The sequence below is a fragment of the Gracilinanus agilis genome, chromosome 3 (assembly GCF_016433145.1).
Source record: "Gracilinanus agilis isolate LMUSP501 chromosome 3, AgileGrace, whole genome shotgun sequence".
Lineage (NCBI taxonomy): Eukaryota > Metazoa > Chordata > Mammalia > Didelphimorphia > Didelphidae > Gracilinanus > Gracilinanus agilis.
In genome coordinates, this window is record NC_058132.1 from 345,711,094 (window position 1) to 345,773,744 (window position 62,651).

Here is a 62,651-nt window from a genome sequence, read left to right on the forward strand (position 1 = left end):
CAGCACAGTAGATTAAGTGCCAGGCCTGGAGTTGGGAAGTTCTGGGTTCCAATGTGATACTTCCAGGGAAAATCACTTAACCCCAATTGCCTAGCCCTTACCTTTTTTCTGTCTTGGAACATATAGATTCCAAGTCAGCAGGTAAGGGTTAAAAAAAAAAAGGAATTCTTTCTTGAGTTAAAAGAAAAATTCTGCTTCTAAAAAATTGTTCTTTGGAGAGTAAATCAAATAAATATATTAACATAGCAAGAAAATTAAAAGATTCACATCAAAAGCAACAAGATCAATCAATTATCAACAAGCATTTATTAAATACTTGCTCTGTGTACCAGGCATTATGCTAAGTTAGGACAAAGAAAGGCAAAAATAGTCCCTGCCCTCAAGGAGCTTACATTCTAATGGGAAGACAGGGTGTAGTAAATAAATAGGTACATACAAGACATATTGACTGTATATGGAAGCCAATCATAGAAGGAAAGGCTCTAGAAGCTAGAAGGATGGAGACATTAGTAAGAGTCCAATTAGGGTCACAGTTAAAGCAGTTAGCATTTAGCTCTATTAGAGGTGAAGTCCAGCCTGAAGCACCAAGCTCATAGGAGGCTCTTAAACTAAGTTTCTGCTTTAAGATTAATTCTCTTGGGACTAGAAGTCCAACTAGCAGCACAAATGAAACTTGTCAGTCTTATTTGAGAAAATGAAGTAATTGGAATTTTAAAATATTTCATTTCAACTCTATTAGCATTTGTCTGAATTTAGCAATTATCTAAAATTATACAAATGATTAGCCCAAAACAATATCCAAATAAATGGTCCATCTCTGATCAGCAGGGGAAGAGGGAAGTGAGAGGGTAAGGGCAACATGGCCTCCCAGATCCCTTCCAGCTCTGAACCCATGATTTCAGCTGGACTTTAAAGAATGATGAGGTTGTAGGTAAGCAGAGAAAAACGGGGATGAATTCTAGGAAGGAATCACCATTTGAATATAAGCAGTAAGGAGCAAGTCACCTTCAGGGAGAGGGAAAAAAGGACACAGTCTGCTGGGACAGAGGGCTCATTCTGAGAAATTAGTTGGGTTTATGAGGAGAGAGGCAGAATTCAGGCCATAAAGGAAGCATAGCACAGGGCCACCACACTTTGTCCTACCCTGGTCAACCAGGCTGAGCCAGCCCTGGTCATTGGGTGATCCAAGGAGCTCAGCCAGCCCCAGGCTCTCATTAAGGGTGTTGGTTCTAGGCCAATGAAGGAGAAAAAAATGGGCTTCCATTGCCACATGAGCTATATGGTTCATGCATCCAAGTTTTGCCTTGGGTGGCAGTGGAGTGTTACATAGACACTAAGTTCCTAAGTGGACTGCTGTGCTCTTAGAACCAGAATGTCTCATGACATTATTCAGGCAAGAATAGCTGTAATGGATAAACATGTCGGGGATGGTACCTGCCCACAATTCATGACTGGCACCTGCCCTGATGGACCAGACTATATGGTGAAGATGAACATTTTTTTTAAAATCCTTACCTTCCATCTTAGAATCAATACTGTGTATTAGTTCTAAGGCAGAAGAGCAGAAAGGGCTAGGCAATGGGGGTTAAGTGACTTGCCCAGGATCAGCTAGGAAGTGTCTGAGGCCAGATTTGAACCCAGGACCTCCCATCTCTAGGCCTGGCTCTCAATCCACTGAGCCACTCAGCTTCCCCCTGGAGATGAACATTTTTAAAGATGGCCCTGGTGGCCTTTTTTGTGATACACAAGCAACTCAGATCCAAGAAGCTTTGGAGCCACGAGGTATCACAGGAAGTCCTAGAAAAGCTCAAGGCTTCAGGGGTCATTGTGCAGATATGCAGCCTTAAGGTAATAATGACACCAACGCTGCAGGAGTGCTGGGAATCATCTTGGGCCTCATCCACTTGGACTGGGGATGGGGTGTATATTTTGCAACCCCTACCCACAGGATGGCATTGAGAGCTCTATAAGTGGTCTCTCCAGGAACTGCTCTACCACGGTGACTGTGTCCCCTATACTGTAAGCTCAACAAACACTATCACTCTCTGATCTAGGCTTTAGCATGGGCCAGCTAGGTGGCTCAGTGAATATAGTGCTAGGCCTACACAAGGGAGGTCTGGGGTTCAAGACATTTTCTAGCTGTGCAACGGGGGGCAAGCCATTTAAACCCCCACTGCCTAACCTTTACTGCTCTTCTGCTTTGGAATCAATACTTGGAACTGATTCTTAGAAGGCAAGGGTTATAAAAAAAGACTTTGCTATTAAGCTGACAAGTTGCGTTCCTAGTGAACGCGGTCCATGGAAAGCTGCAGACAAGCAGTCTTTAGGCTGATTCCTAAAAGATACAAGGGGCGGCAGCAGATGTGCATGAATCAGAACTTTAAATTCTGCTCAAGGCTCAATAATCGATGCACCAAATTTACATCACACAGGGCTTGGTATAACAAGCAAGAGTCACTGGAGATGAAGAAGGCAGCTGCCATCAAGATTCCCAGAGCAATCACAGGTTGCATTCCAAACAGCTTAAGAAACTGAGTAAATAGTTGCCACATTTACTCCTTGGTCAGTTAAAACCACAGGGGATTCACCCAGAACTCAATGGTGTCACACAGAGATGCCCACTTGGCAGAGTCAGTATAACATCTGGAGAAAATCAATTCCTGCAGCTAGGACAGTTCAGGAGGCATGCCATTATTCACAATATGCCAACAGTGGCACATTTTTACCAAGCTCCTGAAAAGCCCACAAAACAGAGGGAAGACAGAGAGCACCCCAATTAGCAATAGCAAATAATTATACAAAGAGGCATTGAATGACAAACATGAACTATTAGAAAAAGAATGATACAAAATGTACAAATTGTACAAAGTTGATCCTGGACTCATACACAGTTGGTGCAATTGATACAAAATTAAAAACACAAGATCATCTTGGGGGAAACCCATCACCTCTGCTAAAAAGCTAGGATGGGATACAGAAGTAACCAACTTCTTATTGTTTGCTAAATTGTATTTTTTTTCCCATTTGTACATCAATCAGAAGAACAAATAGATCTTCCTTTCTTAATTCTTTTTTCAAAAGTAGTTTCTAGGGGACAGCTGGGTAGCTCAGTGGATTGAGAGCCAGGCCTAGAGACGGGAGGTCCTAGGTTCAAATATAGCCTCAGACACTTCCCAGCTGTGTGACTCCGAGCAAGTCACTTGACCCCCATTGCCTACCCTTACCACTCTTCTGCCTTGGAGCCAATACACAGTATTGACTCCAAGACGGAAGGTAAGGGTTTAAAAAAAAAAGTAGTTTCTAAACATCTGCTTTAGAATGTTGCATCAAAAAGATCCAAGTGTCAGAATAAAAAATGTCAAAGAGGAAACCCCAGTATGTGACCACAGCCTTTTCTTTCCATCTACATATGGCTGGTTACTTCTTTGGCTGGTAGGAGAAATTACAAAAATGAGGAGGAAAAGGTTTTCTTCCTATGTTAAACAACTGCAGCTCTTAAAACTCTGTGCTGATGTTTTTTTAAAAAAAAAAAGACATTGAATTTCACAAGCCATTTGTATTCAAATATATTTTTTTTCCGTTTCAGATCCTCAGATTTTTTATTGAGTGAAAAGTCTTGAGCTGAAAGAACTCAAGAATAATGTTTTATTTCTACATGTCTCAGCAAACATTTTTTCATAATGACTTGCTAGTGACCTATAAAAATACTTTTTAAACATCGATAAAAAAATTTTTAATCATCATGTTCTTGTTTTAAAAGGATGGCTTATTTTGAGCTTTTGTATAGGTATATTCCTGTTTCTGTGACAAAAAAAAAAAAATTTAAAATTGTCCCAAAGAGAAAAGCAGCAATAGCTATTGGCTATATGTTTTGTTTTAGTGCTCTGCCATTCTTGTATTTATTGAAAAGGTGGATATTTTAGCATTCAGTGCAGTTTTCAGTAAAAAGTGCTAAAAATTAATCTGGGTTGTAGATAGCATGAAATGAAGGCCAAGGAGTTAGGACTCAGACCCATAGGCCAATGACCCCAACAGTTAAGTACCTCTGGGGGAAGACTAGGGAAAAAAAAAAGTTCCTACATTTGATCTTTATTACTAAAAAACATTTTAAATTATTGTATATTTAATAAAGATAAAAGTCTCCCAAGACCATTCTTCTTTTCCTCATGAACCACACACTGGCAAAATCTTGTGTGTATCACAAGCTGGAAGAAACAGAGATGGCTGGAATTCTTCTTGCCGATATGTACATCTTCTTTACAACATTCATAATCTGGCAAAAACAAAACAACAAAAAAAAAGCATACACAAATGTCTGCATTTAAAAAGAATTCACAATGCAACTTATTATTCATTTAGACTCATCAGATTTCTACTACTCATCACATTTAATATTTCTCAGAAGAATGTATACATCAGAGGCAGCTGGGTGGCCTAGAGATGGGTTCAAATCTGACCACAGACACTTCCTAGCTGGGTGACCCTGGGCAAGTCACTTAACCTCCATTGCCTAGCCCTTACCGCTCTTCTGCCTTGGAAATGATACATAATATCAATTCTAAGACAGAAGATAAGCATTTATAAAAACGAACAAAATGAATGTATATATCACAAAGTCCAGTGTGAGAATTTTGAAGTTTTTATAAGAGTCCAATTAAATTTTTTATATTAAATTTTCTATTTGTTTTCATGACTCTCACAAGTACTGCATATGTCCATGAACTAAAAAATATTATGGAGATACTCCAAACATGCTTTCTTCCTGGCAGATCTTTACAAATGGAACTCAGTATGTTAGTCACCTGACTCTGCTTATTATTCTAGCGGCCCTCCCATTTCTTTCCTTCCTTTTATTGCCAAACTTCTTTGAAGGAGTGATCTGTGCCCAGTCTCCATTTTCCCACCCATGAGTCACTTCCTCTGACTCTGAAATCTGGGGTCCAGTCCCCCATCACTCTGTTGAAACTCCTCCCAGGAGTCCCAGGGGCACAGAAATGTGTGCAGACCGGCCTGGGCCCTGGCCTTTGGGCAGCATCTTCTCCAGCAACTGCTTGGGGACCGCTAAAGTAGAATCTGATTTTCCTCTGCGGCAGGCTGGAGCTTGCCCCCATCCACCCCGATGTCAGGCTGCTGGTTGGGGTGTGTTAGTCGGCAGGGAGCAGATTCTTGCCTTACCCAACGCTAATGGTAGCTCATTTTGGCTGCTGTCTTCAAGAAAGATTTCTTTCTAGGGAGAACTAATGTCTGTCTTAGCAGAAGGAAGCTAATGCTCGGCTGAATTTTGTATCTGATGTTCTGTCTGGGTAAATTTAGATATGGGCTTGCTGCAAGAAAGGCACATGTTAAGACAATCTGTAACAGGAGGTAAACCACCACAAGGGCATTATGGCATTTCTAACCCCGACCAGCAGTCCAGACACCCCCAAAGGGCAGCACGCCACCCAGTCCAGAGCATCTCTGTCAGGGACAGAAGCTGCAGAGCGTTCTAGAACCCCCCAGCCTAGGGCTCCTCTGGATGCTCCAGGGTCAATATAATTTGTGGATTCTCTATAAGCACAACCACTGGATGGCTTCTAGCCGCTGGGCTGTAGACTGATTTAGTGGAAGGGACTGAGATGTTGAGTTCAACTCTATTTTCACAAATGAGGCTTGCCCAAGACACACAACTAGTACACATCGCAATAATTAGCTTTTATAGAGTGCTTTAAGGTTCCCAAAGTGCTTTTCAATTATTCCCTCATTTTAGGCTCATGATCCCAGGAAGTAGGTTCTATTATTATCTCCATTTTACAGAGAAGGAACCTGAGGCATCAGGAGGTTAAATGACTTGACCAGAGGGTCACACAGACAGGAAGTGCCTGAGGCTGGATTTGAATTCAGAATCTGCCCTGGCTCTAGGTCCACAGTGCCACCTGGTTGCCTACTGAGATGGTAAAGGCAGGATTCAAACCCAGGTCTTTCCTGACTCCAGATCCAGTGCCCCATCTGTTACCACTCACTCTTAGGATCCCAAGCATACCTGATCTATTGTTTCCCAGCTTCACCATTCTCAATACATTAAGATTAATTTAGTAATTAATAATTAATCAATTAATTCAAGAAGAGGTGATAGATCTCCAAAAGAAGAAACTATGCTAGAGTTGGTTGACTTAAGTTTAAAAGGCTGACATGCTCTTTGTGGCAGCAAAAAATTGGAAAACGAGGGGGTGTCCTCCTATTGGGGAATGGCTGAACAAATTGTGGTATATGATGAGGATGGAATACTATTGTGCTCAAAGGAATAATAAACTGGAGAAGTTCCAGGTGAACTGGAGAGACCTCCGGGAACTGATGCAGAATGAAATAAGGAGAATCTGGAGAACACTGTATACAGAAACTGAAATATTGTGAGACGATCAAATGTGATAAACTTTGCTACTAATAGCAATGCAATGATCCAGGATGATATGATTTGAGGTTTCAGTTTTAAAAGATTACTTTATTACAAATATGAATAATATGGAAATGGGTTTTGAGCAATAATACATGTATAACCAAGTGGAATTGCTTATCAGCTCCAGGAGGTCGGAGGGAAGATGGGAGGGAATGAACACGAATCATGTAAATATGGGAAAATATTTTAAATAAAAACAATTTTTTAAATAGCTGAGAAGGCTGAAATAATTAACTTCTTATTCCATAAGATTACCTAGATTACCTACCCCATCTATTGCCTGAAAAGTTTATATCCCATTCTTCTTAAAACACAGTTGAGATTTGAGGGGAGCTGAACTAAATGAAAGAGAAATTTTTGCTTTAAATAGATTTAGCTAAGATCATTAAAAACCATCGTGCTTGGATAGAAACCAGTGGGAAACAACACTCCACAAATTCATGAATCATGGTTTTATTTATGTTTTTATTGTCAAGGCTGATAAATTACATGAAACCATCTTATTAAACATCAATATAACCAATTAAACTTGCTTTGTAACAATTTACATTTACATTAATATCAATGCATAAAGTGCCATAAACCTTCAAGTTACTCTGAGCTCTAAATCCATCATAGTCACAGGTCAGTGGGAGTTCCAAGAGCCCCCAGAGGTCCCCTAGCCCAGCCTCCTCTTTTTACAGATGGTGAGACCCAGGGAACCAGCCCAGAGGCACATGGAGAGTAAACTCAGGTCTGAGCTGAACCTTGGTCTTCTGACTCCAGATCTAATACTCCAAGTCTCCATTGGGTTTCTTTGTTTACCTTTCATTTGTTTTTCCTTATCTATAGTTGTGCTAGCATAGATTGTATTCTTCAGGCTGGTGGAGTTTTTTGGTTTTTTTTGGTTTTTTTTGTTTGTTTGTTTCTTTGTCTCCACTTTGCTTGATTTCAAAAAGGTTTTCCAGGTTTCTTTGCACTCCTTTTACTGGTTGGCATGAATTACACTACAGAATTCCATTACATCAGGGCACCATGATTTATTTAACCATTCCCCTATTACTGGACATTTAGATTGATTCTGGTTTTCTGCAAGAATAAATAATACTACTATAAAAACATTTGCATAAATGGCTCTCTTCATCTTTTGGATAATACTTAAGGGGGGGGGGTGTTAGCCCTCAAAAGTGCTGGCTAAGGTTGAATACTCAGCATAAAATGGAGGACCCAGTATGGAATGCCCCACGGCTGTGAGAGAGGTGTAAGGAATTGAGGGGACTAGAAGGATAAGTGGTTAATTGTGGGAATTGAGTGAATCACTGACTCCATCTTGTGACTCAATTCTGGAGTTGGCTTAGTTCCCTTTCTATTTAATGGTGGACCAAGTGCAAATTCTGTCTTATGAGAAAACTTATTCAATTGTAAGATTTGGGAGAAAATGTTATAGTATCGTTTGAACCTACCCTTGCATGGCTGGGAAAATGGATCACTTATACCTTCTATTTAGAGACCCTTAATCCTATGTTGACCAGAAATGCAGTCAGATCCTAAGGTCGATATAGAGTTTTCTCATAATTGTACATTTCAAACAACCCGTATGTCTTATCTGAAGCCTGGTCTTGTCTTGATCCACGGTTATTTTTCCATGTTACAGATACTCAAGGAGTGGGACCCTTCTTTTTCTGAATTCAGGGAATTGTACCTACTCACTCTCCCCCTCCAGAAACTCCCTAACCTTTCATCCAATTGGCAATCAGATTATCTAACAATGTATTGTTTCCTGTTAATTAACTGCTCTTAATTGTCTTCTCCCCCTTACTCAGGGTCCGGCCCTGAGCTGAGATAGAGGCCCGGTGCCCACTTGTTGGGCAACCGGCAGGCATTCTCCCAGCTGGGCCCACCCGCCCTGTAACTCTCGGGCACACAAAGCAATGCTTGTTCTGAGTCCTTGGATTCAGTACGGCCAAGTCCTACTGTTATGGAGTGAGTGCCCGGTCGGAGGGTCCCGTCACTCATACAAGCTGTCACACAGCAGTGAGGGATCCTTCGAACCCTGGCCAAATAGAAGAATATAAGAATGGCGGCTCTTTCTATAGCTCTGAAGGTTTGCCAGGCCCTTTCCCCGCATTACTTTATGTGGCCCTCCCAGCCGCTCGGAGGCACTATTATGTTACAAAAGATGTCCCAGAGCTCAGGGTGAAGTAAATAAAGAGCCGCGTGAAGAGGAGCTTTGTGAGCACTTTGGCGCTATTCTCTCCAGGCAGTCGGGTGACTTACTCAGGATCACACCACCGAGAAGCGTCAAAGGTGGGATGTGAACCCAGGTGTCTCCTGAGTAGTCTGTCCACTCCACTAGGCCGATTCCGCACACAGTATATAGGAGAGAACAAAGTATTTGTGGGAACTGAAACATTGTGTTTCGGCCATCCACTCTGCGCTTTGCCTTGCTCTGATTCCTTGCAGCAGCCAGCGCGAGTCCCGGGGAGCCTCTCCCACAACGGACCCACGCTGCCCCTTTGCCGCCTCATGAAGAGAGGGGGAAGCTCGGGCCTTCCCGCTGGGACAAACTAACCAGCTCGCGGCCGGCCATACCCGCCTCAGGCCGTTTTCTGGTCTGCAGCCCCCAGGCCCTAGCGGACACTTGGAACTGGATGCCTCCCCGGCCTCCACATCCATCTGGGCCCAAGCGTGCTTTCCCTCTCCCTGACTCCTGTTTCTGTTTGGGAGGCCTTCAGCCCTCTCGAGATCGGGTTCGGCGGCTCCCTCAGCCCCAGTGCCGCCACTTCCACGTTTCTGTGCTGCGTCCTCTCTCCGCTCACTGGAAAAGAGTGCGGCCCAGAGGAAGGAAGGAAGGCTGGGCACTTCCAGCGCCCCAGAACGCACCCACCTATCCCCAGGGCGGGGAGCACCGCGCTTGGCAAAGCTTAAAGTTCCTGCGTGTAAGCACTGGCGCTCAGCGGGGCTGCCGCCTCCGGACTGCCCTCCCCGCCCCCATGCTTTGCCCCCTCATCCTCTCTGCCCCCAGCGCCTACCTGCGGCTCCTAAAGCCCCGGGGCGGAGGCGGCGCCCCTACAGAGTCCCGTAGATCTGGGGAGCCCTTCTCAGAATCACGTCGCTAAACGCATAGAATACCAGAGCCAGGACGGGAACCCCAAGACTAAACAACAAGGTCCTGCAGGGCTCGAGGTTTCGGGCCACGCTCCTCTGTTTAGCTTGGAAACCCCCTTCCCACCCGCATTCCTGCGGCCTTTCCCACACCCCACATTCCCCACGCAGGGCACTGCCCCGCACCCTGTGTCCTGTCCCCTTGGCAGCCTCATCCCTCCTTGCAGCATCCCCTCCAGGAGACCCTTCCAGAGCCTCGCAGTTGTGGGGCCTCCCTCACCAACTGCCTGATGTTTGTTTTGTAGATACTGCTGGGTGTCTGTGTACACACACACAGTATACACACGTACAACTCACAAACAAACACACATATACAATACACATGCATGTACGCACAACACATATACCTATAGGACACACCACATCATACAGCATACATTCATGTGTGTCTACATACACTGCACTGCACACGCAACATGTATACATGTGACATGCCTGCATGCACACCCAGCAATAACATCCTATATGCATGGGTAATATACATGCACACAATGCACAACATACATGTGCATGCATGCATAGAAGCACAGGTGCCAAAAATGTACACACAGCTACACAATAAACACACATTGGTTGTTAAACCCTCTTTGTGGATAATAGACATGTGTTGGTGGTCTATATTCCCTTACTACAGCCATTGTTTTTTCTTGTTGATCTGACTTATTTAATTTTAGTTTAAGATCTTTAATTCCCCTTCTTAAATCTTCAATTATTTTGTTTGTCCCTTCTTCTTGTTTGCCTTTATCAGCTTGGTACACGTAAGAAGCTACTCTCCTCAACTTGTCTAATTCCATTTGATCCCAGTCTGGACACTGACTTCTAAAATAATTACGTACTACAGGGCAGGCGTTTCTAACAAAGTGCTTCCTTAATTGACTTATTTCCCTTTCCTAGCAATGTCCAATCCAATCCACGGTTCCCCAGGTCTAGCAATCTATCTAGGAAAGCAGAGGGTGTTTCCCCAACTTCCTGCTTCACTCTCTCAAATTTTGTCCATGTACCTAGTCTTTGGGAACAGTCTTTCATCGTTTGGATTACTGCCTGTCTTGCCCTGACCAATTGTTGATATCCGTAATCTGAATTAATATTCCAATTAGGTTTAGATAAAGGCCAATCAGGGATGCTATCATTTTCATTGGTCTCAGCAATGATTTGTTTTTCCTGTTTTGTAAGCAATTCATCTAAAAGAATATCAAAATCATTGTAGTCAGGATTAAATTGTTTGATTATTTTTTGGAACTTCTTTATAACTACACTCTTCTCTAGTTCTGCTGTTTCTCTAATTTAGTCATTTTTCTCTGTCTCATATTTCTGTATTATAGACTCCAGGTAATTCACTTTTAAGGTTAATTCGTTAAATCTTACTTGCTGTAGTTTCAATTCTTTAAATTGGTTGAAGATGTAGGAGAGTACCACCTTCACCAGTAACAATAATGGTATATAGCTCAGAACATCCAATAACATCATGGTAAGCAGTCCCATTATGCAGTTGGGGAATGCTATTCCCTTAATATAAGAAGGAATAGACAAGTAGAAGAATTTGGGTGCAGGGCCCAGGTACATGGTGGTATAAAACCACATTGTTTAATGAAGCCACTGCTTGTAAAAGCAGGCTGCTAAGCTGTGGCTATGGCTAGCTGGCTCTTTAGTGCCTTCTAGGATGACAGTGAAGGGGAAAAAAATGCCTTTCTAATTGTATCTGTTTTGGATACTAGTATCGATTCTTTAGGCTCTGTCTCCATTTAGCTCTCCAAGAATGCTAATAAATAGGAATATGGGGGGGGGGGGATTAGATACAGTATCTTTTACTGCTTGTAATAGATGGGGCAGGTGCCTAATAGTTTGTGGTTATTGAAGCTCTGTGTAGCTGTTATGGACCTACGCAAGGATAACTGCTAGAGACAGATGTAAAAACAAAACAAAACAAAACAAACCTCTATTTAATAGGGTTTAAAAGGTTTAAGGATAGGTAAGGAGAGATAAAAAAAGGTTGAGGATAGGATCCCTAAATCTAAGGGAGTACTACCTTATCCCACTCCCAAACTAGGACCCCTCACAGAGTCTCTTCTTCCTGGGGTCCCAGGCCTTCTCTGAACTCCTTAAAATCTATCACTAAAACCCCAAAGTGTATACTAAATAAATCTATGCTAATTTGTTAATATCCTTATTTAAGTCTTAAAGTTACTGTCTCCTGTTAATTTCAGCTCACTCCTCCAACTGTTAATTCTCCTGGGCCTAACTCAGTTATATAAGTAAGTTTACTGTCCCCTTAGATCTCTTTCAGCTTTAAATCAGTTCGGTTGTTCCCTCTCTGCCCACGGCCAGCCCTTCCAGGCCTAGCTAGGCTTTAGACCTAAGCAGATCCCAAAATGGCTTGGCCCTCTCAGCAGCCACACAAAGGAAAAACTGTCTCTCTCTTTCTCTTTTCTGTTGACTCCCCCCCCCCCAACTTATTCCAGAAACTCTAATCTGTTCTCCTCCTTCACCTGCCACTGGGTTTTTTCAGTGTTCCAGGGAACAGAAACACCAGCCTCCTCCTAGGGAAAAAAAACCTCCAGGAGTCCTTTGGCAGTTAGAAAACCCAACTGACTCAGGCTACCCAGAACTCTAGCAGGCCCCCTTCCCAAGAGTCTGTCTGGCCTTAAAGAAACCTTACCCACTATTCTTTACCCTGTCCTGAGCGGCTAAGATCCCAATTACTCCAAGTGATCCTCATTAGCCCTGTGGCTTAATTAATCCTAATAACATAAAATGCATATACATGTCTGCAATGTAACACACATACATAACGTGTACATTTAGCACACATGCATGTATACACACAACACACAATATAATATATACACACAATGACACATATAACATGCAATGTGTGCCAAGATGCTATGCATGCATGTGCAACATGCATAACATGATACACTACAATACAAAGATATATAATAGATGTCCAGTACCATACACGCGTACAAATAACATATGTGTGTGTCTGTATGTGTATATAAGTACATAGCATCTTCCTCCCCAGAATAGAAGCTAGCTGAGGGCGGAAGTTGTTCACTTGTCTTTGTATCCTTAGTGCTGGGTCTGGCACATAGCAAGTGCTTAATATAGTTGATATTAATTAATTCACTAAATAATATTAATAAATAATATGCATAAACATGCTCACTGATTAATTTCTGCTGGTTTGCTTCTCTCAGTTAGGGAATCTAGACAGGGGAACCAGGGACAGAGCCTCTCTAATACCCTAAATAAATTCCCTTGACTCTTGTGACACCTGATTATAGATTCCAGGCTCTGGTTTCTTTTCTATACCTCTGAAAGTAGGCCTTAGGTTTTTTACCTTATTTTCTTGATGCTACCCCACCCCCTTGCCTAGATCCCAAATAGGATTTACTAGGCCTATTTTCGGCCTAAGGCTATCAAACATCTGGCTATTGGGAAGAAGTCATAATTTGGGCTTCCCAATCTTGCTCTCTAAGACTTTGAGTAACTCTCTGGGCCTCTGAGTAACCTTCATTATGCTGCCTTTTAGTCTGACCCCAATTCCTGCTGATTGATCCATGTTCTCCTAATAAAGAACTACAGAGCTAGAATTCAGTGATGGCCCTTTTGTTTAGTCCTTTCTTCCCTATCCTTTCTTGACACCTAGGTTCTGAGCCTTACTAATAAATGTTTTATTTCTAACCTTTTCTCTTCTCCCTCCAGAAGAGGAAATTCAGAAGAGTCTGGAAGCAGCAATTTTCAGTCAAGTGTAAATACTAACTCCATGAATAACGCCTCATTCTTTTAGCATAGGGCCATCACCCTGTGTCCTGTCCTTGGGCTAACAGCTACACTCCAGGCTTCTCTATGGCCTGTACAAGCCCCAGAGAAGAATTGTCTTTTACCTTCACTGAATATAAAAGACATACTCATTTGCCCACAGCTCTTTTTATTCCACAGATCACCTCAAGTTATGCAACAAATGCTAAGAAGCAAACCACAGAAAGTAAAACTCACCTTAATCAGACTTTTTGTCTTTTTTGCCTTTTTTGCCTCTTTTTTTGGCTTCAAATCTGGCATACATCCTATCAATCTCTGATTCTGGTCTCTGCTTGACAGCTACAGCTAGTTCCTTCTGAGCCTGCTGTATGACTTTTTCAGTATTTTGGTGGATGATCTGATGAGCTGCACGAATGTGCTTCTTTTGCAAATTCCTCACTGGAACAAAAGGAGAGATGTTTTTACTTTGAAAATTCTTTCTGAAATATAATTCAAAAGGTATTTTGAAAAGGTAGTTATGAAAATGTTTTTGGTTTTAAAATGTGTACACTGCCTAGCATAAAGCACTGAAAATGTTTATTGATTGAAAAAAAATGTGTATATAAATTGAACCCCAATAAGCACTTATTATGTACTTATTATGTGTCAGGCACTATGCCAGGTCCTATAGATTCAAAGACAAAAGTGGTTTTAAGGGTCTTTGCCTTCAAGCTTACCATATAAATATTTGTAAAACAAAAACTAGATAGGTTTGGACAGGTGCTTTTCCTGCTGTGCCTTCTATATTGCTCTTTCTGCTATGACTGCAGTTAAATCCAGTATCACATGGGTTAAGATATTCCTGATAAGATCTGACATAGTTTCAGAATTACATGTAGTGACTTGGAGATGGGTGGTGAGTCTCACCACACTAATGGAGTAAAGGGAGACAGCTGAATGTGATAACATACTAGGCCTGGCATCAGCCTCAAGAAATTTATGAGTTGTTTGGCCTTGGGCAAGTCACTTGACCTGTTTGCTCATGTGTAAAAAAAGGGATCATAATAGCACCTACTTCTTGTGAGGATCAAATGAGATAATAAATATAAAGTGCTTAGTACAATGCTTGACATGTAGTGAGTGCTACGTGAAAATGTCAGCTATTTTTCTTCTTGGATTTGCTGTTGTTGAATCTGAGTTTTGCTGGTAGCCAAGAGCAGTTATCCTCAGATCTGATCCTAGAAATTTGGTTTTCCCTAATGCTCATCCCCATTACTTTTTTTTTTAATTTATAGATATTTTATTTTCCAAGTTACATGAAATAATTTTTAACATGTTTTCTGAAATGTTTTCTGAGATCTAAATTGTCTCCTTCCCTCCCCCATCTCAGAGATGATTAGCAATTTGATCTGGATTATACGTGTATTATCACACAAAACACATTTCCATATTTTCACTGTTGTAAGAGAATGTTCATATATAATGAAAAATACCAAAATAAAGTTCTAAATAAACTAATGTGGGAGATAGTGTGCTTTGAAACGGTTCTTTCTCTGCAGGTGGATAGCATTCCCTGTCATAAGTACCTGAGAACTGTCCTGGATCATTGTATTGCTGAGAGTAGCTAAGCCTTTCACAGCTGCTCATCATACAATATTGCTGGTACTGTGTATAATATTCTCCCATTTCTGCTTATTTCACCCTGCATCAGTTCCTACAGATCTTATCAGCTTTTTCTGAAATCATCTTGCTTGTCATTTCTTGCAGTACAATAGTATTCCATCACCAACACATATCACAATTTGTTCAGCCATTTGCTATACTTGATGGATATCCCCTCAATTTCTAATTCTTTGCCATCATAAAAAGAGCAGCTATAAATATTTTTGTCCAAGTAGGTCCTTTCCCCTTTTTTACAATCTCTTTGGGATACAGACCCAGTAGTGGCATTACCAGAAAAGGTGATGCACAATTTTATAGTCCTTTGGCCATAGTTCCAAATTGCCCTCCAGAATGGTTGGATCAATTCACAGCTCCACCAATAATGTGTTAGTATCCCTATTTTGCGACATCCCCTCCAACACTGTTACTTCCCTTTACTTCATACTGCATAACGGTCAGTCTGAGAGGTGTGAAGTCACCCTCCTCATTTTAACAAAATAGAATATAATTTTAGAATAAAAGTGTGCACTAAGGATGAGGTAGCTGGGTGGCTTTGTGGCTTGCAAGCAAGGCCTAGAGATGCCCTGGGTTCAAATTTGGCCTCAAAAACTTCCGAGTTGTGCGATCCTGGGCAAGTCACTCTTTTGCCTTGGAACCAATACAACAGATTGACTCTAAGACAGAAGGTAAGGGTTAAAAAACAAAAACAAGAATAAAAGCAGAAATGAGGCCTTTCCATGATCTTACCTTTCTCCTTCACAAATGTTTTCTGCACTTCTGGAATCAGGAAACTATAAACCAGCTCGGCAACAATCTCTTCTGATTGAAGATTAGTTCGACTAAGTGATGAATAAAATCAAGGGGATTACAATGTTCCTTCCTTCCCTACTATATTTTAGTTCCCTTCTTACACTAAGACCTTCCTTGTGTGGCTGAAGGGGTGAGAGGGCTGAAAGGTATCATGAAACATACAATCCTGAGAGTGTGGCAGGCACTGCAGGATCCAGGAAATTAAATTGTTTGAATGAACACATCCCTCAAGGAAAAGGGCTTCAAAGGACAGGGTTTGTGCTGCAAACTGGAGCAGCTCTCTAGCACTATCTGAAATCCTCTTAGCAATCACAAAGCCTCATTCATGTGTTCTTTGTGCTTTTTTATACCAGAAAGGAAAGGGAAATAAATACACAAGCAACCAATGAGAGAGGCTACTTAAGTCCTGAGGCTAGCTAGTCCGGCACTGGGAAGGCTGAGTTCACTGAAAAATACTTGGGGCTGGCAATGAATAGACTCATTCATCCTGTGGTCTGTTTTCTGAGTACGTACCGATTTTCTATTTCGTAAGCAATGTCATTGATTTCCTCAGCCATCTTCTGAATTTCTTCCCGGGCCTGCTCTTCTGCTGTGCTCTCTTCAGTATTTAGTATGATGTCTTCCAGATAGGAGGTAACAGTACTCTGGTGAACTTTAATCACCTGTGCAAAACATGAAATATCCTGCCTAGTTATACCAGGTGAGTAATGGCTGGGCTGTACAAGACATAACCACTTCAGCATTAGGACTGATGCACTCAATAAATGAATGGTATGTTAAATCAAGAACTCATCATAAATGCTGCTTAAAAAAATTGAGTCAAATGATGAGTAAATCTCCAAATAAAACTCCAAATTTTAAAACTGTGTGCACCATTTTAAAAATGCTTTCTTTTTAAAATCAAATTCACTTAAATTTTTTAACAAAAACAATACATTTGTTTTGATCCTTTCTGAATCTTCCTGTATTCTTAAACAGATCTATCTGATAGGTGTGAGGTCATTCCCATCATTTTAACTAAATAGAATATAATTTTAGAATAAAAGTGGGGAGTGGGATCAGCTAGGTGGCTCAGTAGATTGAGATCTAGGCCTAGAGGCCAGGTTCAAATCTGGCCTCAGTTACTTCCTGTGTGACCCTAAGCAAGTCACTTAAGCCCCATTTCCCAGCCCTTACTGCTTTTCTGCCTTAATACACAGTATTGATTCCAAGATAGAAGGTAAGAGTTAAAAAATAAAAAAAAAACTATCTTGCACACCCTGCTGATTTTCCTGTCTTTGTTTTCTTCAGTGCCATGTCCACTTCCTCAAGGAACACAGTCAGAATTATAATGCTGGGGGGCAGCTGAGTAGCTCAGTGGATTGAGAGTCAGGGCTAGAGACAGGAGGTCCTAGTTTCAAATCCAGCCTCAGACACTTCCCAGCTATGTGACCCGAGGCAAGTCACTTGATCCCCATTGCCCACCCTTACCACTCTTCCATCTAGAAGAAGTTAAGGGTTTAAAAATTTAAAAAAAATTAAAAAAAAAAAGAATTATAATGCTGAAGTTCAAATGTGATGGCTACAAATTTTTTCTACTTTTCATCTATTTGCTGTTCTCCTTTGAGGACATCCTCAAAGCCTTTGGGATGACTTTGCTTAGTCTGATCTCTCATCAAACTTTCTAAAATAATACACACACAGAGACATCCCTTCTACATCACAGGGGTTAGGGATGAGGCATGGTGCTCTCATGATCTAGAAAATTCACATAAAATTTTTTGGCCTTCCCTTTGTACCAGAGAAATCTGATTTTCTTTTTCTTTTATGGGGTGTTTACTGTACCTTATTGTAAAATCTGGATTAAGTATTTAGCCATAGGTAATATGTAAGTCAATGTTAAGTAAAATTGAGTTTCTATATTTTTTCTGTGTCATCTGCAGGCCTTCATGTGTTGCCTGTGGCTTCTGCAAAACTCCCCCAAATTCCCATTTAATTTCTAATTTCTAAATTAAATGCCTGTGATACATCAAAATCACCATGGGGAATGATGTGGAAGGGATATCTATGTGTGAACGCACATATGTGTATATACACGTGCACACATGTATGTGTGTACATATGCACACATGCAGGTGTGTGCATATGTGTATATAAACATGTGTGTCTGTACCACTTACTATATGCCAGGCACTGTGCTAAGTGCTTTCTGATTATTATTATCCTTGTTTTACAGATAAGGAGACTGAAGCAAACAGAGATTAAGTGATTTGTTTTTTCACTTTGCTCTAATCAATATTTTATGAAGCAATATTATACTCTTAATTCTCCATCATCCTCCATAAGATTTTTACAGATGAGTTTATATTCTAGACTAGAATTTCCCTTGGCTGCCACAACCCTCCACCTGACAAGGAGACCAAATGTCTACTGGATAAGGCAGTTTGTAAGCTTCTGACACTGACTTACATTGGTTAAATTTCTGTATAATATTGTCATGATCAATATTCTATGATTTCTCTTTCATCTAACTCTTAATTTGCAGCATCAATAACTTAAAATAGCTCAAAGATGGACCTGTTTTTGTTACCTATCTTTTTTTTTCTCATTTTTATTCTTCAAGCTTTGCACTAATTTCTTATCTTTGGTAAGTAGCCTTGCCTTTTGTTTCTCTCATTACTTCAACCAGCAAGGAATCACCAACTACAGAATCCTGATAAGATGGAGCATCCCAGGGCCTTATTTTATCTACCCTAACACTTCATCTTTTGGACCTCTGAGCCTTTCCATCCACTCTGCAACAGCCTTTCCTTTAGGAGTTGCCTCCCTCAGTGAGAATGAGCTCCATGACAGTGGGCCACCTTGCTTTCCTATTTGGTGATAAGTGCCATCATTTTTCTTTTGATTCAAAGAATGAATTAAAGTGCATCAATGGCATAGCATGATGAAACAGAAAGAGAGCCAGGGTCTTCTGATTTCCAGTGATGACAGGCTCACAGAATTAGACCTGGAAGGAACCTGACAGACCCTCTAGTTCTTCTGAGGAAATAGAAGCCCAGGGTGGTTAAGGGACTTGCTCTTGGTTACACAGGTAAGTGACCAAGGTAGGATTTGAACCCAGCTCTTCTGATTCCAAACCTAGTGCTCTTTCCACTGAACCACAGTGTACCTGGTAGTGTCTTAAACTTGCTTTGTTAATGAAGCTAATTAATATTTTAATCCTAGAGATTTTCTCATCTCCAGAAGAGGTTTTAAGATGTAGTTCTCTTTAATTTAGTTTAATGTCAAGAATTCATTTATGTCTGTATTTGGTTTATATGCAAATGACCTTATTCTACTCCTGACTTAAGTGATTTCTTTTTTATTTTAACTTCTCAGCTGTTCATGTTGGTCTATTCCACAACTCTGGATATACTTGACTGATTTGGGCCAAATGTGGTACCCTACTGGAGGGCGTCAAGATATGCTTTAAGCCAGATTTCTGGTTTAGTCTGCCACCTTGAAATAAAATGGCATTTGATAAAAGTTTTCAAATCACAAACTCAAATTTCAATAAATTGTCATGTAGAGAGAAATTACCTAAATGTTCTCAAATGACTCAATTTTACATATTAAAATGAAAGGGGCATATGGACTGGGATATTCAAACTATATGAAAGCTGTTACTTACCTCTCCACAACAGAGGATGGTACAGTGTGTGTCTCATCATTCATGAAAGAGCTCTCTAGTTCAGGAAATCACTCATAAATTTGAAGGGGCACAACCACTTCCTTAAAAGAAGCCTCTCCAAAAGGAAGGCAGTGCTCACTAAGGGTTGAGATGCCAGGGAGATAACTGCGCTGTTTTTGTGCTGCCAGTTTCTGCCCATCTGATTTGGCATCCTCATCACTAGCACGCTTTGCCTGTTCTACTCACCTCCTTGAATATCTGATCCTCTTCTCGTTGGCGCCTCTGCTCCACCTGGCGACGGCCACTCTCCTCCGCTTCTCGAATGCGACGCTGCCTCTCCGCAAGCATGGCAAAAGCATGGATGCGCCTCTCCTCTTGCAACCGGATGAGTTCTTTCGAGAGGAAATCAAACATGTCTGCTAGGGATTTTCCTTCCAGTCCAGCCAAGTAATCATCAATCATGGACATCTGAAAAACAATTTTTCAATAGGAAACTTAAGTAGTTTGACTATCACTACAGAGGATTGCTATGCTAGTCCATGTTAAAGTATTTAACGCTCCTACCTGCTTGGTCATTTTTTGACCCTGATTTATTTTTAATATCAAATTATTCATATGATTTCTAGATAAGACCTCATTTCAAGTATCCTTAAAAGTATCTCCTGTCTAGCCACACTATTATATTATAGAGTAAGATAGGTGAATTTGCAATATTCTCTCAGGCTTGAAGGCAAGAATCAAGCAGGCTAGGATTTTTCTAAGAATTCAGCAAAGCTTTCATCAAATATGACTTTCTTCAGGGTCAGGTACAGTATCTATTTATTTTAAAATACCTGGCATTTTCACACAATTCTGGGAAATAGCAGGTTCTCTGTAATACCAATTTATGCACAAAAACAACCACAGGCTAAAAACCCAGACTGCTCAGTATACACGAGTTCAGAATGAAAAAACTGACCCTGAAGTTCTTAACTTTCATCATAAGGAAACTGAGGTCCATAAAGCACAAGTGACTAATCCAAAGCCATAGGATTAACCAGCAGTACAGGGACCTCAGGCTCCTGAAGCCCAGCCTGGTAGTATTCTTTTCACTGAGCCACACTCCCTGCAACACAGACCTCGAGTAAGGCATGCTGGCCTCCTGACACACAGCTGGTCTAGAGCATGGCTGACTGAGAACAAAAAAGAATGCAAACATCTGATAGCGTCCTTTCCAAAACGGTTAACAGACCTTCTCCTCATGCAAGTTCCGCTGCCGCTGCAAGGCAAGCGTCACTTGCTTCTCCAGTTTCTTCACCAGTCTGTCGTCTTCTTGAAGCGAATGGCTGGTGCGCAATTCCTGGATCAACTCCAACCGCTTTTCTTTTCCCTCAAACATCTTAATCAAAGCAAACGGCACAGAAGTGAGTCAGGAGTTCTGAGAACAGACAGAGCTTTGTTCTAAGCACCAAGATTTGCCTTAAAACACTTGGAACTACTTAGCCCAGGTAACACCCACCCCCACCCCAACCTGGCTCATGTGGAGAAAACAACGTGTTTTACCAAGAAGCAGCTGGGGTCACTGTTCTGCCAACATGTCCCTGTCCCTCTTTGGGCCCAAGCAGCTAGGAGCCATTGGCCCACAAAAAAGCCTGCTGATGGATCATCTAGACCAGTGGTTCCCAAACTTTTTTGGCCTGCTGCCCCCTTTTCAGAAAAAATATTACTTAGCCCTCTGGAAATTAATTTTTTTAAATTTTAATAGTAATTAATAGGAAAGATAAATACACCTGTGGCCATCACCACTCCCCTGGATCACTGCAGCACCCACCAGGGGGCGGTAGCACCCATTTTGGGAATCACTGTTCTAGAGCTCCTCTCAAAGACTGGGAGAGACCAAATGCTAGGATATGTCCTTATGAAAATGTACTGGGCAAGAGGCAGCTAGGCGACTCAGTGCATTAAGAGCCAGGCCTGGAGATGAGAGATCCTGGATTCATTTCTTAGCTACATGACCCTAGGCAAGTCACTTAACCCCATTACCTAGTCCTTACTACTCTTTTGTCTTAGAACCAATACAAAGTATTGATTCTAAGATGGAAGATAAGGGTTTGTTTGTTTAAAATCCTGGAATAATATAAGAAAGAGCACTTGGAAAATTATATTCTTGGGGCAGCTAAATGGCTCAGTGGATAGAGAGCCAGGCCTGAAGATGGGAGGTCTTGGGTTCAAATCTGTCCTCAGACACTTCCTAGCTGTGTGACTCTGGGCAAGTCACCTAACCTGCCATCGCCTAGCCCTTTCCTCCCTTCTGCCTTGAAACCAATAAAGAGTATTGATTCTAAAACAGAAGGTTATGGTTTAAAAAAAAAAGAATATTCTCTCCTTCAGTGCCTCTAATGTTGTACAGATGGTTATTATATTTGGCCTGCCAAGAGAGCTCTATTAAGGGACTGATTGGCCTTGCGAAAAATATAGATGAGTGTATTCTCTTGGTTTTCAAAGTATATTATCCAATTTAACAAACTTAATTTATTACTGATTTTTCAGAGTATATCTATAGAAAGAGGAGAATGAGCTCAGAGGAAGCCTGGAGGTAGAGACTGTGTGCAGTCCACAGATTTCCCTGAAATGCTGCTCCCGTGCCAGGGCTTCAGTGGACAGATAAATGGGGCTGCAAGCTGTGTGCACAAACTTGTCTGCCAGGGCATTTAGGAGATTCAAAGAGTGGGCACAGGGCTGATGATTAAGCTGATCCAGACATCACGGGGAGTGGGTGGGTGATGACAATGAATGGCAGAGAAGTTCAGCCAAGGCTAGGAGAAATGACATAACTGTACAGTGACTGGTGTGACAGCCTGGAAATCTCCATTTGTTTTTTTATGGTGGATTTTGATGAGGTGATGGGAGTTGGGGAGGTCTTTCCAGGTGCTTGGGGTTATGGTCCATGATGCTCCAGAACCCACACATGGCACGTCCTCTAGTGGGAGGATGGAGTGATAACAAAAATATGGTCAGAGCATGTCAAAAGTTATCTGTCTGAATTATTCAAACTAAGCAGACTCCTAATCCCTTATCCCTAAACGAGGAGAATCCAGTAGAGGGCCCTGATATAAAAAGAGGGTTAGTTTTCTTTGTTCCAAAGCCCCTCTTTTACTTTTCAGGAGTAGCAGCTTTTCTTCTTCTTCAAAACCCTTTTTTTTCTTCTCTGCCCTTTGAAAATGGGTGCCTCATTTTTCTGAATCACCTCATCTTTATTTTCTAAAGCTGCCACCACCAGTCTATGATACACATTTTCCTGTCTACAATCAAAAAGATGGTCTCCTCAGGGAAACATTAGTAATACATTAACCGGATGACAGATGTCCCACTCACCTGGCCTCTCTGACCTTTCTCATTATCATGTGGGCCCCAAAGAACTTGTGACAAAATAATTTTCCAGACATTTTTGGAATGAGGTTATCTAAGTGCCTTGATAGTTCTTCATCTTTTGTTTTCTCTTTTGAAATACAGGCATCTCTTGTTTTGTGGAAAACCAAAGAGCAGAATTCTGAATTAGGAATTTGATAAATTAGGAAATAAACTCAGTTTATGGTTGTGCTATATAAATTGATGAAAATTCCCAGGTGAAGGAAATTCTTTCATTCAGTATTTCCAGAAAGAGAAAGGGGTATCCTGCTGCCACTGTAACAATAGTCTTTTGTCCCTTTCTGCTGTGATGTCCATCTGGGGCAATGAGAATAAAAACAGTACCAGCAGAACCAGCTTCCTATCAGAAGAACTGGGTAGTTGGTTCAAACTCAGGAAAACAGAGCCACCTTGCTTTATAAAGAAGTCAGTGGGAAGCAGAGTTCAAGATAAAGATTTCCCTGAAATCAAACCCCACTAGCACATAGTAAAGGATGTTTGGAGGAAAGGAGAGTGAAGGAGCCTCAGTACCATGTTCTGGATGACCCGGCCACGAAGCAACTTTTGCAAGTAGACAACCGCCATCTCAATATCCTCTTCTTCCTGAAAAGAATGAACAAGCAGACAGAAGAGTGCAGAGATTAAAATGCATGTCACTAGCTTGCAGCAGGGCCTCCTGAGGTACAGAGGGGGGCCTACACAAACTAGATTGTGGAATGAATGTACATCCCTGAGATTGAGGACCTACTGAAAGAGCAAGGGGGAAATTCAGGAAGAGCTTCCCTCCTCCATTAACAACCGGATGGTGGGTTCCTTATTGAAAATTAGGACACAGAAGCCATAGCTTGTTTTCCCTGCAGCCATCTAAAAATTTACTTCTCGACTCTCTCTACTTCTCCTTCTACCTCAGTCACATTATCCTCAATGGTTACTAGTAGTTCCAGGGCCAGTTCGGGACAGGATCTTCAGTGGTAGAGCTGGTAATGGTGAAAAGGAGGGAAGGACAGACCCCTACAAGCTGCTCTTCCTTCCAGAGCACCCCCCAATCCCCAATGCCCCTGATGCCCTAGCCCCTAGTTGGCAGCACAGACAGTCTGGTGGCATCATCCCCAGCCAGAGGGTCATCCTGCTTCTCACCTCTGAGCTCCTTTCCCACTCTAACTCTTATGAGGAGACCTAGGATATCCCAAATGTAGTTTTTTTCCCTCTGGAATGTAGAAAAATCTTATTTCATTCAATAAACAACTACAAAATCCCCACCATTTATTAATCAATGCTTCACTTGGTTTTTCTTCCGTAAGTCTATGTGAAAAGAGAGAAGGCTTAAGTATGATTTGGGAAGAATAAAGAGGGAATTTTCTACTTCCTGGGTACCCTTTGTTAAAAACCCTTGAAAACTTTAAAAGGTTTGGCTAACTTCTAAGGAAAAAACCTTGGTCTGAAAAGATAGTCCTTAGCGGTCTAAAAGGGAAGCTGGGAGGCCTGAGGAAAAAAGAACAGGATTGATTGAGGAATCTACTAGGATGGGACAGCATTGTCCAACAGGGTCTGATTAAGAATCCTAGTCTAAGACACAGTTTAAAGCTTCCATGTCCCTGCCCCTCACACCCCACAGCAGTGCCCCTGCCTTGCTGTGGCTTCTGAAGACCACAGGAACCAAGGTCTGGAGTGGGGCAAATCCCCACTCCCTCTTTCTGGCAGGCTTCTTTCTAGCTGTGTACACAATTCTACCACTCCACAAGAGGGTAAAGATTCATATCTGGAAACCAGAAACACAGATCTAAAGATGTCTTCCCAGAAAAACAGTACTACCCAGGGTAATTAGATTGTATTAGTATGAGGAAAAGAGGCAAGGTATACAGTGGATAACACTGGTCTTGAAGCCAGGAAGATGGGTCCTTCCTTGGACACAAGAGGTTTGGTTTGCGTGACCATGAGCACTTAACCTCTTTAGGGATCTAGGCCAGTGGTATGGTCAAGAGAAACAAAGGCCCTACATCAAAGATCCTAGCAGGTGGCATACTGACAGCACATTACATATGAACATTTTCCATTTTCTACTGTATTTTTTTTCTTTTGTTAAATGTTTCCCCATTATATTTTCATGGGTTAAGTGTCTGACCTCTCTGCTCTAGATAACTCTGCGCCTATATGGATTGCAGGGAAGGAGTCGACCTGCATGGGTAGAGTGTTTCCTTACCTGGGAGTTCCCTACACCAATGAAACCAGAGGTGCAGCCCCTAGCCAATTAGTTTAAGTACTTCAAGCATAGACTGGATCTAAATGTCCAGCCTGATAACCAACGCATCATGGTAGGAACCCACATGGGTTTCCACAGGAAATTTTAAAAATCCACCTTCAGAATTTCAAACAACAGACTCGAGAACCTTTGCCATGCCATCCATTCGTCAACTGGGGATGACCCTACATATAATGTAACCATTCAACTTTTCCCCTCTCTATGCTGTTGATCTATACTGATTTCCAGAGGAAAGAAGGAAAGGTTGAAGGATGATTTGCAATGACATTTTATCAAGTGTGGAAAAGTCCTTTCAATAAGGCAGAAATCGAAAATAAACATGATTTTCATATAAACTCAGCTAAAATGCAAGATGACAAATAAGCATAATACACCAGCTGGTATTTTTGGTCAGAAGTAAAACACATATATGCTAAAAACATATGCTGTTAATTTTTTAAAATTTACCTTGCACAAAAATAGTAAATATTTAAAAATTAAATATACTATTTAATATATATGCATTATATTAAATATTATATTATTGATTATTAAATTAAATATTAAATATACCATCATTTATATATTTATAAATATGATATGTAGTATATTAAAATAAATGTACTATACTATTTTATATTTAATTTTCTTACTTTCTAATTAACTAGAATCAAATGTCTGAAAGGAATTCAGGAATACTTGCACCTGAATCAGGGAAAGTTAATACCTTGGCCACCCCAGGGCAAGTGAAATAGCATTGTAGTTCTACACCAACCTCACAACAGACACCACAGTTCAGATTTTTATTTCTTCTCAGACTCTTCTAGGAGTTTACCCTTCCCCAGTGTATCCTCTTTTCAGCTTCAATTTTTCCTTGCTATTGGCTTTTGCTCTGCTACCTACAAACAAGCCCTGGGCTCCCTCATCCTTTAAACAAACAACAATGAGCCCTTCCAGCCATTCATTTGACACTGTCATGCCCCCAGATTTGTGTCTGCTATTTTTCCTCACTTTCAAGGCCTAACTCTTCCACTACTGGTTTCCAGTCTTACTTCAAAAACCGCTCTCCTTAAGATGACCAAAAATGATTTAATTGCTTAATAAGATGGCCTTTTCTCAACCTCTCTACAGTTTCTGACACGACTCACCATGCTCCTCAATGTTTTTTTCTTTGTTTCTGTGATTCCAGTCCCTTCTAGTCTTCCTCCTATCTACCTGTTCCTCAGTCCTTTCATCAAGATCATCTTTCCCATCCCCTAACTGCAAACATTCTCGAAAGCCTTTAAAATTGAGTCCTCTTCTCTTCACCCTTTATCTCCTCTCTCCTGGTCACCTCTCTTCAGTTTCTAGGGGTTCCATCATCACTTCTATGAAGATGGCTACCACCCAGCCTCTTGAGCTTCAGACCCCCATCACCAACTGCTTGCTAGAGATAGCTCCACTGGATATCCTTCAGGCATCTCATACTCAACATGTCCAAATATAACTCTTAAAAACTCTACCATAAACTATTTCTTCCTTTAGCCTTTTCTAATTTTGTTGCTGGAACCCCTACCCTTTTTTAGTCACTTAAGCTCACACCTTTAAATCATCCTTAACTTTTTTCTCTCTTTTCTAATCAGCTGTCAAATCTTGTGAGTGTTACTTCAACAAAATCCCTCACATTGGTCCCCTTCTCTGTATTCGCACAGATACCACCTGAGTTCAGTTCACATTATTTCTCTTCCAGACTAATTATAAGAACTTATAATTAGTCTTATTATAATTATTATAATAGTCTTAATTATAAGAACTTATAAGCTTAGATTTTTCTCCACTCATTCCATCCTATGCCATATTACTGATGAAATAGCCTTCCTAAAACATATGTTACCATGTCATTCCCCTTGCTCAAAAATCTTAAGTGTTTCCCAGTTACCTCAGGGAAAAAATACAAATGCCTCAGACTGACATATAAAGAAAGCCTTTCACAATCTGGTTCAAAGCTTACTTGTCTAGGTTTATTCTGAATTAGTCTCCAGAGGCTTATACACAAGAAGCATTAAGTAAATGCTTATTTAATTGAGCTGAATGCTAAGGAAATCCTTTCTTACAGCTAATAGCACAGTTTACTGTTGCTTTTGGCTTATAGTTTCTTCTCTCCTCACTGGAAATAGTCCATTACTTTGTTGTTCAGTCATTACCAAGGTTTTTTTGGCAGAGCCACTGGAGTGGTTTGCCATTTCCTTCTCTGGCTCATTTTACAGATGAAGAAACTGAGGCAAACAGAGTGAAGTGACTTGCCCAGGGGTCACAGAGCTACTAAGTGTCTGAGGCCAGTTTTGAACTCAAGTCCTACTGATTCTAGGCCTAGAAAACTATCCACTGTGCCACCTAGCTGCCTATAATCTGCTACTAAAAATCCAATTTTCAATGTGGATTTTTCATTTATTCATTCTTGAAAGTTTGGATATTTTAACTTTTAACAAGAATGAAAGTTTCAATTAACTGTAGTAAAAAAAGGCTGTAGTACAGGAGCAATGATAACCTGGGGGGGTCATCTAAAATAACAATGTTACTGAATTTTTAATTAAGAATGACCATTTCTGACTTACAGAAGAACACATTTCCAAGGTTGGTGTTGGAAGTCGAGGTATTGGTACTGGTCTTTTCTGAAGGAAGAAGAGTTTTTTCTTTGGCTGAGGAACTTTCTTCTTCTTTTCCAACAGCGCCTGAAATAAAGCATATAATATTATTACTCATCTTAGTCATTCTCTGATATAACTAAATCCCAAAAGTATAGTCGTTCCTTAATTGGAAGAAATATGACCACTCCAAGCTAGTTATAAAGTAAATCCTGCAAATTAATTCCAAAATGAACTACTACAAAAATTGTTGAAGTCTGGGCAGTTGGGTGGCTCAATAGAGAGAGCCAGGCCTAGAGATGGGAAGTCCTAGATTCAAATCTGGCCTCAGATACGTCCTAGCTGTGTGACCCTGGGTAAGTCACTTAACCCTTCATTGCCTAGCCCTTACCATTTTTCTGCCTTGAAACCAATACTTAGTATTGATTTTAAGATGGAAGGTAAGGGTTTTTTAAAAATTGTTGGAATCTATTTTAGAATTCATTCTTTTTCTTTTAAAGACTTTTGACAATTTTATTTAGCATTAAATTATTATATTTTTTCCCACCATTTCTTTTGGCATTCTTGTTAATTTACTGGAAGACAATACAAGCCTCTTTATTCTTATTTTTTCCTGCTATTATCCTAAACTTAAGAAAACTAAGGTAAACAGAATTCTCCAGCTTTCTCTAACTTGGACTTCCCATTTCTTATAAATAATTATCTTTAGAATTATCCTATATTATGGAATCATATATCTATAGCTGGAAGGAACCTCAGAGGCCATCTAGTCCAACCCTGCTTTTTAGAGATGAGGAAACTGAGGCTGAGACATTAAGTAACTTGCCCAATTTCACATGAGTATGAATAAATGTCAAAGGTGGGATCTGATCCCATGTTTCTGACTCTAGAGCTTCTTTCACTGTACCATGCTGATTGTTCCACTGCTTCATTTTTCCTTTGTCTATCTGGATTAACTTCTACAATATTTAGTTAGTTTAGCCAGTTTAATAGTTTGAAGTGTCTCACATTTTGTTAATGACTGATTTATATGGATCTGCTAAGGAAGTATGGATTGTTTTAAATATTTTTCTTTTTGTCTTTTAGGATTGGTTGTTGTTTAAAGATTTCACTGAATCACAATGTCTCTTTAAAGCTTACATTTTTTCTCAATCTTCTATCTCTTGCTTTTACATAGGACATTTTTGCTCAGTTTTGCGGAGTAGATAATTCTGGGTTCATGGCCCATGGTAATTTATGTATGCGTCATAGTCCAATTTCTCTTTTTATCGCCTTGTCATCCTTAAGAACTCTATTGTAATTTCAACTGAAATACTTTAGTATGTTATTTTCTGTCTGTCCTCTTGCAGATTTACAGAACTGTTACCATATTAGAATATTGAAATTTAACTATCCTAAGTTTAGGAGAATTGAATCTTGGGAGTTTTTTCTTGTCAAAGGTCCCGCCAATTCTTTCTATGTGACCATATTAACACTGGTTTGGGATAATTCTGGAAAGTGTTCTTGAACGATTTTCTATATATAATACTCAGGTTTTTTTTCCCTTCTAAATTTTCTAGATTGTTAATAATTGAGTTCCCTATATATCTCGACTTATCCTCCAGGACTGTCACTTGAGTCTATGAGTTTTCTAGATTTATTAGTAATTTAATAATAATCATGTTATTAAATAATTATTATGAATAACACTAAATTTAATAATTAATAAAATAATATTTTCAAATCATGTTTTTCCAGTTGGTCTTTGTCATCTACAATCATGTTTTATGCTATAATAAGGCTGATTTGATCTATTCTGTGTTTTCTATCATGTGGTCCCTATGAGTCCTTTTTTTTTTTTCATTTCTTCAGTTTCAAAAATGTAATATTTGACAGAGAGCTAGGCAGGAAAATATGGGTATAAGTCCCCTCTTGGGCATACATGACTATATAATTTTAAGTAACTCACAAACTCTCAGTGTTCCAGGGAACTCTCCAAGACTAAGTTACAGGGGTTTATTCATCCAGAAATCCTCTACCAATGAAAACACAGGTCCATTCTCTAGCTACTGATGCCTCTGTGATCTTCTGTTTTCAACAAGCTCTTCTTTTACCAGCTCTTGGGAAATTCTTGCCCAGTGTTAATTCTTTCATAATACCTTTACACATGTATCCATTTGAGGATGTCTCATGGAGTATCTCCTGGTGTATCCTTTTCCATTTGTATTACTTCTATTTTTCAGTTAGCTCTGTAGTGTTTTTATCTATTTATTTATTTATTTGTATTTTTTTAAAACCTTTACCTTCCACCTTGGAATCCATAATATGTATTGGTTCAAAGACATAAGAGTGGGTTAGAGTTAGGCATTGGGGGTCAAGTGACTTGCCCAGGGTCACACAGCTAGGAAGTGTCTGAGGCTAGCTAGACTTGTCTAGCCTCCTGGCTCTAGGCCTGGCTCTCAATCCACTGAGCTACTTAGCTGCCCCCTTGATAGTGTCTTTTAAAAATAATGTATGTGGGGCAGCTAGGTAGCACAGTGGAGAGAATGCCAGGCTTGGAGGTGGGAGATCCTAGGTTCAAACCTAGCCTCAGACATTCCCTAGCTGTGTGATTCTAGGCAAGTCACTTAACCCCAATTGTGTAACCCTTACTGTTTTTCTGCCTTAGTATTGATTCTAAGACAGAAGGTAAGAGTTTTAAAAACAAATAATAAATAAATGAAATAAAATGTTCTTCCCCATTCACTGTTATAGCTGAATTTTATTTTCTAGCATGGATGTGTGTGTTATTTTTATTTTTTATTTTTTAATTTTTTTTATGTCTTTTCTGATTCCAAAAGCTTTGCTTGTAATATAAATTGATTATTTTCTTTCACCTGTTTCATTTCTTATATTTTAACTGTATATACTTTTGTGTATATTTTCATGAGTTGCTACAACCAAAGAAAATTATTTGGCAATCATTTCTATGCTGATGAGCCAAACTTGGCTAAATTGGTCCTCAGATAAGACACCGTCTATTACTGGATAATTTTCCAGGTTGGTGACATTTCCTAAAGCTCAGGCTCCATTGACATAACCTTGGAAAACCCAAGTCAACACCATACCAAAGGGTGGCATCAGAACAGACTCTAAATTGGGAGAACAGATTTATAGACTAAAAATATTTAAATAATTAAGATAAGAAGATATCATTTGATTAAGTTCAAAATATAAACAAGTTGATTTCATAGTACATATAATACTTTCTGAAAGAAAAAAAAAGTGGGGAGAGATATCTGAAGATAAAAAAAGTCCCTCTATCTTTAGGGTTCATGTCGGACAAGGGAAAATGAGTACTATTAAAACTAATGATAAGTATAATATTAGTGCTACATCCTCACTTCTAATGTATCCAGTTATAGGGAAAATTGTGGCTTAATGAAAGTAACTAGGTTAATCACCCATACTTATCTTTCAGAAAGTAGTACAATTTCTATAGACTCTTCCTAGTAGATTGTGTGTATATATAGAGTTGGGGGAGATCAGAAAAGGATAAGGATAGGGACAAGACTTATGATTTCAATCGTATAAGAAACTTAGCACTAGTTTTGTTTTGTTTTTAAGGCAAATGAGGTTAAGTGACTTATCCAGGGTCCTTCTGACTCTGGGCCTGGCTTTCTAACCACTGTGCCACCTAACTGCCCCAGGACCCAATAGTAATGGCTGACTAACATTTTATCTGTCAATATAATACATATAAATTTTGGCTCCAAAATATGCCTTAATTGTAACAAAACATAGAGCTAAGCTACAGAAAAGACTATATTGCTGAGTCATAGTGGATTTCCACATACACTATGATCTAGCTAATTTGGCCTTTTTTTTTTTTTTAAAGTTTCCCTTATATAATACACTATCTCCCAACTCTAGGCTTTTGTCCCCCAAGCCTAGAATGTACTCTTCTCACTTCTGTTTTTCAGGAATTATATATTTCTTTAAAATTCAGGTCAAGTTCTACGTTTCACATGTTTTAAAGGGATGTAGCCAGCTATTAGTATCTCCTTAAAATGGTTCTGTCTCCATTTTATACACACCTATATGTACACGTTGTGTCCTCTAGTTAGACTCTAAGGTTCTTGAGGGCAGGGGCTGCTTCCACTTTTGTGTTTTCATTGCTAGTGACAAAACAGTGCCAGGCAGATAACAGTCATCGAAAACACGCTTCTTGTTTTGACTGATTCCTTTTAGAAAGCAGCATAATCTCCAAAGACCTTATCTTGAACTCATTTATATGTAATAACTCCTCTCCACATTCTGGGTGTGTAGTCCAAAACAGTCAGACACTGATATGGGATGGAAGTAGGATCTGAAAGAGGGCAGTAATCCTGTTCATAAAATAGTAATTACAAAGAAAGAGCTACTGAGGACCCATAGTAGTCACAAAAATGGTCAACAGATTCTCCTCTTCACCTGAGGCTAAACCAGATGGAAAGGAGTAGATTCCTCAGGAATCATGTATATTGTCAAGCAAAAATGAAAACAAGGAATGATTAAAACTCATGGCAAATATGTGGTACCAGAGCTTCACTACAACACACCAAATTAAATGTTTAAAACTGTAGTTTAACAAAAGGACAGAGAATTTGGTCCCATTTCCAACTCCATTGTGTCCTACACCTTCTTCCTTCTGCCCCCAACTATAATTTTTTTTAATCTTTCAGAAAGTAGTGTAACTTCTATTGGCTTTCCTGACTGGGGAAAGCCTCCCAGGAGGTGGTGATGCTACTTTGTGAAGGACAGACAATCAGTATGGCTAATGCCAATATGGCAAGGGAGTTGTGTATCTTCAGAATCTTCACCCAGAGAGCAATAGTCCCCTACAAAACTGTAGCCCTTCTTCCCAGAGAAACAAGGATCCTGACTCCCCTATTTACTAGGACTGCCTGGATAACCTTGAGGAAGAGACTAATTTCTCCAGGTCTCATCTTCCTCTTCGGTAAAATAAGGGGGTTGGACTAGATGACGTATGAGGTGGCTTCTACCTCTAAATCCTTAATCTAAGGATCCTTCAGAAATTACACTTTGTAAGGCAGCATCTCCCTTCCCTACCAGATGCTGAAACACAGCACAACATTTGCTACTTATTAGTTGGTCTCTGGCTTCATCTTCTATTGTGGGAGTTGCCATGTTTTAATCTCCCTATAGCATGGTGTCATCATTAGTAACATGTTCCAATCACATGAACTGCCCAGGCTATCCCATAGTCTAGCTCTATGGGTAGTGAAGAGTCATTTGTAAGAAAAGAAAACATGAATGTTTACTACCTGGTGAACCTCAGCTAATTCAAGCTCCAGTCTTGCTGCTTTTTTAAGAAAATTATTCTTCGTGGTGATAGCTTTGGGTTTTGGAGTTCTGATCCGAGGCTGTGTTACAAAATCTGGGAGGGTGGCCTCAAGTTCAAGTATTCCTAGGAGAAAAAAAAGACATGAAAAAGAAGGTATCTGGTATAACATTCAATAAATTAGTGCGTATTAAGTAATATTCTCTGCACATACCATACTGTGCTAGAAGCTAGGGAAGAAAAAAAAATGTTTACATGTGAATGTGGGGACGAGGGAGTGAAGGAGAAGAGTTGATACCTGATGTAATAGTCCAGTCCTAACTCAGGCTGGCCTGGTAGTTCAAGTTCAAGATTAGAAACACTCTTACAGCATCTGTCAGTTAACAAAAGGAGATTTATTTATCCACAGCAGGGATAAGGAAAGGATAATGGCTCAGAAAGCACATAGCTTTGATTCAACTCCATATTGTATATTAATGGCCTAATCCTTTAATCTCATGATTTAACACTTGAGGGCAGTTAATGTGATATTTGGTAAAGAAAAACTAGCTTAACCTACAGTAGGACAGCCCTTAAGAATTGTGCTCCCATCACAATGACCAATTCATTTCTTCTAGTCTGAGCAGTAATCAGAAATAAGATGGTGTTAAGCCAAGTGTAAAGACTTAGGTAATCTCAGAAATTAAAGGAGCAGGTAACAGAAATGATGAAATCTTGTGTTAATCAGATACACACACCCCCTGCTACCCTATTATTCCATCAAGTTCTCTTTGATGGAATTAGAAGGGCAGAAGACTGGTCATGCCTCTGGTCACTTTTTTAAAGTCAGCTTACTAAACACTACATTCAGGAACACAATTCAGGTGGAGCCAGGCAAGAGATGGAAATCAAGCAAGAACCAATTACTCTTCTTTTTTTTTTTCTGGGGGAAGTGGGAAGGGAAGAGATTTTCCTACCTTTCCCAGCCCAACCTCTATTGGTTATGGTACTTTGAAAAAGAGCTAAAGGAGGGCAGCTAAATGGAGAATATAATAAAAATCAAAACAATTTTTAAAAAGAAAAGACCCAAATAACTAAAAATATATACATATACTTAATATTTAATATTTAATAAAATATGCTGGAAAATTGAAAAAGAATTCTGAAACATTATTATTCTACTACTCAAAAGATGTTACAGTTGGTACACTATGTATACAAGCCTTTCACACATAAAAATACTATTGATCCACTGTTGGATCATTTGGACTTGTTCTTTTTCAGGTAGTAATGAAAGATTTGTACAGTTTCTTTAGTTTGTTTTTTACTTTTTTGCCAAATCTTTCTCATATGCAATGGCACAAATCTGTGAGATGGTTGCCCAGAATTAAAGGTGGAGCAGTCTGTGGTCATCAAGCATAGAGAATTAAAGTGTCCCTTCCAAGTTCAAAGGAACTTTATAGAGATATTTTGCTTCATTGACCTTTAAGAGAAACTTATGACTCTCTTTTCTCCCAGGGTTGGTGTCCCACAGGCCACCCCATGAAATGTTAAGTTCCTTCTAAAGGAGTACATTTTCTTAATGGTTGCTTTCATTGGATGGTTTCCATCATAAGCCTCTTTAATGGTTTCCTTCAAAAGCCTTGTTTCAGATCAGTGATTCCCAAAGTGGGAGCCACCGCCCCCTGGTGGGTGCTGCAGTGATTCAGGAGTGTGGTGATGACCACAGGTGCATTTATTTTTCCTATTAATTGCTATTAAAATTTTTTAAAATTAATTTCCAGGGGGCTAAGTATTATTTTTTCTGGAAAGGGGGTTGTTTTAGATGATTACTGATTCTATTAGTACACCTGATAGGCATAGTATATATTTTTTAAACATTTATTAATATTCATTTTTAACATGGTTACATGATTCATGTTCCTCCTTTCCCCTTCGCCCCCCCGCACTCCCCCCATCCATGGCCAATGCACATTTCCACTAGTTTTTTCATGTGTCCTTGATCAAGACCTATTTCCAAATTGTTGGTAGTTGCATTGGTGTGGTAGTTTTGAGTCCACACCCTCAATCATGTCCACCCCGACCCATGCGTTCAAGCAGTTGTTTTTCTTATATGTTTCCTCTCCTGCAGTCCTTCCTCTGAATGTGGGCAGCGTTCTTTACCATAAATCCCTCAGAATATTCCTGGGTCATTGTATTGCTGCTGGTACAGAGGTCTATTACATTCAATTTTACTATAGTATATCAGTCTCTGTGTACAATGTTCTTCTGGCTCTGCTCCTTTCGCTCTGCATCAGTTCCCGGAGGTCTCTCCAGTTCGCCTGGAACTCCTCCAGTTTATTATTCCTTTTAGCACAATAGTATTCCATCACCCGCATATACCACAGTTTGTTTAGCCATTCCCCAATTGAAGGACATACCCTCCTTTTCCAGTTTGTTGCCACCACAAAAAGTGCAGCTATAAATATTTTCGTACAAGTCTGTTTATCTATGATCTCTTTGGGATACAAACCCAGCAATGGTATGGCTGGATCAAAGGGCAGGCATTCTTTTATAGCCCTTTGAGCATGATTCCAAATTGCCAGCCAGAATGGCTGGATCAGTTCACAGCTCCACCAGCAATGCATTAATGTCCCAATTTTGCCACATCCCCTCCAACATTCATTACTCTCCCCTTCTTTCATTTTAGCCAATCTGCTAGGAGTGAGGTGATACCTCAGAGTTGTTTTGATTTGCATTTCTCTAATTATTAGAGATTTAGAACACTTTCTCATGTGCTTATTGATACTTTTGATTTCTTTACCTGAAAATTGCCTATTCATGTCTCTTGCCCATTTATCAATTGGGGAATGGCTTGATTTTTTATGCAATTGCTTTAACTCCTTGTATATTTGAGTAATTAGACCCCTGCCAGAGTTTTTCATTATAAAGATTTTTTCCCAATTCGTTGTTTCCCTTCTGATTTTGACTACATTGTTTTTGTTTGTACAAAAACTTTTTAGTTTAATATAATCAAAACCATTTAATTTACATTTTGTAATTTTCTCTAACTCTTGCTTGGTTTTAGGCATAGTATATTTTACATGTTCTTCCTGAGCAGGAGTTTCTGTTCTTCAAAATAATAGTATTTTTAAAAGAATAATTTCCATAATTTATTCTTTCCATAGCTGTAGCTTCTTTATATTGGGCTTCCTTTAAATGTGCCTATCTTGTATTTTGATAAACGTCTGTTATTCTGTAACACTTACCCTCATAGGTGCTAAGAAAGTGGTTTTTGACAACAAAACGCTCTGAATTATTGTCTGGAAAGCGACCCAATCGAGAAAGAGGTCCATAGGCTTGAGATGCAAAATCATTATAGTCACGGATGATGTTTCTTCTTTCTAATTTCCCTTCTACGTTTCTTCCCTTCATTGTCATCTTTCTGATTGCTGAAATATAATACAACTATCTGAGAAATTGCCTCAAAAATATTATTCTAAAAGTGTGAAATTACCTAACAAACCATATCTAAAATTAGCCAAAGACCAGCTCCCATACTAAACGAGGTTCACATCCAGTATCTTATACTTAATGTCCAATATTAATTAATCCCAACTACTATTTTTCTTCAAATACGCAATTTTTTTCTCATGAGGAATACTGATGCTTGAGGTTGGGGTATTTTGCAATACTATATTGAAAGTCACATATATGGTATTCAAAACAATATAGGCACATAGAAAATAACTAAAGTCTGATTTCTAGGGTATTCACACGCTGAATTTAAGAAACAATTATTAAGCATATCTTAGGAGTGCTACGCAGGAGGGGTACAAAAATGTAGAGAAGATACCCTTCTCTCCTACTGGAGTTTATGTCTATAGAAAGCCTCATGGGCTAGAAACTGTTGGACTTGGATATTACTTACTTAGTCTGATTCAACAGCAACAGCTTCAGAAGTAAGTGAACACAAAATAATTTTCAACATTGAGTTTAAATCCTTCTCTGAGAGAAAAGCTGAGAGAACCTAGAAGCATGGAGAAAAGACTATTTTTTAATAATCTCCAGTCTGCCTTGGATAGCATCAGGATGGATTAAAGAATGCTCCAACTATGTGCTTTTAGGATTCTCTGTAGCCAGAAGAAAGTCACTGCTACAAACACTTAAGGAAAATATAACTAAAGATTTAAATTGGCTACTTTCACTTTACTGTCTAAATTTCATGCCACCTATTTTAAAGCAAATCCCCTAGAGTTTCAGTACCCAAAAATGGGGGAAACTTTAGAGTAAGGATGTGTCTACTATATTCCTGCCTCCTCATTTAAACAACTTGACTGCCATCAGTGGATTTTTCTAGAATTTGATTTTTGCCTTTTCTCCTTTCTGGCTTTTAATGATAAACTACTATCCATTTCTCACTTCTAGTTGTATATACTAAAATGATAATTTTCAGCATATTTAATTGCACAGCTGATCTAAGAGCTTATTTTGACCCAATTTTTCAATCTCCATGATCTTTCCTATGACACAAATTACCTGTTACATGTGCATGTTTAATTCTTGACAATTTCATTTCCCTTTCTTCCTGAAGATCAGACCACTGGGCATTCAAACGCTTTATGTTCACCTCATTTTGATCCTCTTCACGTTTCTTTAACAGTTGTTTCAAGACCTCCAGCTGAAGCTCCTGTAGTCTTTAAATGACAAGATGTATAAATATATGACATCTCAAATAGGAATCTTCCAACAAAGTACAGCTGAGTTCCTGCCAAAAATTATTCCCTTTATTCTGCTGTCACTCATTTATCAATTGCTTATTTTATTATTTGACATTTTGAGGGAATGATGCCTATCATCCTCTCTGGACCTCTCTGGGGTCAATTTAATTAAAATCCTACACTCTTTTGCAAGTGGCAGGGTTTGATTATATTAACAAATCCAGTCAAGGAGATTCTTAATGATGAAAATAGATTTTGAATGATGAAAATAAACTTTGTCCACAATAAAATTCTATTAGAAAAAATAACTTCCAGGGGTGACAAATCACTGCTGTTCCCTCTTCACTTTCTTAACATGTAAAAAGCATAGGTTACTTTTGTTATAGGTAATTGGGAAAATCAACAAATCAGTAGAAATTTACTGGAATACCTATCCTAAAGGTCCCTTCTGGTTGTAAAGTTCTCCATCTCTCCTCCTCTAGGTGTCTGTTAAGGACTGGAAATCATAAAAAAAGGGTATGATATAACCTCAGGCCTTATATTTCTGGATCTGCCACATATCCTCTTGAAGAGTAACTTGTTTTTGTTCCCAGTCTATATAATTTAAAAATCCATTGTGTGGCATTAACTGTCACTGCCATTTTCAAGGATGGATGACATTCAAATATGGATACAGATTAGCAAAAAAAATGTTTAAATGTTAAACTAAATCATAACCCTCCAAAAATATATTCTCAAGGTCTAAGAAAAGCACATCTAATCCCTGTTTCATACAGAAACCCTTCAAGTACTTGAACTCAGGTTTTATGTCATTCCTATACTTTCCTTTCTATAGGTTAAATCTCCCCAGTCTTAAAATTATCCTCATATTACAGCCTTCAGTCCTATACCCATCTTGTTCATCTTTGATATATGCAAAGCTTGACAAAATTCATTCTAAAATAGGATGCCCAGATTTGATACTCCATATGTGTCCTGACCAGGTTTATCATTTCCCTTGTTCTAGATATTCTCTTTTTCTTAATACAGAGTCTCAGATCTTATAAGCTCTTTTGAGGCTGCCATGGCATAGTATTGACTCTTTATGAACTTTGATTCCACTAAAACTGCTCAATTTTCCCATATGAAATTCCTCACCCTATATTCATGTATTTGATTTAAAAAAAAAACCCAGGTATAAGCTGTTGTTATACTCATTATATTTCACCTTATTAGCATCAGCCTATCAAAACTTTTAAAATCTTATTTGACATTACTCAGCTATCCTTCCAATTTTATATCATCTGCAAATGTGATAAGTATGCCATCAGGCTTTCTTTCATGTCAATGCTAAGAATATCCTTATTAGAAGATGGAGCATATGTATCACTATGAATTCCTTGGAAGAAATAGGGCAAATTAGGTAAAATAATACATTCAAACTACATGTACATATTTCTCTGATTTTAATTTCATTTAAAATGTCTTCTGAGATAGATTTTATTACTTATAGAAAGAAAAGCAGAATAATGAGAAATTTTTGCATCTGAAATGTTTTGTGGCCTAAATTATTTTGTTGTTTTGGTAAAAGTGTTACTTATTGTAAAGCACCCTTCATTTTTTCCCGCCTTCAGAATCAACAAGGAAGAAACTTTAAACTAGAAGGATTCTCTGACAGCAGGGAGGGCTCGCTGACTGATCCATCCAATAGAGTCAGTAGTTGGAGGCAGATCATCAGGAAAAAGATGACCTGTGTGTAGAAATCTTTGGCTTGACAAAAGTGTTTCATTTTGAAGGTACTATGTCTCCACATTAACCTCTCTATATTTTCAATGTCTTTTTGTCACAAGGTATTTGTCTTACCAACCTGTGAAAAGTATTGAGCCTGTGTACTCAATGTCTAATGTTTGGCAATGATCTTGTTCAAGGAATTATTTCCAGTTAAACTGTAAACTTTTCCCAAAGCATAATACATTCCAGGATGACACAACCTTATTTAGAAGGTGATTTGAGTTTTGAAAAAATGACCTTTGAAGTCCCTTCCACATCTAATTCAATGATCTTCTGATGACTTAATCCCTCAAACCTGTGATATTAAGAATTGTCAGATTACTTAAAATTAAAAAGGTTTTACACAAACAAAATCAATGCAGCTCAAATTAAAATAATGGTAAATGGAAGAAATATGAGGTGAAATTTCTGCAGTAATTTCTTTAATGAAGATTTCATTTCTAAGATACATAGAGAATTGATTCAAATTTATAAGAATGAGAGTCATTCCCCAATTAATAAATGGTCAAACAATATTCACAGATAGTTTTCAGACAAAGAAATCCAAGCTATAAATAGACATATGGAAAAATACTTCAAAATCATTACTTGGAGAAATACAAATTAAAACTACTCTGAGGTTCTATCTCACACCCATCAGATTAGCAAAACTGAACTCCTCCCCACCAAAAAAAGAAAATGACAAATACTGGAGGGACTGTGGGAAAATAAATATATTAATGCATTGCTGATATAACTATGAACTGGTCCACCCATTCTGAGCCTGAGACCAATTCACATGTTTCTTTGAGGATTTGCATGTAGATATTTTGACTTTGTTGTCTTTAACTGAGTTTGTGTTTTGGTCTTCCCTGATTTCATAGTAACTTTTTTAGTGTCAGGTTTATTTTTTGTTGTTTGCTGATTTTTCCAGCCTATTTCTTGACTTTTATCTTGATGTAAAAGTTGAACTCTGCTCCCAGGGTGGAGGGCCACTGTCCCAATGCTGCTCTTTCCAGAGCTAATGCTAGGCAGGGGTCTCTAAGTTTTCAGTTCTTTCAAAGGTAGTACCCAGGTGTAGTCCTTGCTCTCTTGGTCTATGCCTGACCACAAGCACTCTTTTCCTTCCTGAAACTGTGACCAGGATCCCTGCTCCCTTGCAACCTCACACTTTAGTATCCTTGTGCTCCTGCTAGCCCTGGAACTGCAACTTGGAACTATGTATGGACAATTCAATGGAGTTCTGCAACCTGACTTACAAGTGGACTGCATTCCACCATCACCCCAGTGAGACAGACCCTTTGGGCCACCCTCCTGAGTTGTCTTGTTCAAGAAAATTATTTCACCCTATCCTTTGGTTCGGCTGCTCCAAAATCATTTTGAGGCATTATTTTCATGTTTTAGAGGGGAATTTGGGAGACCTCTGACAAGTCCTTGCCTTTATTCCACCATCTTGGCTCTTCTCCTATGTCCCAAAAGTCATCAATTATGAATACCCAGAGATACTACTACTAGGTCTATACCCCAAAAAAGCTCAAAGAAAGAGAGAAAGGGCTCATGTACACAAAAGTACTTATAGCTGTTTTAGAGTGGTGATAAAGAACTAGAAAATGATGAAATACATATCAATTGGAGAATGGCTGAAAAAGTTATGGTATATATAAGCATGACAGAATTCTAGTGTATAAGAAATGATGAAGGGGATGGTTTCAGAGAAATATGGGAAGACAGTTTTAATTGATGCAAAGTGAAATGAGTAGAACTAGGACATAGTTTATACAATAATAACATAGGAAAAACAAATAACTTTGAAAGATTTGGGAACTTGGATAAACACATGGACCAGCCACAATTCCAAAGGATTCATGGTGAAACATATAACCCACCCTTTTGATTAAGAGTTAATAGTCTCTGAAAGCAGACTGAAATATTTTTCTTTAACATGGCCTATGCATGTTTAAGGGCAGCTAGATAGCACTTAACTCCTATTTGTCTTAGTTACTCATAGTAAAATGGGGCCACTCTGGAGAAGGAATGGCAAACTACTCTATTATCTTCACCAAGAAAACCCCATGGATGCTGTTTATGGAGTCACATAGAGTCAAGCATGATTAAACAACTGAAAAAGCAGCATGTAAGAATTTATTTCGCTTAATTATGCTTGTGTGTAACCAGGGCTTTATTTTTCTTGCTTTCTCAAGTGGAGTTGGGGAAGAAATGGAAACAGAGGGGAGAGAATGTGGACCTGAAAATAAAATAAAATTGAATTCTGGAAATAAAAAGTATTATCGGGTACACACAATAGTAAATAATAGTAAAAAAAGTTATAGTAAATACCATTGTAACTATATCATGAGAACAGTACTGGATCAGTACTAACTTGGGTTACTAAACTGAGCAGTACAACTGTGTTAATTCATCAGCTTTGCTTCTGAGATTTAGAACTTCCTAATTCTTGCTATTTCTATGTATCTATATAGTAGTAATTTCATTGGGCTGGTAGATGGTATAGTGAATAGAGCACCAAGCCTGGTGTCAGGAAGACCTGAGTTTAAATTTGGCCTCAGACACTTACTGGCTATATCATTTAACCTTCTTTGCCTCAGTTCTCATCTCTAAAATGAGCTGGAGAAAAAAATAGCAAACTATTCCAGTTTCTTTGCCACAAAAACCCCAAAAGGGGTCACAAAGAATAGGATATGACTAAAAAATGACTGAATAAGTACAACCATTTTATAATTGAAGACCACAACAATAGTTGAAATTATTTGGGGTTCATACTCCTTCCATTAATGCAGATCACATTCCCTCTAAGACTTATTTACCCGCCCCATCATCACCTGCTGACCCACAAGCTATCAGTAAACCTCTTCCAACCTTGCTAGATTCATTGATCCTCAGATGACAGAAATCAGAACCAGTTACTAAGTCAATAAAATCTAAGACTTTTGGGGGGGCAGGATCTGGTAGCTTGTGCTCCTATCACATAGCCTTCAAGGATTCAGGGTAACCTTGAACTACAAAGGCATCAGAAGTGGAAAAAAATAGCCAAAAGTAATATATTTTATTGGCTAGCTGTCTTGCCTAATTCAGTATCTGATGGACATAGGTCACTCAATACAGTTTCTTGGAACACTAGTAACTTAAATCTGTGGGTAATTTTAAAGGTTTCCTCACTAGTTTTTAAGTTCTGTTGTTTGCCACAGGGCAGTAAAAATCTGTCCATCACACTATACACTGTACCATACTGTCTTGCTATATTTTACACCAGGCTTTCTTTAGTTTATATATTATATAACACCCCATATATCAAATGGGGGCAGCAATGTGGCTGGGTAGATAGAGCACCAGGTCTAGAGACAGGAAGATCTGGGTTCAAGCTCTGCAGAGCCTGCTCACTAGAAAAACTTTAGGCACAACTTCAAGCCTAGCTAAATTCAAAGAGATTCATCACTAGATTCATGGCAGAATGATAAATATTTTGGTCAAAGCAATTCTAAAAGGCCATCTACTAATGTCAAAAGGGATTGTGATCTGCACTGATAAAGAGAGAACCTCACACCGTGGAAGTCAAACTTGGAAGAACTAAAGTAAGTTGGGCAATGTTCCAGTTCATATTCCATTATTCATTTCTAAAGGCATCTAGGAATTCTATTGTTGCAATTAATCAGTCAGACTAAGGCCGAGAATAGAGCTCTTGGGATGCCCATAGTTAGCAGGCATGACCTGGAAGAAAATCCAGCAAAAGAGACTGAGATAGGTTGAAGGAAGATCAGGAAAGAATGGTGTCCTGAAAGCCTTGAGAGAAGAGAGTATCATGGAGAAGAGGGCAAATCAACAAGGTCAAAGGCGTCAGAGAGTTCATAATGGGCAAAGTTGAGCAGCTATATACTCAGTTCAAACACACCCTAACCTGAAGTCATAGAAGCCCTACTCCTTCCTGCTAGTTAAAGTTGTCTGACCTCACTGCATCTCTCCTAGACAAGTTATATATATGATTTAGGGAGCTACTAACTAGGTCTCTGGATTCTTAAGTACTTTAGAGTTGAATTGATTAATGTTTCTTTGCATATTGAGATTTTTTTGTTTTTTAAGCCCTTACCTTTGGTCTCAGTATCAATTCTAAGACAGAACAGCAGCAAGGACTAGGCAACTGGGGTTAAGTGACTTGCTCAGCTAGGAAGTATCTGAGGGCAAATTTGAACCCAAGTCCTCCCAACTTCAGGCCAGGTATTCTCTCCACTGTGTGGTACCTAGTCGTCCCCATGTTGAGTCTTAACTTAAGAGCAAGAGTATTGTAAATATAACAAGTATTAGACATATCTTGATATATATAAAAACAAAAATCAACTGTGATAACATATGTAGTACAGAGTAAAGGAATAATGATACTGAGGATCAAGTACCTACTTTTCAATTTCATGTTCTCTAAAAGCCCACTCCTTCCTTTCCATGTCATTCATCATTTTTCTCCTCTTATTGAATAACAAGTCATTACTCAGAGGTGGAAGAGTAGCTTCCCAAGCACGTTTCTCTCTGGCACGTTCAATCATCTCTACTTCAGCTAGGCCTGCTGGAAGGCCTCTACCTTTAGGATAAAGCAACAATAATACTTTACAAAGAAACATTACAAAATGTCACAAAGCAAAAATATTAATTTGCAAATTTTACTCACACCTGTACTCTTCCCCCACCCCCTGAGGAAAAAATGACAAATATATATTAATAAATACTATTATAATGTCAATTCTATAGAACAAAGTTAATGTCCATGTGCTAGGCGTAGGTCTATACTAGCACTGCTTTGCTGACAAATATATATATATATATATATATATATATATATATATATATATATATATATATATATATATATATNAGAAAGAACAACGGGTCACATAAGGATCATTCCTAGGGCCTTGTCTCCTACAATACATCTGAACATACAATTATCCATCAACAATAGTAGTCTTAACCTGCTATTATTAACACATTAGCCAACTTACCCCAAGTGAGAGAAGCCAGGGTCAAGATCTCAGGGATAGTTTCCTGGCATACTACATATTCTGGTGTATATGGATCTGTTTGAGTTTCACCATCCCGATAATCTGTCTGGGTGCCTTGAGTACGCACCAAAGCAATTTGTGGCTGCGGTTTACTGCCTGTAACATAACGGCGTGTAGTATGTACATGTGTAGCATCTTGCCTGAAAGGTGAAACAAAAAGAAAAAAATTAAATCATGTTAACATTATTTAGAACATGAAACAATTCAAGTATGAAAAGAAGTTAAAAATCCAACTCTGAGCACACATTGGCCTTTTGTCCCCTAAACTCAAGGGGACATAAAGTAATGTACCCTACCATCTCTGGTAGAAAGAAAACCCTCTGTTTCTCTTTGATTCTTCAGCATGATTAGGGTTCTTCCCAGATGTCCCTGAAGAATTTTCCTGCTATCTCCATAAGAACTGGAAAAAAGTCATTTTCCCACATGCTGACTTGAGGGGCAAGATGAAGGGAGAAGGTGAAGGGATGGGAGAGTTGGAGAGGTCATTCGTGAATATAAAAAGGTAGATTCTGGGTTCTACAGGCATACCTTAAAGTACCGTAGAATCCCTCAAGCTATGTGTGCCCCAAATTTTTACTTTCTGTCTCCTGGTCATGTCCCGAAATGTAGGTGATCTCTTCTGGCTGAATTCAAGGACAGATAACATAGGATAGAACCTGAAACATTTCTTCTTCTAGGTAGTGGAGTATTGGTCTAAGTCTAGAGTATAAACCATAAGTTATCTAAAGTGAGTGGCATGTAGGGCAGCTAGGTGATTTAGTGGATAGAGGACTAAGCCTGGAGATGAGAGGTCCTGGGTTCAAATTTGCTTCAGATGCTTCCTAGCTATGCAACCCTGGACAAGTCACTTAACTCCAATTGCTTAGTCCTTACCCCTCTTTTGCCTTGTAATCAATATTCAGTATCAATTCTAAGATAGAAGATAAGGGTTTTAAAAAATGAAAAAATTTTAAAAAATTAATAAAATCAGTGGTAGGTATCATATGGTGGCTGGTGAAGTCAGTTCAATTTAAAGCTACCTAGTATATATATACAAGACATATGACTGCATTTTTATGTATATATACACCACACACACACATATATATATGTATGTATGTATGTATGTATGTATGTATGTATGTAAGTAGTTTCTTAGAGACAAGCACCTATGATATTCATTATACTGCCAGCAGGAAACAGGAGTGGCTTTTTATTTTTCCATCTAGAATAATCACTAGATAATTTAGTAATATATTTGTAAGAAATCACATCAAACATGCAAAGGTGGATTGTATGAGGGCTTAATGAATCCATCCAATCCAGATTCCTAACATATGATCTATCAATTATACTCCAAAAGATCTGATGGATGCCAAATAATACTGTTGTTCTGTTACAATTTCTATAACAACTTGACAAATATTCTTCCTCTCTTGAACACCTTTCTTAGTTACTTACCTTAACTACTATAAATTTGTTTCATTTTCTCATTCTGGTGAGTTTTGGAGGATGGAGAAATAGGAACTAAATATCACAATGGTTCAGCCAAGTTTCTTCAAAGTTCTTCCCTTTTCTTCCCTATCTCCCAACCCTGCTGGCCAAGTGAATTCTGAAAGGGCTCCTCAGGTCAACCATGGCCAAGGGGCTAGTCTATAGATCTAGGTGGCATATAAAAGAGAAAAGGCATCTAAAAACAATACTTCTGTGCTGTTCTGATCATCTGGCTTCTTGCTCAGTCTGATCTCTCCTATATCTTGATATATCTTGATATTCTTGCTGTTGTTGTTGCTCTCTTCTCTGGTCCAGCCTCTTTGCCTATCAATGGTACTTCTCATAGACTTGGTAATAAAGGTGTTCATGGTTTACTCTGCCCATTGTCTTCTAGCTTTGCTCTCCCAGTCCCAACAACTTTCACAAATTCACAAAAAGGAGAGGGACCTTGAAAAGTCAGGGAATCCTCTGGTTCTATAACAAGGTTTTTGTTTTTGAGGGTTTAACTCACCCTTTTTTAAAACCATAACACATATATATTCCATATTATAAATCTGTGTACTTATTTATCACCTGAGCTAAGTTCATTCTACCTGAATATGAAAGCTTTTTATTTTGACTCACCCATTTTCTCTTTGTGTGCCCTTAAGTATATACATCCAGGTCTCATCTCTCTGCTGGGCTTCAGTCTCTCATTAGCAATTGCCTGTTGGACAGCTCCCTTTGTATATCCCATAGGCATCTCAAACTCAACATGTCCAAGAAACAACTCATTTCCTTCCCCCCAAATCTAGCACTCTTTGTAATTTCCCTGCTTCTATCAAGACCAAGCCTTATATTCTCAAAATCATCTTTGATTCTTTCCTATCCTTTATCCCCTACATCCAATTAATTGCCACATTATCTCACTCAGCTTTATCCAAAGGTTTCACTTCTACACCCTGTCCTTGGCCTCGAATTGCCCCCAGCTTAGTTAAGGCCCCCATCACTTCTCACTTTGTTTATGGTAGGAGTCTTCCTACTTATGGTCTTCCTGCCTCCAAATTCACCCCCTCTCCAATCTATCCTCTACCAGCTGCCAGTGATCTTTCTGGCCATGTCATCCTCTTCCTTGTGAAACTTCCATAGCTCTCCTTCACCTCAAGGATAAAACACAAGCACCTCTGTTTTTTCAATTAAGCCCTTTAAGAGATAGATCCAATCTATTTTTCCAGGCTTATTTTATGATTTTGCCTCCTTTGAATACTAAACATTCTAGTCAAATGGCCCCCCTCACTCTTCCATTTACCCGACTTTTCATTTCCCACAGAGGTACCTTTGAAAAGGTTATCTACCACACCTGGAATGCTCTTCCTTCTCACCTCTGCTTCATGGAATTCCTCATTTGCCTTCAAGACTCAGCTCAAATGCCACCCTCCTAGACTGAAGTTTTTCCTGGTCTCCCCAGATAGCAGTACTCCCTACATTGTTTTTAGTCTGTATATATTTTGTATTTACTTAACTATGTATATAGTGTTTCCTTCATGTAGAATGTAGGCTTCTTGCGGGAAGAACCACTTTTATTCTTGTTTTTGCATCCCCCCACAGCTTAGCATGGTGCCTGGCAATAACAGAAGCACTGTTGAATTAAACAGCTGCCACTGTCAGCTGTGCTTCTAGATAAAGGGGGAGCAGGACAGAATCTAATCACTGCCATGTCTCTAAACCAAAGTGTCTTCTTTTCTTATTGCTATATTATCCATATTTACCACTAACATTCCATTCAAATGTTCCATTGTAGTAGGAGGTGATGCTGCGTTCTCAAAGGCTATGCAAGCAGGACACGAAATTTGGTAGGTCCTACCAAGCTAGAAGGCTCCAAAAATAAGCTAGTAATGGGACTGTATATCTGTTGTCAAAGATCAGATTAGTTAAGTTTAAAAAGGTTTATTATTACTAAGTTGGCTACAGGGAGATGAATTTTCCTGTCAATGCTTATTAATATTATCTGTTGACATACTAAGGGCCTGAAATGTGCACCGGTCTGGTGTGATGTAGTGCACAAACAAGACTGAAGATTTTTGAAATACCTAAGCATGGAAGTATAGAACCCATCTACAGAAAACTGAAAATGCAACTAAGGATGAAGAGAACCAGAGCCCAATTTACAAATAGTAAATCAGGAAGGTTTAATCAATTGGTAAGATCATGGTGCTAAAGTAAGTCCTCAATCATTCAACCATTGGCCATATTTATTAACTGCACAAGGATCTTTTAATACTGTGCTAAGCCATGCGAGAAAGTTAGATTTGCTCTGTTCAGTAGTCAGAGACTGAACCGTTAAATCCCACAAGTTTTTTCCTAAATGCTTACCATTGATCTTAATGCATAGAAGTGAAAAAGTGTGGCTAAATAAATTGTCCTCTCTACTGACTAGCAGTATCATTTCTATATACCAAAAATGACCTTTTATTATTAGCCTATGAACCAGACAAATGTGATTCAGTAATAACCAGTAATAACAGTAATAACAGTGCTATATGGCACTGATCTGGCAAGTTCCTCTCAGGATGGCAGAAATAAGTATTTTCAAACAAAGATGAAATAAAGGTGGGGTTTGGGTTTTTTGGTTTTTTTTTTTTGCTGTTTGTTTCCTTTTTTAAGAGAAAATAATTTGGACTTTAAGATATATTGTTTCCCTGTTACCAGATAACATGGGCGGGGGACTACATTTTTTAATTAAGTGGGACCTGTCTTCCTCTCTATCCTATCAAGGTGAACATAAAACTAATAAGACTCACCAGAAAAGCTGGAGGATTAGCTACCTCCATTTTATTCCTCAATTGCCCACACAAGGCCCTTGGTTGCTTCATACCCTAGACCAGTGATTCCCAAAGTGGGCACTACCGCCCCCTGGTGGGTGCTGCAGCAATTCAGGAGAGCGGTGATGGCCACAGGTGCATTTTATCTTTCCTATTAATTGCTATTAAAATTTTAAAAAAATTTAATTTCCAGGGGGCTAAGTAATATTTTTTTCTGGAAAGGGGGCAGTAGGCCAAAAAAGTTTGGGAACCACTGCCCTAGACTAACCATGAAGTTACTTGCTAGTTCTCTGTGTAACAAACTATTTTCTGTATCTATTTAAAGATAAAGGTATCTCTCTACAGTCTATTCCTCTCTGTAAGACCAAGGGAAAAAAGGTTCATCATATGCTACTTGGCAATACCCTAAATATGTAAGCATTAGGAAGAATATATATTTAAATATGTGTTTGTATGCACAGAACTAAATACATTTCTTTTTAGAAATATGGAACTTAAATGAGCTATGGCAGGATATATATTGCATATATATATATATATACATATATATATATATATTATAGGACCTTTATAATGTTTAACTGATAGGACTAATGAATTCCACTAAAGTAAGACAGTACAGAAAAAAATGCAAGATTCACAGAATAGTTTCTGATGGGATATTGTGACAAATTGTTGAGTCATAGCATCAAAAAACAAATATATTTAGCAGAGGAGCAAAACTTTTTTGATTAATTTCTTTTTAAATCAAATATTCCAAGGCAAACAGTCTACATCTCTGAAAGTGAAGAAACAAAATTAACTGAAAAAATACATTTGTTTACTACTTACTTTGGTGTTGCAAGAACAACATTGAGTGGCAACTGCTTGTAAAATGGAAGGAAAGGCCTGGGGAGAAAATGAGGCAAGACAAATGAGATTCTTGACTTGGATGGAAGACTGATGATAAAACCCCTGAGGTCCCTTCCAATTCTAAGATGCTATGATTCACACATTAAACATGGTAACCCTGGCCCTCTTCAATTACTTGGGGGTACCTTCTGTATACCATTTCATATTCTCTTCCAAAGCTCATCTTGCACTGGATTATATTTCTATGAAATTACAAAGCTGGTTCCCATATGGGAAGATCATGTCTAAGAAGAGTTTTATAAGTCATCCTTAAAATCTAGAATGTTTGGAAATAAAAGTGGAAAGACACCTTGAAAGGCAGTTAGCAAGACAGTCCATCTCCAGTTGTAACTGAATTGCATGAAAAAAGATTGCTTAAAAATAACAATGTTCATTAGAAATCTACTTTCTCAAGGGAGATTAGGCAGACTCAAGATTTTATTTCTGTTCCAGAAACTCAGGTACATCTTTTGATTCAATTTTACAAAATTGCCAATTTATGGCTATTTTTTTGAGCTATGACAAATCATTCAAACTGAATCCTTTCAGTCCTGCTTGGATTGATCATACTCACAGAGGCAGCATATGTACTTTCCAGTCAGTTCTAATATTTTTCCATGTTCACTACCTAGGTCCCACACCACTCAGTATCCTGTTTCATTTTTCATCTGCTCAAACTATTGAAATTTTTGTGATTTATAGGGAAATTCCTTCCTCTCATACTAAGTACACATATTCCAATAGGCCTTAATTGCCAGATAGGATTCATTCAATATTAACATTAGCTTCTTACCATTCAAAATATTTATAGCGATTCTTTCCAGTAACTTGAGGGTCTTCATAATCTTCTTTAGGCATCTTAAAAGAAGGGTCAGTACTAAAATGAAGCAAGAAAAAAAATTCAGATCTGGAATAAGAGTATTAGTTGGCATTTCATTTTCACAATGCTTTATTCTAAGAGGTAACTCCTCTATTAGTCTATCAATCAACAAGACTTCTTATTGTGACTATTTTTTGATTTACTATTTTGCTGTTTACACATTTTCTATGTGCCAGGCACTGGCGGGGATACAAAGACAAAAAAAATGAAACAACCACCGCCCTTAAGGAGTTCACATTTTATCAGTATTCCATACAATTTCCATTTATTACTCCATTATTTCTTAAGTTCAGATACATATTTCAAACTTCTTATAGGCACTCCGTTATTAGGTATGTGTCTTAAAATGATATTTAGTTCTCCTGATACGCTACATGATGGTTTAGCTTCTAAAAATCACTCTTAGGCAGTTAAGGAAGTTATATGATTTAATATAAAAATATCATAAGGAGCAGCAAGGTTCCTCAGTGAATAGAAAGCAAGGCCTGGAGAATGTAGGTCCTGGGTTCAAATCAGGCCTCAGACACTTCCTAGCTGGGTGACCCTGGGAAAGTCGCTTAACCCCAACTGTCTAGCCCTTACTTCCCTTCTGCTTTGGATTTGATACTTATTATCAATTCTAAGTCAGAAGGTAAGGGCTTTTTTTAAACTACCATAAGCAAAATGATAGGGGAGCAGTAGACCAGGCAGTATTTGACCTCGTCGTGGAATCTGTGCAATCTGGAAATCGTTGCTGCTCCCAGTCACAGGCATCTCAGGCTGTGGCTGTTAACATCTAAGTGAAACATTCCACAGCCAGCATTTGGCAATTTTACAGATAAGTGATATTACAGACTACTACTGTATGATTATTCTTGGCAGTCAATGGCCTAGTAGGGCAATATGATTATGCAACAGATTAGGAGAAGAGAAGATATATATTAAGTTCCACAGTTGGAGAGTTACTACATTTTGAGAGGTTTTTGGATCCTTTTGAACAGATTTTCTAAGATGTCAGTATAGTCACAACTAGTTATTGAAGGAAAGGCTTCTATAAATAAGTAGGAAGAAAAGACATGTCTGACAGTTGAAAAAGCTTAAGTAATAAATAAAAGAACTTCTAATGAGGAAATTCTGCCTCAGAGATAAAAGGTCACCTACTTTTAACAATGGATAATATATAGAAGGTATTAGTAGTAAGGACCAAGAAAGAAAATCTTGGATCAAGAGGAGTCGGGGGCAGCTGGGTGGCTCAGTGGATTGAGAGCCAAGCCTAGAGATGGGAGGTCCTGGGTTCAAATCTGGCTTCAGAAAATTCCTAGCTCTGTGACCTTGGGGAAGTCACTTAACCCCCATTGCCCAGCCCTTACCACTCTTCTGCCTTAGGACCAATTATACAGTAGTGATTCCAAGATGGAAGATAAGGGTTTAAAAAAAAAAGATTAGAGGAGTGAACAAGAGGAAATAATGTTCATACTGTGTCATATACCACAAAGTTGGCCACAAGGTTCTCAATCCAATCTGTTCAGCAAGCATTGTAATTTTGATCTTTATTTTATTTCAATTTTATACATGATATGACTCAGTATAACAAGCAAATAGATCATCTGTAGGCTAAATAAAGTATAACTTGCACATACATTACTCTTTTCAAATTTAGGCTGATATAGTTATTATTAGTAATAATATATTACACATTAATATATTATACATAAGAAAATATGTTGATATTATTATGATACAATTATTTTCAAATACCAATAAATCCATAGAAGCTTTCTGTCATCATATACTTTTACTTGATTATGTGAGAATTTCACAATACGATTATTTCATGTCAGGGTCCTAGAAATATTTTAACAATACTAAGAGGTGCCATACCCAGAAAGGGGAGGAACCACAGCATTAAACAATTCTAGGGCATCTTGAACATTCAGGCTCCTAGCTAGAGTCGGAAGGAATGTCAGAAGCTGTCTAGTCTTTTTATCTCGTGGTTACTAGAAACACAAAACAGCCTATAGGGATTTGATGATGTATATGCTCTCATACTCTTGCTCCTAGATTTTTCTTCGGAAGAGAAGAAGAGAAAAATGGAGAGTGTACTCCCCATCTTTGACAATCCCCCTTCATTCCTGCAGCTTCACTCACTTCCTCTGAATTATGACTTCTTTTTTAACTTTTTAAGAAATCTTTACCTTCTGTCTTAGAATTGATACAAAGTATCAGTTTCAATGCAAAAGAATGTAAGGTCTGGCCATCTAAAGTTAAGTGACTTGTCCAGGGTCACACAGCCAGGAAGTATCTGAGGCCAGATTTCAACCCAGGCCTTCCCTCCATTTGCAGGCCTGGCTCTCTATCCAGTGAGTCATCTGCCTGCCCTATATGGATGACTTCTCAATCTAAATGTCTCTCACCTAAAGCTCTTGACCTCTAGACCAGATTCTCAGCTATCCACTGGCCATTGGAAACAACACAGTACAGTAGAAAGAATACTTAATTCTTCTTGCTGAGTCAAAAGATCTGGATTTGAATCTCAGTTCTCTCCTTTATTAGGCAGCCTCTTCATCTGTGACATGAAGGGGTTGGACTAGATGACCTCTAAGATCCATTTCAGCCCTAAAACCATAATTATATCATCTCTGCCTGGATATCCAACTAGTACCCAAGTTAGAAACTGAGTTCATTATCTCTCCCACAACTACTGACTTCACTATTTCTATCTTTGACACCACTATTTACCTAATTTTCCACATTTGTAAACTTAGGAATATCATTTGACTCTTTTCTCTTCTTCATCTTCAATGTCTCTTCTTTTACCAGTCCCTGTCAAGCCCATCTCTGAAATATTGTTTGAATCTGTCCAATCCTCTTTGTTTCTTATTGTTAACTTAAACATTAAGTTTCATCTCTCTCATTACTAGTCACTTATAAACAGAATTTCCCAACAAACTTTTCTGTCTGGAATGCAAAGCCCATCACAGCCTTAATGATTCTTTGCACTCTACACTCAAGGCAATATGGACGAATCTCTTTCTCCAAACTCTGTATTTCTATACTTCCTTGATTCACACTAACCCTAACAATTCTATAAAATGATGCCATTAAAATTGTCCCCATTTTATAGATAAGGAAACAGCTTCAGAGAAGTTACGAGTCATCACTAGTAAGTGTCTAAGATGAAATACAAACCCAGGCCTTCCTATCTCCCAAATCTAGCACTACTTACTACGTGGTACTGGCCCCAAATATAAATATTTCATTAGTTAAAATAGAGACAGTCTTTAAATTATGAACAGGATTTTCAAATATCTCTTAAGTTATTTTTATGGATTTAAACACATTTTCCCACATTCCTAATGCTATAAACCTAGTGATGAAATACTCATGCCAATCCACAAAAATCTATTCAAATTACAATATACTTGATATAAATTGCCACCCTAACAAAACCACAGATTCTTCATCTATATTAATATACCCAATATATCTACTAACAGCAAAACTGACTCTAACTCCCATATATAGCAATATTTTCATGGGAAAATGCCTTCTCCAGTTCAAGCTGGGATACTGGCAAATTCCATTTCTGCAGCAAATGTGGGGACTCTGTCAGCTCCAAGTCAATATTGGTGGTAGGTCCTGGAGAAAGATTTGTAGCAGATTTGAAGTTTGGGGTATCAGGAAGTATGAAAATAAGGGAGCCTGTAAAGTCCAACTAGTATGATTTTTTGGGAAGAGTTTTTCATCCTAAGTTTACGTCAATCCTGCCCTTCCTTACCTCCCAGAGACTAGCCCACCTGTATCCTTCTACTGACCATGTTCTAGGGAAGCTAAAACTCTGAGAAATTTATTGCCAGTAACATTTACATGTGTAAAGGGAGATTGTAGGCCTGGCAAGCAGAGGATGGAGGACTTAGATCCTGCATTCTAAGCTTAGCTGTTATGCTACATTCATTTTCAGATAAATCCTGAGAGAGCCTTAAGAATTAAACCAGGTTTCCTAGCTTACACAGTTCATGTGGGGTTCCTGTTCTTCCAAGTCCAGCAATCTATCCTACTATGTCACACTCACCATAAATACAAATATTTCATAAAGATATATCTATCTTATGAACAGAGTTCTTGAAAGTGGTTTTGAAGGCACAGGATTCCTAAGTCAGAGGCTTGGTACAAAACTCATCATCATGCTAACAGGAGAAAGACAATCAAAATGTCTTCAGGTTCAAATTAGCTAGATGGTAGACCTATACAGCAAAAGAATTTAATTGCCCAAGAACTAAGAAGCAGCTTACTGAAAAAGCACTTCCACCTACATTACTGTCTGGGTCCTTTTTCAAAGAACTGAAGTTTATTCTCTGGATTATGAACACAAAACAATGACAAAGACAATTTCTCTTCTCTGTTGGAGAGTCCTAAGCAGAAGACTGTAAGTTGAAGCTGAATGGATGGAAGCAGTAAAAAGAGGCTGGCTTAGACACAGAGGAGACAGCACTTGGCGGGCAGCAGTGGTAATTCAGTGCCCAGGCAGGAGCAAACCCAGGAGAAAGCAATGCCAAGGAAGAACAGGCTCAGCAGAGCGGAGAGAGGACAACAATAGAAGCCATCAGTGGCCTTACAAATATCAAGGCAGCTTGGTTCCCATTCATTCATTCATTCATTCATCTGTGTTGCCCACACCTATGTCCAGACCACACATATTTCTACCTGTGTTGCCTTCACATGCATGAGCTCTGTGTGTGCCTACTCTTCTCAATGATGGTGAAAATTGTTCGTGTGACTGTGCCTTGAATTTATGAATGAAAATGTTCTATTACTACCTTTACTACTTTTCTTTTTATGCTATTTTACATACTGCTTTTGCTTTGAACCCATTGAGTCTTCTGGCTTACTAGTAAAAATAAAAATATTGGGGGAAGGGCGCTTATGTGCTATGTTTTTGAGTGGCTGAAGACCCACTGAGTACCATAAACCTGCAATAGCTCTGAGGGAGGCTGGAATATGTGAGGAGGTACCCCAAATGCCATATTTTCAACAGGGTTTCTCTCCTCTTATGAGAATCCTCCACTGTGAAAGAAAACACAATTTCCCAACTTATACCTAAAATTCTCCTGTCCCTGAGACATGTTCTTTTGGAAGTTTACTGAAATTTTTTACTTCTGTAAGTAAGAACATAAAGGACTAAAAATAGTTTTCTTCTGTTCTCCTTAGCAAAACCTTCTCTCTTTTTTCACTTAGAGGTTACACAGGCGGCCCATTGTCTTAATTGTGGATCTTTGGGTACACAAATGCCTGAAGATTCAGCTAAACTTCAGAGAAAAATCCTTCATTTAAAGGAAAATTCAGCATGTTATCCTAAGTGCTTTGCAACAGGAGGTAGGCAGCAACTAAGACCTCAGTGTGAGGAGAAGCAAAGGCTAGAGACCATTGTACCCAAAGCTAGGACCAGAGAAATAGTGCCCTTTTCCCTTGACAATCAAGATCCTGCCAGGATTGACACAAGGGCTGAGGAAGATTTACGCATAAGCATAAGGTGGGTGAGGGGTAGAATGGAAGGAAAGAAGTCTTCATGAGAAGGCATTCACAGGCAATATAGTATCTTCAGAAGAAAAGGAAAAATTTCAAGCAGCAACAGTGAGGAAAGAGGAAGCTCCTGTTAGTCACTCAGTTACTCTTAGGTTGGGGGACAGACACATAAAAGCAAAAATTCACTAACAATAAAGCTACAAAATGTTCTATTCTTTAAGTGCCAAACAATAAGAATAATTTTAAAGCATTGTTCTTTGGTTCCTAGTTTGAAGATGCTCATCGTTATTATCAAAAAGCATTTACTAAGAATAAATTTATGGATAAACAAAAGGAAAAGAAACTCCAGAAATTAGATTTCTCTGCTAAATATATATTATCTATAATTCTCTAAAGAACATATATGAAAATTATTATAAGAAATGTACCAGTTGCTTAAAAATTTTTTCCAAGGAAATCTGGAATGTATATGGTATGTCACAGGTCCACAAAGTCTCAGACATTCCTATTCACCCTGGCAGATAGCTCCTTGGCCTATACATATGTGTTCTGACCCACTAGTCAGATTCCACTCTCTAGTCCTCTATGACCATTGTTACTGGTTTAATGTGTTGAGGCACCTACAAAATGTCATCAGGCCATTAAGGCAAAATGATTATAACTCAAAAGAATAAGCTGACCAGAAAAAGAAAAACAATAGTGTGAGTAGAGTTTTTGAAAGCTGAAGTCACCCAACACTTACGCTGCAAGTTTGTAGAGAGCTTCTTTACGTTGCTCCGCCCATCCTCGCCATTCTCGATCAATAAATAGTGGGATAGGATGTGAGGGGTTCAAAAACACCGTGCATCTTGGATAATTCTGCAGGGTACTAAACATAGTTCTAAACCTGGGAACTTTTTTCTAATAGAAGTAAAACAGGAAAAAAATGGAGGGAGTAATACAATCAAAATTTTAAAACATTTCACACACTCACAGTACTTCATTAACCCTCAAAAGAGTCAACAAATGGCAAACTACCTTGTCCAAAGTAATTATGTCTTCACAACACAAATTCTAGGGAAGATCTAGCAATTATTCAATTTATATGATCAATGTACACAATCAACTTGATAATTCAGGCCTGATTCAGGCCTATTAAATTGCCTGAATAAGTGAGGGAAAATGAAATAGCCTACCAATTGGTTTCTCATCACAGTAGCCTGGATATTAGCCTGCGCATGGTCCTTTGCACTTGATACTATAAACAATGGATCTGCAATAAGAACATAAGCAGAAGAATAAGCAATATAACAAATCTATTCACAAGCTAAGGAGAAAATGTCAAAAACAACATAATTTCTCAGTTAGAGAATGAAATAGAAAATCTACCAGATTGCCCAATACTAGGAACAGGTCAAGGTCCTCATTACTACCACGATCAAAAAAAATTTAAAAGCCACATGCAAATTTGCCCTCCAAAAATCAGCTTAAAGAGGTCAATAAAATGGAAAAAGTTATAACAGGGTCCCGACTTTACCCCCTTTACCACCACCAACCCTACACACATACACAAAGTTGAATCTCTTTGAAGGTTATAATGCCTAGGAAGTGTCAAATACCCAAGAAAGGCCATGGATGTTCACCCTGTCCATGTGAAAATTTAAAAAGCAACCAGTAATTTTTTTCTTTAAAAAATCAAGGTAAGGTATAAATTTAGTCTTTAAACTTAATTCAGAAATTTTTACAACTGACCATTTTGTATTCAGTGACAATAAAAAAACCTTTATTAAGCACCTACTATATGCTAAGCACTGTGTTAAGCACTGGGGATATAAAAGGAGGCAAAGCATATCCCCTGCCCTCAGGAAGCTTACAATCTGATAGAGGAGACAACATTTGACAAATATATACAAAGCAAGTTATACACAGGATTAATGGGAAATCATTAAAAGAGGGAAGGAACTAGAATTAAGATAGGTTGGGCAAGACTTTCAGTAATAGATTAGATTTTGGTTGAGACTTAAAGCCGGGGAGATCATTAATTGGAACAGAAAAGAGAGAGTGTTAAAAGCATGGAAGACAGTCAAAGAAAATGCCCAGAGCTAAGAAAGAATAACATAGTATGATATCTACAGAAGAAACTTATTCATGATAGTAGTAGAATATTTAGTAGGAATTATAATAACTTATTATTCATATGTTACTTTATGGATATAAAGCATGCCTTCTATTATGAAGTCACTACAAATTCAACCAATTCAAAAGAGAACCAAGAATATGAAATAGAACAGCCTCTGAGCAGCTGGAATATGTCATAAAATCTATGCACTAAGCTCATGAATTTTATTCCTAGGAAAACTCATAAGTCTTCACCTCCAACCAACTCTTTTTTTATGCACAATTCAAACAAGGCTCATTTATCAAACAATATTAGCAAATTAAACAAATTAAGGGTGAAGTGAGTTGCAACTGCAAATTGTCACAGAATCAGTAGGGAAAAGTGAAGACTTTCTAAGAGGAGATAGAAAAACAACAATTTAAAAGAGAGAAGAATCCAAAAAGTATATCCATATAAACCCATTAGTTATGGAGGAAATAACTTTATATTCAAAAATCTGAGTATATTTCTGTGCTATAACTCAGTCAAGTAAAATCATGTTGAATTCCTTTTCTGCCTTTTAAGGTAGAGAAGTAGATAAAGTCTAATTTTAGAAAGATTTCCGTTCAAAGCTTAGGACCCCCCTACAATAGGTTCTTGATAAAGATGATCAATTATCAAAAAGATAAAGATTATAGAATAAAGAGAAATGATGAATGTTAGAGGGAATGTGGGAAAATCGGGACACTAATGCACTATTGGTGGAGCTGTTAACCGATCCAACCATTCTGGAGAAAAATTTGGAACTATGCCTAGAGAACTACAAAACTTTGCATACTCTTTGATCCAGCAATAGTTATAGCTGCTCTTTTTGTGGTGGCAAAGAATTGGAAAGTGAGGAAATATCCTTTAATTGGGAAATGGCTAAATAAATTGTGGTATGTTACTGTGATAGAATATTATTATGCTATTAGAAATAATGAGCAGGATGATTTCAGAAAAACCAGAAAAGATATATCAACCAATGCAAAGTGAAGCAGAACTTGGAGAACATTATACACAGCAAGAGCAATATTTTATGATGATTAGCTGTGAATGACTTAACTATTCTCAACAACACAATAATCCAAGGTAATTCTAAAGGACTTAACTATGAAAATTGCTATCCACCTCCAGAGAAAGAACTGATGGAGTCTGAAGATTGAAGCATATTGCTTTTCACATTGTTTTTTGGAGGGCTTTTTTCTCTTCAAACCTTTACTTTTTCTCTTAGGATCAATATTAAGTATTGATTTTAGGCAGAAAAATGTTAAGGGCTAGCAATTGGGATAAAATGACGTTGCTTAGGGTTACATAGGAAGTATCTGAGGTCAAATTTGAAATCAGGTCCTCCCAACTGCAGGCCTGGAACTCTGTTCACTATGCTACCTAACCACCCCTCCCAACCTCCTTTTTTTTTTAATATATGTCTTCCATGACCAATGTGGAAATGTTTTGAATGATATCACATGTATAATCTATACATTATATACTTGCTGTCTCAGAGACTTGCTATCTGAGAGAAGGGGCAGAGGGAGAGAGGGAGAAAATTTGGAACTCAGAATTTTAAAAGATAGTTAAAAAGTGTTTTACATGCAATTGGGGTTAAAATAGAATATTGAAAGATTAAAACAAAAAGATACAGGTTCATCTGCTCTCTCAGGCACTTACCAGCTATGTGATCTTGGGCAGGCCATCTAATCTCACTTGGCCTCAGTTTCCTCCTCTGTAAAAATGAGGATAATAATAGCACCTACCTCATAGAACTGTTGTGAGGATCAAATGAGATAATACAATAATTTGCAAATCTTAAAACAGTGGTTCCCAAACTTTTTTGGCCTACCACCCCCTTTCCAGAAAAAATATTACTTAGCCCCCTGGAAATTTTTTTTTTAATTTTAATAGCAATTAATAGGAAAGATAAATGCACCTGTGGCCATCATTGCTCCCCTGGATCGCTGCAGCATCCACCAGGGGGCGGTAGTGCCCACTTTGGGAATCACTGTCTTAAAACATTAAATGAATGTGTATTATTATTAATAATGTCACTAAATCAAACTTCCTATCTTGTTAGAAACTATACTCTAAGAGGAGTCAATATGATATTCAGCAGTAACCCAGCTGAATTCTCCTAACATTTTCCTCCAGACAACTTTAAAATAACACATCAATTCAAATTCTGGAGTAGCACAGACAACAAAAGGTCATAATGCAACATTTTCTTCCAGATCAAGACAACTCAGAAGACCAGAAGGAGAGGTCTATGGCATAGGGATGGGGGCTGGCTCAGAATGCATGTGGCTGCAACACCAACTATGGGACTCAGAGGCAGCCACAACAATAATAGCAGTAGCAGCTTTGGGAGCTCTCTGGCCAAAGTCAGAAAAGAGACCCGACAACTGGTCAGAAAGATTCCAGAGAACCTCTATACTGGCACTGAGTACAGCATGGAACATTGCTTGGCAGCTCCATATCCCACACACAGTTCCAAGTCAGAGAGGAATGCCTGGGGTCTCAAAGGAGCAGAAACCTTTCCTGGGGGAGGACCAGAGTACACACCAGGAGAGCAGGGGAAAAAACTGAACTGCACTTATAATGGGGAAGGTTATAAGATATCAGCTAACAACCCCCCCAAAAAAAGAGGCTGACATCAGAAATTAGCTAACTATACTCATAAAACCAAAAAGACCAACAAAATGATAGATTTCAATAGGGAAACCTAAGAGTCCTATACAAAGCTATGATTAATTAGCAACTAGAATAATATAGCAACATGCAATTCTAGGAAATAAAATTGAGAGAACAAAGTTCAAAGGATAACTAAAATGATTTCTTCGTACATAATAGTCACTCAATAAATATTTCTTTGTTTTTTTAACCCTTACCTTCCATCTTAGAATCAGTACTCTGTATTGGTTCCAAGGCAAAAGAGTGGTAAGGGCTAGGCAATGGGGGTTAAGTGACTTGCCCAGGGTCACACAGCTAGGAAGTGTCTGAGACCACATTTGAACCTAGGACCTCCCTTCTGCTCTCCATCCAATGAGCTACCCAGTTGCCCTGACTTAGTTTGATTTTGATGATCAGCGATAACCCTAAACTAGGGGGATCCAAAACTAAGAAAGAAAACTGTACACCAACTTCCACAATAAATTTTGATGCAAAAATTTTAAATAAAATACTAGCAAAGATATTACATCAATATAACAGAAAAAGCATACACTATGACCAGATTGGATTTGTATCAGAAATGTAGATTTGATTCAATATTAGGAAAACCATAAGCAAAATTCATTATATCAATAACAAAAACAAAAATAATTTATATGATCATATCAAGAGATACAGAAAAATAAAGCATGCATTCCTATTAAAAATACTATAAAACATAAGAATAATTGAAGCATTTCTTAAAATGTAGTACCAATGTAAAACCAAGACCAGCGTTATCTGTAATGGTGATAAATTAGAAATCTTTCCAAACAAGAGCAGGAGTGAAGCAAGGATGTCTATTACAACCATTACAATTCAATATGCTACTAAAAGTGGCAGATAAAGGAAAAAAGGCAAGAAAAAGAAATTGAAGGAATATACATAGGCAATAATACATAAATATTACTATAACTCTTGGCAGATGATATGATGATACACTTAGAGAACCCTAGAGAGTGAACTAAAGAAACCAGATGAAACAATAAACAACTTTACCAAGTTGCAGGATTTAAAATAAATGCACATAAATCATCAGCATTTCTATTTAATGCCAATAAAACTTAGCAGAAAGAGATAAAATGAGAAATTCCATTTAAAATAGCAGCAAACGGCATAAAATATTTGAGTCTACCTCTCTAGCCACACATAGGAACTACATGAATTCAATTACAAAATGTAAAACACCAATAAAGCCAGAGCTAAATAATTAAAGAAATATTAATTTACTCGTGGATAGAGCAAACCAATATAATAAAAATGACAGTACTGCCCAAATTAATGTACTTTATCAATGTAATACCAAACTACCAGAGAATTATTTTACAGAACTGAAAAAATAACAGAATTCAGCTGGAAGAACAAAAGGTCAAGAATATCAAGGCAATAAATTTTTTTAAAGTGAAGGAAGGCAATACCAGATCTCAAACTATGCTATAAAGTACTAAAAAAATAAAACAATCTAATACTGGAGGGCAGCTGGGTGGCTCAGTGGATTGAGAGCCCAGGCCTACAGATGGGAGGTCCTGGGTTCAAATATGACCTCAGACACTTCCTAGCTGTGTGAAACCTGGGCTAGTTACTTGACACCCCACCCTACACCCCCATTGCCTAGTCTGTATCATTCTTCAGCCTTGGAATCCAATATACAATATTGATTCTAAGATGGAAGAGAAGGGAGGGAAGAGGGAGGGAGGGAAAGAAGGAAGGAAGGAAGGAAGGAAGGAAGGAAGGAAGGAAGGAAGGAAGGAAGGAAGGAAGGAAGGAAGGAAGGAAGGAAGGAAGGAAGGAAGA

General features: G+C 38.5%; 1 protein-coding gene across 1 annotated transcript; it reads right to left on the minus strand.

The window, feature by feature from the left end:
* Window positions 1-13,504: 13,504 nt before the first annotated feature.
* Window positions 13,505-50,530, minus strand: CFAP91 (cilia and flagella associated protein 91). Its single transcript, XM_044666751.1, has 16 exons — window positions 50,447-50,530; window positions 49,594-49,650; window positions 48,478-48,491; window positions 47,724-47,753; window positions 44,429-44,566; window positions 43,833-44,010; window positions 37,492-37,649; window positions 36,222-36,404; window positions 32,978-33,120; window positions 27,663-27,779; window positions 23,361-23,432; window positions 20,674-20,820; window positions 19,689-19,910; window positions 16,307-16,455; window positions 15,731-15,822; window positions 13,505-13,780 (listed from the first exon to the last, which is right to left on the minus strand). Exons 1-16 carry the CDS (start codon window positions 50,509-50,511, stop codon window positions 13,581-13,583), a joined length of 1,965 nt encoding a protein of 654 aa, XP_044522686.1. The 5' UTR covers window positions 50,512-50,530; the 3' UTR covers window positions 13,505-13,580.
* Between the last annotated feature and the right edge of the window lie 12,121 nt (window positions 50,531-62,651).

Bases quoted from the DNA above. Each gene is read 5' to 3' on its own strand.
- CFAP91 (XM_044666751.1), bottom strand. From the start codon at position 50,511: ATGCCTAAAGAAGATTATGAAGACCCTCAAGTTACTGGAAAGAATCGC. The intron at 44,011-44,428 runs GTAAGTTGGCTA...TTTATCCTAAAG, and splicing joins CCTGGCTTCTCTCACTTGGG to GTAGAGGCCTTCCAGCAGGC. The intron at 23,433-27,662 runs GTAAGTCAGAAA...CATTCTTTTCAG, and splicing joins CCTTGGAAATGTGTTCTTCT to GAAGAAGAGGATATTGAGAT.